Source organism: Taudactylus pleione, unplaced genomic scaffold (genome assembly GCF_031769625.1).
Source record: "Taudactylus pleione unplaced genomic scaffold, aTauple2 ptg000277l, whole genome shotgun sequence".
In the NCBI taxonomy this organism is placed as follows: domain Eukaryota; kingdom Metazoa; phylum Chordata; class Amphibia; order Anura; family Myobatrachidae; genus Taudactylus; species Taudactylus pleione.
In genome coordinates, this window is record NW_028284679.1 from 3,223,142 (window position 1) to 3,295,230 (window position 72,089).

The following is a 72,089-nucleotide window of genomic DNA, read 5'->3' on the forward strand; positions in this document are numbered from 1 at the left end:
TACTCTTGTCCGTGTTTGTGATTACCCGCAGAATACGTACGGATGAAACATTCGCTTTTATTGTTCAAAAAACATGTGAACCACAATTAAACAATTGTACTATTGCTGTGGATCCCCGCATATTTCCCTGGGTTCATTTCTTTATTTAAATTTGCTTACGCATGTCACTGCATCAAGCCTATCCTAACTCTCCAGAGATTTCTGGCCCTGTCGAACACATGACTCATACACTAACCAATAAAATTGCTCCTGTTAATTTCCAAAATACATTAGCCAATCAGAAAATTTTTACACACTTTATCAAAAATGATTTTTACGAAAAACACCATTGCCATCATGAGAGCCTCCGCATTCACCAGGCGCGAGCTGCTGGTGCTTACGGAGGTCATGGATCGCCGGATCACCAGCCAACCTCAACCCATCACCAACCGGCAGAAGCGCTCCGCGTATGCGGAGGCACGGTCCCGCCTGCGGTCCTTCGGCTCACACCGCAACATCGGGCAGCTGGAGCGCAGGTGGTCCGACCTGCAACGGCGAACGCCCCGCTTGCTGGCATGCTTTCGCATGCATATCCTGGAAAGTAAGTGTTATGTATTGTGGTTTTAATGTTTGTGTTTGTGGGGCAAACTGCGTGTGCATGTTTTCCTGTCTGTCCTCTTTATTATTTGTACTCATATCTGCGTGTGCATGTTTTCCTGTCTGTCCTCTTTATTATTTGTACTCATATCTGCGTGTGCATGTTTTCCTGTCTGTCCTCTTTATTATTTGTACTCATATCTGCGTGTGCATGTTTTCCTGTCTGTCCTCTTTATTATTTGTACTCATATCTGCGTGTGCATGTTTTCCTGTCTGTCCTCTTTATTATTTGTACTCATATCTGCGTGTGCATGTTTTCCTGTCTGTCCTCTTTATTATTTGTACTCATATCTGCGTGTGCATGTTTTCCCTCTATTTCTGTTTTTTTCATTCTCCTCCTATTTGGCTTATTTTTTGGGTTGTTTTTTTTTTTTAGTTTTGGTCCCCGGATTTGTCCATAAACTAACCGCAATTTCTTTGACATATTTTAGGGGGACAGCCAAGACTCCGCCGTCACCGTCCGTCCAGACGGCGTTCCCGGCCACTATCCCCAACTCCCAGCCAACACTCCACCCCAAATCTTTCCCCTATTCCCCACTCCTCCCCATCCTTCCCAGACCCTCTCCCGGAAATGTCGGGCCTCCTTCCCCTCCGTCCCACTTCCCCCTCTCCTCCACCCACCCCTCTTCCAATTACCCCCTCCCCGGAGTCCATCATAACTCCTCCCCATTCTTTGGGGAATGACGGATCCTCCGAGGAGGATCATGGAGGCATTTCCGGAGCTCCCGTTTTGGCTCCCGGTATGTTTTTATTTTTTATTTTTTTAAAGCACAAACTGTTTGTATGTAATCATGTGTCGTGCCTTTCTTCGTGTTTTTGTGGCTTGACTTTTGGTGATTTTGCAGTTTGCCTTTACCTCTTCCTGGTGATTTCAACATACACATATCACACCTGTGGGAATTTGTACATAGGCCTTGTATTTTTGGCAGCACCCCCTTTTTTATTTTTTTTTTAGGTTTAGGAGTGATTTGGTTGTGTTTTTGTTTTTTTAATGTGGATTCCCTATTGTTGTATTAACCCACACACTTTTCTCACCCACAGAGGAACAGAGGCGTCGGCAAGAGGTGGCGGATTGTGTTGGCCAGATGCGCCAACATGTAATTGGCATTCTGGTGGCCCTCGACCGGCTGTCTGGCCTCCTTCGCCAGTAGTTTTTTTTTTTTTGTTAACGTTTCAAAATAAATTTATTCTGACAAATATATGTTCTGGCTCATTTTTTAAATCCAAAACCAAGATAGTTTAGCATGACATACGTAGACTGTTCCTGCAAGGATTTCCCTTTTTTAAAAATTAGATTGTGTTTTGTCTTTGTATGTCAAACAGACACCAGAAACACATAACAGTAACAATGTCATTTCCGTTTTTGGGTGTAGTGTCAATTACATATTTCTACATTTTACAGGTTCCTAGTTGGTGCGCAAGCTGCTTAGGCCAATCTTACAAATCCCAAGGTTGGGCCAGGCTTCCTTTTGGTGTGGGTTGGGAAGCTGAAAACATATTTCAGTTTAGCTCAACTGGCGTCAGTACTGGATTACCCCTTAGTCAAATGTAACTTGTGTTAACCATGGTTACACTTGCTGTTAACGTCCCAAAAAAGGAAGACCATTTCACTCTCCAAACATTTATTCACAACATAACAGAGAAAACAAAGTGGTCACTCCCAAAAAAATAACACAGTGATAAATTCAAATACAACACATACCAAGAAATAATTAAATAAAAACAAAAAATCAAGAACTGGTTGACGAAGGACCATGCCAACATGATTCCACAAACATGGCGTTGCAATATGGGTTCCAGAATATATGCCCAAAAGGACCAGATCCAGGTTTGGTAAGGGTAGCAGGAAGTAGTGAGCGTTGGAGTGCCAAAGATTATGTGAACAAACAGAAGATGGTGAGAAAAAAAACACAAAATTAGATGTTCGCAAACAAACACAAACACATTAGGTATAAACACTGTAGTTTTGTTACAACTTACCTAAAAAATCTGGCCACCACATCATCGCGTATGGCCCCCCCACATACTGACCTCCGACCAACCTCGGGGGGGCCATCCTCAGGTAAGGCATCCTCTGGCTGCATTGGGACACCACTCCTTATGGCAATGTTGTGAAATATCCCACACAGGACCACAATTTTCGACACCATATCCGGCACATACATGAGCTCGCCACCAGAGCGGTGGAGGCATCTGAATCGGCCTTTTAAAAGGCCGATACAGCGCTCCACCACTTGCCTGGTGGCTGTAAGTGCGGAATTATACGCACTTTGTGGCCCTGGTGTGGGAGCCAAATAAGGAGTGAGCAGCCAGGACATGCAAGGGTATCCACTGTCTCCTGTGAAAAAAAATAGACAACATCAGGAACACTGTGTATCAAGCTTAACATTGTTATGTACTAAAGGTCTCCACTTACCCAGAAGCCACGCATCACCAGCTTGTAGGTTGGTTAATTTCTGCCATATCCCTGATTGCCGGATGACGAAGGAGTCATGAGCACTTCCTGGTAATTTAGCATTCAGGGACAGGATCTGGAGGGAGGCATCACATACCACCATTACATTCAGGGAGTGATAGTGTTTCCTGTTTCTAAATATTGCCTCCAGCCGTGCTGGAGGCTGAAGTGGTATGTGAGTACCATCCACAACCCCTATGATGTGTGGGAAGCCAGCTATTTGGTAAAAATTGGCCTTGGCCACACTAAGGGCACCCATATCCAAAGGCATTTTAATAAAATGATGGAGGTGCTTGAAAAGTGCCTCCATCACTGCCCTCAGGATCCGGGAAAAGGAGGATTGGGAGATGCCCGCCACTATTCCCACCGTTGTTTGAAATGATCCTGAGGCACAGAAATGTAACACCGCCATAAATTGCGTCAGTGGTGGTATTGCTGTTGGACTGTCAATTTGCCGCTCAAGATCACTTTCTATTAATGAGAGAGTGTCTATGATGATTTTGGGAGGTAGACGGTAGCGTCTTAAAACCTCATCATCGGGCATTCCAAAAAGGGTGACACGTGTTCGAAATATCTGGGGCCTTGCATGCCTACGATGCCTACGCCTGGGACGAGTTTGAGGTTGGTCGTCTTCCGGGAGCAGGGCCAGTACAATTCGCCCCAGATCTACCTGAAATTCAAAGTTTACAATGTAAGGCTTTTGAGCCACCCCAAAAGTAACATAAAACAACTTAGCTTTATGATACCATCCATAGCTGCTTACATGCCGGGGTATTGTCATGATACGTATAAACTGTAAAAAAGCCAAAAATGAGACATCAAAAATTTAGAGGGTGATTTTATGTTTGTGAAATTGGTGCAAGCCAACACATAAAATAGGCGAAACACACATTTGGCCATCGATGAAAACGACATTGCACACCGTACGTCAAATAGGGGTCAAATGGACCCCAAAAATGGAAAAGGGAAAAGCAAAACTGGTTTACATGATGAATATGCCTTGAAAAATGCGTTAATTAGTTCGCAAATGCAAGTCACTACACCAACAGTCAAAAATGCGTTAATTAGTTCGCAAATGCAAGTCACTACACCAACAGTCAAAAATGCGTTAATTAGTTCGCAAATGCAAGTCGCTACACCAACAGTCAAAAATGCGTTAATTAGTTCGCAAATGCAAGTCACTACACCAACAGTCAAAAATGCGTTAATTAGTTCGCAAATGCAAGTCACTACACCAACAGTCAAAAATGCGTTAATTAGTTCGCAAATGCAAGTCACTACACCAACAGTCAAAAATGCGTTAATTAGTTCGCAAATGCAAGAAAAATAATGGACTTACCAAAATTGAATATATAAGATTTCCAACAAAAAGGTCTTTGGGTCCGAAAGCCAAAACAAACTAAAATAGATGAAATTAGTGTAAAAAAAAAAATATAAAACAAAAAACCAGACGTAGACACCAATTGGCCACAAATTAGACTGCACAAAACTTACCAAATCAGGAAACGATGGCAAAAAATAAACCAAAAAAATGCAAACGGAAAACCAAAACAACTGTAGCAAAACCAAAAAAATACAAACACCGCCAAATCCTCCAACCGCAAACAACCAAATCCAACCAACTTAACCGCCAACAATCCAACAACGCAACCTCGACTCCACACACACCAAACCATAAATAGTGTTTATTTTCCCGCACAAATTAAGGATGAATCATAGGGACGCACAATCAATGATGCGGCCGCAAACTAAGGACGCATGTATAAATACGTCACGAAATCACATTTAATTTCTGGTTGATTTCATTCTGGAAGCAGAGACATGGCTTCAGACCAGGGAAACAATGGCCAAAAATCCGGCGGTAAGGCCTTCATGCATTTTGTCTCAATGATTCTTTTAAAACATAATATTGTGCAAGTTGTGAAGTGGCTAAATCTGCATATTTACCCAAATAGGTGAGGAGGATGACATGGAAGAGACTGCTGGCCCCAGTCAACCCGCCAAAGCTGCCAAAAAAAAAAGGCAGCCACATTTCACAAGCAAGGAGATGGAGGTTTTGATCCAGAAGTGCGTTGACATCCTGCCCCAGGCAGCCAGGAATATGAGCCAAAGCCAGAAGTGGAGAATGTGGGAGGAGAACGCCGTTGCTGTCAATAGGGTGGGTGATTATGTCCGTCTAGCCCGGGATGTCAAACGGCGGTAAGTAAACACTTTCCCATCCTATAAACAAACCCCATTGTAAAAAAAAGGATAATGGTTCCTATTTCATTCCACAGATGGGCAGACTTCAAATATCGTCTCAAGCAAAAACTTGCCGACAGGGCTAGGCATGCAAGGGGGACAGGTGGGGGTCCCACCCCTGTGTCATTGGAGTTGACAGACTTAGAAGAGCTGGCACAGGGGTGTGTGCAGGCTGTGGAGGTGTTTGGCGTGTCCAACATGGATACGGACATGCCAGACTTTGCGGCTCCTCATGTTGGCCAAGGTAAGTCTTGTGATGTCACCAACTCTGAAATGCTATTGTGCCAATATGTAGATTCTAATGTGAGTCTTTTCGCATTTTTCCTAACAGAGACAGAGGCGGATGAGTCTGCTCCAGAGGGGAGCCTTGGCCGCAGAATTTCTGCTGGCTCTGCAGGGGAGGAACCAGTACATCCGGCTGAGGACCTTGCAGAAGCCAGTCCAGGGCGTGCCCCCTCGCAGGCAGTGGGCCTCCTCACAGAACTCAATTTTAAATCGGATTTCCATACGGAGATTCTGCAGAGGATGGACGGCAGTCTGATACGGGTGGCTGAGGCCCTGGAGCAAAATGCTACGGCCAACGTGACCATTGCTCAGGCCCTGGCGGAAAATACCAGGGCCAACATCCGCATCGCCGATGCCCTGGAGCAGCTCGTTTGCCAGCACATGGTGGAGCCGACCTCCCTTCCTGCCGGAACATCCGGATCCTCCACCTCTGGCACAACATCAGCCAATCCTCCAAATGTGCCTAGCCCTGTGCCTAGTCCAGAGGCCACAACATCTGCCTCTGGACAGGCCAGCCCGATGGCATCCCGGACCCGGTCTGGCGCCCACCCTCCCCCAGCCAAACGGGCGAGAAAACGGTGACAGCAATGGCGACTTTTCCCACACTCCTTCTGTGCTTGGCTCATATTCCTTTCTGGTCAAAACTTCCCTCTCCTTTCTTGTGAAATTTTTTTAAATTTGGTATTTACGTTTATGTTACCAGTTATGGCTTTTTTTTTTTTTTTAACAAATATCTTTGCCACAAAAAAAAGGCAACAAAATATTAGGCCAATTTGTTTGTGTTTAAACAATAAATTTAAAACAAAAAACTGACATTGTATTGTGACATTATTGTACAAATGGGTTACATTTAATCCTGGCCCTAAAGGCAAAAACTGACCCTCTTAAAAAAAAAAAAAGGCCTCTTTAAGGAACGTTTAAAAAATCACATAGCGATGCAAATTCCACAGTAAACCAAAAAAAAGGGGAGCTAATTAAAACATGATGACATTATTGTTACAATAGGTCATAACCAACAAATTGTGGCCAAAATAAAACACCAAAAATGTACGCTAATTGATTGTGTAATCATGACATTAGCAGCTCTGATTTCCACCTGCGTACGCTTTTGTGCTATCCCAATAAACTGCTTTCCAAACACATACCAAGCCGGTTTTCAATCCAACACTAATTACTTTACTGACCAGCCGCGATTAATCGCAGCACCATCCTTGAGTCCCGGGACGGAGGAGAAGGCCATCGCCAATGTGGTCGAGTAATCCTGACCCTAAGCTGTGCGAGCATTTTGAAGGGAAAGCGGATGTTCCAGTGACGTATGAGACGGTCCGAACACATTTGACGTTCGCATCTGCTAATGTATGTACGCCCCAAAAACGCCTCGCCACGCCTGCGTTTTTTCATCTCCACCCCCGTCAACACCCAAAAACGCCCTGTTCTGTCAATCACATTTGACATGTCACTTCCTGTACGCTATTTTTGGAATGAGAGAAAAAAAACTCGCAATCTGCCATACGCACATGCGCAGTGTAACACCGACGCATGCGCGGTTAGTCAACATCGGAACGCAACGAGCGTACTGTTGTTAACGTGCGGCTCTGAATGAGGGCCATAGTGTGTAAGGGGCTTTACTGTGTAGCATAATGTTATAAGGGGCATTACTGTATGGCATAATGTGTAAGGGGCATTACTATTGTGTGTGGCATAATCTGTAAATTTCATTACTGTTTGGTATAATGTGTAAGGGGCATTACTGTGTAGTGTAAGGGGCATTACTATTGTGTGGAATAATGTGCTATATGGGGCACTACTACTATTTGGCATAATCTGTAAAGGGCATTACTGTGTGGTATAATATTTAAGGGGCATTACTGCAGTGGCATCATGAGGGGGGTGTGGGCTGCACCTATGTGTCACCCTCGGAGGGGATGACAACAAAATGCCAGATCCTCTGTAGTGACAGGAGCTGAGTGCTGCAGTGTGAGGATCCAACAGTGGATCCAACAGTGCAGACTGCCCTAGGAGCACTGTTATCGGGATCCCCCGTAAAGCCACACCTTCTTTATTTAGACCATGCCCTCTTTTCAGACAGGCGCGCCTCTGGCTCGCAGGGGGTATACAGAATGAACACTGGGTGTCACCAGACCCCGTGATGCCTGTGCATTACTGTGTAGTGTAAGGGGCATTACTGTGTGGCATAATGTATAAGGGGCACTACTACTGCATAAACAGCAAAATTGGATAGTTTCTGGATACTAATAGCTTAGCATCCAGTATCCTTGTGCTTTTACTTAAAGAGGAGTAGGATATTAAGTGGGTAGTAAAGGATTCCCCCTTTATGCAGCTAGTTCATCTAACAGTACCATCTGGTCCGCAAAAGCACACACTAACAAAATAATTGCACTGCGCTTGTAAGGAATGTACAGTATACATAATAAAACACTTGTTGCAATATGGTAGCACCTGTCTGAATAATGTACCAAGGACAAGGCTTCTCTTAAAAAAAATTTAAATATATGTATTGTGACACAGTCAGATTAGGGGGTCCCTCTCCTGGGTAGGGGACTCCTTCCTTACACACACGGCAGCCGGGAAACAGTACGCCAGACTGGATTCGAGCACAAGCTGGTCGGCGCCAGTCTTTATTGTGCAAAATAGAAATAACAAAAAGAAACCATAAACATAAATCCTAGCCCTGGCTGGGCTCTAACTTCACAGGTGGTTCCCTCACTACCAGAGCCTGGCAAGGCCTAATGCCCTCACCAGCAACAAAGGCACAGCACAACACTCACAGATAGGTTTTTCCAGTGTCTCTGAGCAAACTCCCTGTCTGCTCTCCCAGGTGAGACACTCAGCCCTAAACAAACTAGGCTTATATTGGCCACTCTCAGGTGGAAACCCTAACAAGCCTGTTACCAGACTGCAAGGCCCAAAACCTGGAGTGGCCATGGGTGGAGCCCTCCCTCTCCTCTCACCCACAACCCCCAGGTCCCAAACCGGCTTTTCAAAAAGCCGAGACTCAAGCCTGCTACACTGCAGACTTTCTCCTGGGGGTTTAAAACACATAAGACAGGAATCTGGGACAAATGTACCTGCCACAGACCACTTTACCAGTGATCCTATCACATATCCCCCCCCTTTGTTTCGACCTGTGGGGCGGAACAACTGAAGCCCCCAAACAATGAACGCGTGACAACGCGTCTGCATTGGCCAGCTGGCTTCCTGGCCTGTGTTCCACTGAAAATTTTAAAGTTTGTAACGCCAAGAACCATCTCGTAATTCTCGCATTACTGTCCTTATTTTCGGACATCCACTTCAAAGGGGCATGATCAGTGATCAATTTGAACTTTCTTCCAACCAAGTAGTACCTGAGAGCCTCTAACGCCCACTTTATGGCCAACGCCTCCTTCTCCACTGTGGCATAGTTTCTCTCCTGTACATTCAACTTTCTGCTTAGATAGAAAATAGGGTGTTCCTCACCCTCCTTGTTCTGGGACAGGACCGCTCCTATACCTACTTCTGATGCATCGGTTTGTACTATGAATTCCCTTTCAAAATTAGGAGTCATCAGGACTGGTTGGGAACACAATGCTACTTTCAACTCCTGAAAAGCTTTTTCTGCCTCAGGACTCCATTCTACCATGACTTTTTGTTTGCCTTTGGTCAGGTCAGTCAGTGGGACTGCCATGGTGGCAAAGTTGGGTATAAATCTCCTGTAGTACCCCATAATTCCCAAGAAGGCTCTCACCTGCTTCTTATTCAGAGGCCGTGGCCAGTTTTGTATGGCATCAACCTTATTGAGCTGAGGCTTTATCAGGCCTCTGCCAATGGTGTATCCCAGATATTTTACTTCCTCCATGCCTAGACAACACTTTTTCGGGTTGGCTGTCAAACCTGCCTTATAGATGAAGTCCAACACTGCTTGTACCCTGGGTAAGTGAGACTGCCAATCAGGACTATGAATGACCACGTCATCCAGATAAGCAGCCGCATACCGTCTATGGGGCCTTAGAATCCTGTCCATCATTCTTTGGAAGGTAGCAGGTGCCCCATGTAGCCCGAAGGGCAACATCTTGTACTGAAACAAGCCCTCTGGCGCTGAAAAAGCTGTCTTTTGTTTGGCGCTCTCGGTTAACGGTACTTGCCAATACCCTTTGGTTAGGTCAAGAGTGGTTAAATACCTTGCCGTCCCTAGTCTCTCAATCAGTTCACCCACTCTTGGCATTGGGTAGGCATCGAATTTTGAAACACTGTTCAACTTTCGGAAGTCATTGCAGAAACGCACACTCCCGTCGGGCTTTGGAATCAACACAATGGGACTTGACCATTCACTATGTGATTCTTCAATAACCCCTAACTAGCATATTTTTCATTTCTTTTGACACCGATTCTCTTTGTGCTTCTGGTAACCTATAGGGCTTTAGATTAACTTTAACCCCTGGGTCAGTGATGATGTCATGTTTAATGACCGAGGTTTTCCCAGGTACGTCAGAGAACAGCACCCTATTTCTGATCAGAAACTCCTTGACCTCTTGTTGTTGAATTGCCGACAGGGTTTTTGCTACTGTCACTTCGGGAACTAAGGGCCCTGGATTTACTGGAGGGGCTCGGACGGCCGACAGTACCGTTCTATCTTTCCAGGGCTTTAACAGATTTATATGGTATATCTGTTCCGGCTTTCTTTTCCCCGGCTGGCAAACTTTGTAATTGACCTGCCCCACTCTTTCTAAGATTTCAAAGGGCCCTTGCCATTTAGCCAAAAGTTTATTTTCCACAGTGGGAACCAATACTAACACTCTGTCCCCAGGAGCAAAGCTGCGTAACCGAGCATTGCGGTTGTATACCCTCTGCTGTGCCTGTTGAGCCTGTTCCAGGTGCTCTCTCACTATCGGCACTACCGCAGCAATTCTCTCCTGCATTTGAGAAACATACTCAATCACCATTTTGTAAGGACTAGACTGCCCCTCCCATGTCTCTTTGGCAATGTCTAGTAACCCCCTTGGGTGTCTCCCATACAACAAGTCGAAGGGTGAAAACCCGGTGGAGGACTGGGGAACTTCTCTTATGGCCAACAATAAATACGGCAATAAGTAATCCCAATCCCTACCATCCTTGTCGACCACTTTCCTAAGCATGTGTTTTAACGTCTTGTTAAACCTCTCGACCAGCCCATCGGTTTGGGGGTGATAAACCGAAGTTCTTAACTGTTCAATTTTGAACAGGCGACATAACTCTTTCATGACTTTTGACATAAATGGTGTACCCTGGTCAGTTAGTATCTCCTTAGGTATACCCAGCCTGCTAAAGACATGAACTAGCTCTCTGGCAATGGTCTTGGTTGACGTATTGCGCAACGGGATCGCTTCTGGGTACCTGGTAGCGTAATCCATTATGACCAGAATATACTGGTGTCCCCTGGCAGACTTCATTAAGGGTCCAACCAAATCCATCGCTATTCTTTCAAACGGCACCTCTATAATAGGCAATGGAACTAGTGGACCATTAAAATGTGGCCTGGGAGCATGATACTGACACTCAGGGCAGGATGCGCAAAAGTCAGACACCTCTTTATGAAGCCCGGGCCAGAAAAACCTCTGCATTATTCACTCAGTGGTCTTCTCTACCCCTAGATGGCCTGCCGTTATATGACCATGGGCCAGATCCAACACTGTTCTTCTGTAGGCTTTGGGAACTATTAGTTGTTCCACAATATCTTCCCCCTTCTTAGTCACCTGATACAACAAATCCTGACACATTGCCATGTGGGGATAGGACAAAGGACTATCAGGGTCTCCGGGTTTACCATCAACCACTTTTACATTCTCCCTGGCTTTTAAAAAAGTAGGGTCATTCAACTGCTCCACGGCAAAGACCTCTCTTCTGACCTCTAAATCAGGCAGACGATCACCTGGCCCAACAACACTTCCCACCTCAATGGGAGGCACATCAGCTGGCGGGCCACCGTCACGCTCCGCATTCTCTAGTTCACCAATCATAGTGGAAAAAGGGAATAACTCTGACTCAGAAGAAACTCCCTCCTCCACTACATCGACAACCTTCTCAAATGGATCGGGGTTGTTCACCTCTGGAACAAAACGGCTTTCCCACAACTTCCAGAAGTGAGCAAAGTCTCTCCCCAATATTGCATCGTACATCAGACCATGCACCAAACCCACAGAAACTATAGCAGAACCACATGGTGTCTCGATGTTCACCTCGGCAGTAACATAATATCGAGTATCCCCATGTATGCAGGTCACACCAACAGTTTTCCCCTCACGCCGCAAGGGGTTCACCAGCTCAGCTTTTATAAGTGTCACCAAGCTACCAGAGTCTAACAGTGCCTCTACTCGGTTGCCATCTACAGTGAGTACACACATGTGCTTATCAGTCTCAGCCTGCCGGTCAGCCGTACAGGCTATCTGTGCAAAGAAAGACCCCCTGCGGTAGACATGAGCAGTATCACATTGCATAGGTTCAGTTGTAAGTGAACAATTAGCGACAATATGGCCGAAGCCACCACATCGGAAACACTGAGTCAGATTAATGTCTAGTCGTTTACGGGGCAAGAAACTTCCCGGCCTGGCAGGCCTGTCTCCAGGTTCTACACCCTCAGTCTTAGGTACATTCCACCGCCCAGCACCCTTCTCCCCTGGAACAGTCTTACCAGTGTCTGTGGGAGTTCGCCGGTGTGCCATCGGGGCTCGGTGGGGCATACTCATCAGCTCCTCAGCCGCCATGTACCTCTCCACCAGCTCGACCAACTGGTCTGCGGACTTAGGGTCTGCATGGCTCACACACTTGCGCAGAGTCACAGGTAATGATCGCAGGTACCGGTCCATCACGACCCTTTCCACGATCTGTGGTCCCATCAGCGTCTCGGGCTGTAGCCATTTTGAGGACATATGGACGAGGTCATGCATCTGTGAACGTGGAGGCTTGTCCTTATGGAACTCCCAGCGGTGGACCCGTTGGGCACGAACAAAGGTGGTGACTCCCAAGCGAGTTAGGATCTCCTGTTTTAGTTTTTTATAGTCCTTGGCATCAGCCAGGCATAAGTCGAAATAGGCCTTTTGTGGCTCCCCAGACAGAAAAGGTGCCACCAGACTTGCCCACTGCTCCTTGGGCCAACTCTCCCTTTCGGCCGTTCTTTCAAATGCGGCGAGATAGGCCTCCACATCATCACCCGAAGTCATCTTTTGGAGGAAGTGACTGGCTCGTATGGAGTGAGTGGTGGTGGGAGGACCAGTAGTAACATCTCTGGGCCGGGCGACCAGGTGCTGTACCACCTCTTTTATGGCCTGGCAGGTTTCCTCGATGGCGACCTGTTGTTGCCTCTGGGCTGTCTCCAAGGCCAACAGTTGCACCCTGGTGGATTCCTGCTGAGCCCTGGTAGATTCCTGCTGAAGTTTGTTCGTCTCCTGCTGAGCCCTGGTAGATTCCTGCTGAGCTGCTGTAGCTTGGAGCAAGGCCTTAATAATTTCCTCCATTTGTCCTGGGGTGTAGGTTGGAAGCTGAACCTTGCCTCTCTGAGCATTGGCTGACGCCTCCTCTATGGGACTCCAAGGACACAGTGTTATTTCCACACTCACAAATTGGGTGTCTGTCCCTTTAATTTTTAAATGGAAAGTTTTCCTCTTGCTGCAACTTCAGTGTGTGTGGGTGCACGCATTCTCCACCAAATTGTGACACAGTCAGATTAGGGGGTCCCTCTCCTGGGTAGGGGACTCCTTCCTTACACACACGGCAGCCGGGAAACAGTACGCCAGACTGGATTCGAGTACAAGCTGGTCGGCGCCAGTCTTTATTGTGCAAAACAGAAATAACAAGAAGAAACCATAAACATAAATCCTAGCCCTGGCTGGGCTCTAACTTCACAGGTGGTTCCCTCACTACCAGAACCTGGCAAGGCCTAATGCCCTCACCAGCAACAAAGGCACAGCACAACACTCACAGGTAGGTTTTTCCAGTGTCTCTGAGCAAACTCCCTGTCTGCTCTCCCAGGTGAGACACTCAGCCCTAAACAAACTAGGCTTATATTGGCCACTCTCAGGTGGAAACCCTAACAAGCCTGTTACCAGGCTGCAAGGCCCAAAACCTGGAGTGGCCGTGGGTGGAGCCCTCCCTCACCCACAACCCCCAGGTCCCAAACCGGCTTTTCAAAAAGCCGAGACTCAAGCCTGCTACACTGCAGACTTTCTCCTGGGGGTTTAAAACACATAAGACAGGAATCTGGGACAAATGTACCTGCCACAGACCACTTTACCAGTGATCCTATCACAGTATTGAATGTAATAAATTGTGAAACATTTTTTTTAAGAGAAGCCTTGTCCTTGGTACATTATACTCTTTAACTTGACTAAAAACATGTAATGCACACAAGCTGGCTCTGTAGCCAGTGGCGTCACAAGGAGGGTGCAGGGGGTGCGGGCTGCACCCGGGTGTCAACCGCCGAGGGTTGACACCAAGGTGCAGTCTTTCCCTCAGTGACAGGAGCCGGGTGCTGCACTGTAGCATTAAGTGCAGCACTCAGCTCCTGTCACAGTGAGGGAGCCTGCAGTTCCCGCACCTCCGGCACCCCCGCCACCACTCCATAGAGATACAGGGCCAGGGACCAGATTCGGTCAGCAAGGCCCCCTTACTGAAGCCACGCCTCATTTTTCGAAGATATGCCCCCTTTTTGGGGCGAGCCCAGGTGTCACACTGATCAAATACTACTGATTAGTAAATTTGTTTCATGCTGGAATATGTGAGAGTGATTTATTTCGTTCTTAGTGGATATATATCTCTCCACCAGAGATTTGGGCAATGTAAGTGCTTGCACTGCCCGTATCAAAGTGTCATTACTCTTCTGCAGATAATTCAGTCTAATACCACTTTTACACCTAAATTCTGGGTCTGACCCGGAGTTGGAACAGGGTTCTAATCCGGATCAGACCCGGAATTTAGCTGGCGCCGACCCAGGATATTCCCGAGTCGGCGTTGTTCACACTGGAGTCGGGTCTGCATAGACCATTTTCATGTCGAACTTTTGTACCTGTCAACCTTTCTTACATGACAAACTTTAGCGTGTCTGACTTTTGTCCTTGTCTAACTATTGACTGTCTAACATCTGGCGTCTATCTAGACATTGTCTATCTAATTACTGTCTGTCTCTTGTACCACACCTGGCAAAAGCCTAATCCAGGTCAAACTACACCACCATGCCAAATTTGGTAGAGCTGTGGCATACTTGCTTACCCACCCGATTCGGCCAGGAGCCTTCCGAAAATTGGGTGCCGCTCCCAGCCCCCGGACAGGCTGACAAGCCTCTCGGCAGCCGCTGACCCCTCTGCCCCCCCCCCCACAGTTATAAGAAGATCCCCCACAGCATGGGGGGTGGTGACGTGATTCTCGTCGAACTGCGTAATTTTGGCCCCGTCCTCTGCCTCACAATGTCGGTAATCTCTGTTTTGTGTAAAGGGGGCAGGGCCAAAATGATGCATTCAAGTGGCCACGCCCCTACTCTGCCCACAAATGCCAGCCACGCCCCCTTAATTTGCCGATCTAGCTGCCCCCTCCCGGAAGGGGCAGCCAGAAAGTCAGCAAACCCTGAGCTGTGGCCATGCATAAAGGACAGACAGGCTGACACGTTTTCTCACTTGTTATATAGATAAAGGGGAGCTATATAGTGATATATATGAGGGAAGGGAGACACAGCTCCCAGCACACACTGATGGAATCAGTATGTTATACCGCCGGCCGACAGTGGAAGCCAGGCAGGGGTGAAGATCCCAACAGCAGATGAAGGTAATTAACCCTAATCCTACCCCCCCTAAGCCTAACCCTCCGTTAGGGGTGCCTAACCCTAACCTCCCTCTCAAGTGCCTAGCCCTAACCCCCCCTAAGTGCTTAAACCTAAGCCCCCCTTCCCTGCAGCCTAAACCTAAGTCTCCCGGGAGGTGCCCAACCCTAAGCTCCTCCCCGGGGGTGCCTAACTCTAACCCCTATCCTAAACCTAACTCTCCTGGGGGGTGCCTAACCCTAAGTCCCACCGGGAGCCCTAAAACCTAACCCTCCCCCCCGCGGCTGTCCGCACCCGGCGTGTGGCTTACCTTTGTTTCGGTATGCCGGGCGTCAGGCTCCTGGCAAAGGTCTAATGACAGGCGTCGGGATTTGACAGTCGGGAAGCTGGTGGTCGGCATTTCGACCATCGGCTTGCTGACTGCATCCCCACCAGTGGCGTAACTAGGGCAGGGCGAGCGGGGCACGTAAAAGGGGCACTACTGGGGAGCTGCATATGGGGGATCACTACTGGGGGCACTGTATAAGGGGAACTAATGGTGGGCTGCATAAGGGGGACTACTACAGGGGGAACTGTGTAAGGGGCACTGCATATGGGGGATCACTACTGGGGGCCTGTATAAGGTGAACTAATTGGGGGCTGCATAAGGGGGACCACTACTGGGGGTACTGTATAAGGGGCACTACTGGGGGCCTGCATAAGCGGGACCACTACTGGGGGCATTGTATACCGGGGGTACTATATAAGGGGGACCACTACTAGGGGCACTGCATATGGGGGACTGTATAAGGGGCACTACTGGGGGCCTGCATAAGAGGGACCACTACTGGGGGCATTGTATACCGGGGGTACTATATAAGGGGGACCACTACTAGGGGCACTGCATTAAGGGGGACTCCTACTGGGGCCACTATAAAGGGCACTGTGTAGGGAGAACTACTACTGGGGGCACTGCATTGGGGGAACCACTACTGGGGACTACTACTGGGGGAGACCACTACTATTGGGGGCACTGCATCAAGGGGAACTCCTACTGGGGCACTATATAAGGGGCTTACTACTGGGGGCACTGCACAGGGGGGACCACTACAGGGGGCACTGAAAAGGGAGAACCACTATAGGGGGCACTGCATAGGGGGAAAACTACTGGGGACCTTCATAAGGGGGACAACTACTGGGGGCACTGTAAAAGGGGCACTACTGGGGGGCTGCATATGGGGGATCACTACTGGGGGCACTGTAAAGGGGAACTAATGGTGGGCTGCATAAGGGGGACTACTACAGGGGGAACTGTGTAAGGGGCACTGCATATGGGGGATCACTACTGGGGGCCTGTATAAGGTGAACTAATTGGGGGCTGCATAAGGGGGACCACTACTGGGGGTACTGTATAAGGGGCACTACTGGGGGCCTGCATAAGAGGGACCACTACTGGGGGCATTGTATACCGGGGGTACTATATAAGGGGGACCACTACTAGGGGCACTGCATAGGGGGGATTGTATAAGGGGCACTACTGGGGGCCTGCATAAGAAGGACCACTACTGGGGGCATTGTATACCGGGGGTACTATATAAGGGGGACCACTACTAGGGGCACTGCATAGGGGGGACTGTATAAGGGGCACTGCATTAAGGTTCAAATGGAAAAATGTTCCCAGTGACAAAAAAGGGGTGTTTGTCATGTTGACACGCCCCATTTTTCAGTGGCCACGCCCCTAGTGACCACACCGGCGGTGCGCACACATAGTGGGGGGGGCTCCATTTTCAAATTTGCCCTGGCCTCCAAATACCCTAGTTACGCCACTGATCCCCACACTGATATGTGGTATTATTATTATATAGGGGGAGGGTACTGTACAGTGATATATGAGGGGGAATAACACAGCTCCCAGCACACACTGATATGTGTGGTATTATTATTGTATATAGGGGGAGGGGACTGTACATTGCTATATGAGGGGGAATAACACAGCTCCCGGCACACACTGATATGTGGTATTATTATTATTATTATTATATAGGGGGAGGGAACTGTACATGATCTATGAGAGGGGGATAACACAGCTCCCAGCACACACTGATATGTGGTATTATTATTATTGTATATAGGGGGAGGGTACTGTACAGTGATATATGAGGGGGAATAACACAGCTCCCTCACACGCTGATATGTGGTATTATTATTATTATATAGGGGGAGGGGTCTGTACAGTGATATATGAGGGGGAATAACACCGCTCCTAGCACACACTGATGTGTGGTATTATTATTGTATATGGGGGGGAGGGGACTGTACAGTGATATATGAGGGGGAATAACACCGCTCCTAGCACACACTGATATGTGGTATTATTATTGTATATGGGGGGGAGGGGACTGTACAGTGATATATGACACATTGTGCAACGCTGCAACAGCAGTGAGACATCAGCCCACACACAGCAATCAGACAGCAGTGACTCTTACCCACAACCCCCAGGACCTGTATTCCGCAGTATCCAACCCCGACCTCGCGGAATTGCTGGTGCCCCAATCCTGAGGAGCAATAGATATGCCCGTGGGTGAAGCTGGATAAGCCCTTTGGGTGGAGCATGGCACACCCCCTCGACAGTGCATACTACCACCGATTATAATCTCCTTGAAACTTATTTTCAAAAGTAGGCAAGTATGGCTTAGTTCCTCGTGTAATAGAGCTCCGGCCATTGTGGTCCTTCCTAAAAACATCTCACGCTAGTGACCCCAGGATCAGGAAAACCTCTGGTAATGCAGATCTAGTGCTATGACATGAGCTTTCACTGATATCTATGGTAAGCTTATGTTATAGCATGTTACCACAGCCCTTCTACATACAGTACTCACAGAAATAGTGAGATTAGATACAAAAAAAAAATACAGACACATAAAGATGTATACATAAAGTTTATTAAATATGTATTACCATTTGGTAAACATTAGACAATATAAAATAATTGTAGACATTATATAATAAATCCCCTCTAGGTGAATTAATGCATAAATATGGGGTTAAGCGTAACCTGTAAAACTTTCCACAGATATTGTCAAATGTAAGCAACAAACTAATAAATCCATTTATACAATTACGTTTCCTACATAGAACCCGATTCAGAGGTGGAGGGAGAAGCGCAGGCAGCAGCGGATATTGGTAGGCGATCGTCTGCGACTTTACGCAAATGGCGCTACACAAACTCCTTTGCCTGTGTACATCCGCGAAGGCCGAATGTGCAAGGACCAAGACGTCCACTGTCATCGCCCACACACTAATAGCGATTGGTGCGTCCTTACACGCCTCCATTGGTAGCACCATAGAAACTTGCACCAGCTTTATGGCTGAGGCAGCGTCTCCGTACAACCACGGCCTACGATGGCTGCGTCTGTGCGTCTGTGAACGTAGCCACTATCATTGGCACGCACGGGACACTCCCGTAACATGCCCACTGGACGGACCATTATTGTGTACACTACTAGCCGCCTCCCAGTCTCCGCCCAGGAAGGTCCAGCAGATTTCCGCTACCGTTCTCTTATCATTCATCTCCATCGCGATGGTGTCTTTCTGTGTAACGCAGATGCCGTAGGAGTTTAGGAATTTCCGAGCAAAAATCGCCGAACTACGTGAAGCGAGCCGACCTGAATCCGGCCCAACCATCTTGGAAACACAACACATTATAAAGCTCACAAATTAGTACAAACATAGATTTTACCAATATAGTTTTAGTAAAATGTGGTTTCATCATTGTTCAGTGCCACTAACAGCCACGGATAACTGCCACCTGCACTAACAGCCACGGAAAACCGCCACCCGCACTAATAGCCCCGGGTTGTGGGCATCTAGAGAACAAGATGTTATCGCAGAGATGTTCCCTCATATCTGACTGGTTGGCTGCTCCACCAATCAAGGAAGAATCTATGGGCCGGATTCAGAGCTTTGTGCGATGTTTACAGAGTAGAGCGACAATCGGTAAACCGCGCATGCGTCAAGGTACATTACCGTTTTCGTATGCAGTGATTCCTTACTCGCTGTGTGATTGTCAGTCAGGCAGCGTCTGGGGAAGGTAACGGGGGGGCAGGCGTGTCATGAGCATTTTGGGGGTGTGTCTCATCCTGCGAATGTGATCCCATAGGCAAGAAGTATGGTTCTGGCGTCTCAATTCCCTTGGTCATTCTGCGCGACCGTAGACTCACTCGGGACTGCAACAATCTAATGATTAGTGACCGATGCTGCGTCTTTCTATGCAGATGTGCTGCGTCTTTGGGGCTCATTCAGCTTTAGCGCTTCTGCTCCATGGAAGGTTCTGCCCCCCCCCAGAGCTGACCTTAGGACACCTGCGCTACTGTGTGACAGGTGTACAGCACCAGTCACACACCTAACCTGCCACTGTCCCCCCAGAGCTGGCCTCAGGACACCTGCGCTATGGTGTGACAGGTGTACGGCCCCAGTCACACACCTAACCAGCCACTATCCCCCCAGAGCTGGACTCAGGATACCTGCGCTACGATGTGACAGGTGTACGGCCCCAGTCACACACCTAACCTGCCACTGTCCCCCCAGAGCTGGCCTCAGGACACCTGCGCTACGGTGTGACATGTGTTAGGCCTCAGTCACACTCCTAACCTGCCACTGTCCCTCCAGAGCTGGCCTCAGGACACCTGCGCTACGATGACACAGGTGTACGGCCCCAGTCACACACCTAACCTGCCACTGCCCCCCCAGAGCTGGCCTCAGGACACCTGCGCTACGATGTGACAGGTGTACGGCCCCAGTCACACACCTAACCTGCCACTGTCCCCCCAGAGCTGGCCTCAGGACACCTGCGCTATGATGTGACAGGTGTACGGTCCCAGTCACACACCTAACCTGCCACTGTCCCCCCAGAGCTGGCCTCAGGACACCTGCGCTACAGTGTGACAGGTGTACGGCCCCAGTCACACACCTAACCTGCCACTGTCCCCCCAGAGCTGGCCTCAGGACACCTGCGCTACGATGTGACAGGTGTATGGCCCCAGTCACACACCTAACCTGCCACTGCCCCCCAGAGCTGGCCTCAGGACACCTGCGCTACGGCGTGACAGGTGTACGGCCCCAGTCACACACCTAACCTGCCACTATCCCCCCAGAGCTGGCCTCAGGACACCTGCGCTACGGTGTGACAGGTGTACGGCCCCAGTCACACTCCTAACCTGCCACTGTCCCCGGAGAGGGTTGTTGGATGCCGCAGCGATGCTCACTAATGCAGGACAAGGTGTCTGGTGTAAATAAACTTGTGCGTTCGGCAACTACGTCCCAGGAAGCAGCCATTGGACACGTGTGAGGCCATTTGGGTTACCCTCAGGTTACTAAGATGGCCGTCTCACATCAGCATCTGAGGCCGGGAAATCTGCATCAGAAGACACAGACCCTGGCTTTGGCAATCACGGATAGCAGGGGCGAAACGCTTCACTTTCCGGGAACACAGGCCAGGCCCTGCACACTCCCAAACGGCCACAAGCTGTCCATCAGGCTGCAGCTTTGGGGAACCGGGAGAGATCTCACAGTAGAATAGAGCAGAACGCGCGGCTCAGATCCTGCGCATGTGTTGATCTGACATCGGAGCAGTGCGCACACCGTCGGGTTTGTGTACTATTCTGAACCAGGCCCTTTGTACGCAGGTGCTGGGATATACGGAGCCGCAGGTGGGCGTCTCACTACATCTCCTAGCGGCTGCGACATGCGCACGTTTTTACATAGCATCTGTGTGCAAATTTGCAGCTGCGATGGCGTTAGCGTAATACTCGGCGTCGGGCCCTAGGAGACTCACAGCTGGAATAATTTAGGGTAATGGGTGGATGGGGGGGTTTATCTTTGTAGCTTCACTTTATTTTATTATATTGAGTCCAGAAAATGAATATACAGATTGAGGACAGGCCATGGGGGAGGGTATGAATGGGGAACACGGGTCACTTATTCCAACATAAGGAGCTTATTGTATAACGAGTGTCTGGTCTTACACAGAGACCCCCAAAGGGGTGGTAAATGGCCTGTCCAGAGCCGGCCCTAGCCCATTTGGTGCCCTAGGCAAAATTTTGACTGGTGCCCCTAACAACTTCCCATACCGAGCTGAACAGCCCCTCAGGAAAAAAACAGGTGGCCCTCCTCAGTAGGTGCTGTCGACGTATTAAGACCCATCTGTCTTTTCATCAGGACATGTCATGATAAAATAACCAATGGGTCTTGAAGCATCAACAGAACCTATGTGATTTGTGACAATAAATCACTTTGTTACAATTACTGAGGAGTGCCGCATGTTTCTTTCCTGAGGGGCTGTTCAGCTCGGTTTAGGAATTTGTTTATTATCCTAGGAGGACACCCTCGAGATTACCAGTAAATTTATCCAGAGTTCCGGGCTGAATGTATGTGTATGTGTATATGTATGTATGTATGTATATGTATAGAAAAGAAAATAGGTAGGACAAGCGCCAATAATTAATGTACCCCTGACTTTCAAACAGATACAAAACTTCAACAACTGTCCACTGGCCTATCAAATATAGGTGTCAGCTCTCTGTTAATAAGTAGTTAGTAATGGTAAGTTTACTAACATCAAAGATAGTTGTACATGGATATTAATTATAGAGCGACCGGCTAGTTGATTATAACTATAAATTGTGTGACTGAAAACCACGTAAAAACATATAAATGTATATAAATGAATAAATAGATAAATTATAAAGTGACAGTGCAAGAATGTGCAAATAATACACAATTGTGGTTTAATCTATTTCATATATAGGTATATATAAATACATACCATCAAGTGCAAGGAGATAGTACATATAAAACTAACTCAGTACGATATTATATTGAAAAAGTGCAACCAGTGAAAGTTAAAAAGCAATTTAATAGTTATATAAAAAACAATATTTGTTTAAAAGACAAGACAATTCATAAAACATACACAACAGGGGGATTCGGGATTAGGTACAAAAAAATTAGCTATATAAATAGGTAAAGCAGCTTATCTGAGGTAGCAGCTTAATAGTTCATGTGGCAGGCCCCAACGCGTTTCGTCAGTTCAAGACTTCATCAATTCCCTTGATGAAGTCTTGAATTGACGAAACGCGTTGGGGCCTGCTGTTGCCATACCTGCCACATGAACTATTGGGCAGCTGCAGTCCAACATCTGGCCAGTGAGAAAGCTTTTATGTAGCTAAACGCGCGTCGGCAATCTTGCTGGTGCTATGTGTGTTGAAATATAAATGATCATAAATGCTATTATAGTGCTACGAGTATACCCGATGATGTCACATTATACCTGATGATGTCATGCTAGATAGGACACAGATACTATGAAGTGCACGAACGCTAAGCCACTATAATGACGAGACTATATGGAGCTGTATAAAATAACCTAACGTATTTACCGGCATACTTATACACAGTGCGTGATTATTATCATACCGCTATCAATATACCCGGTGATAATATGGTAGATGTGATGCCGTTTTTTTTTTTGGTATAACAGAATGCAAATTTACATGTAGCTCTGGTTATTGTCATTATAAATGGTGTATAGTATATGAGGAGATATTATATAGCGTGACGCTCATAAAAAATATAGGGGTCTATTTACTAAGCTGTGTTAGGAGATAAAGTGAACGGTGATAAGGTACCAGCCAATCAGCTCCTAACTGTCATTTTTCAAACCAGTCTGTGACATGGCAGTTAGGAGCTGACTGGCTGGTACCTTATCACTGTTCACTTTATCTCCTAACACTGTTTAGTAAATAGACCCCTTACTCTCCCTATAGAATAATTCAACTCTGCAAAGAGACACTGTAGGTCCTATATAGCAGAGTAACTATTATATGTATGGCAGGTAGATGTTAGGAACGGCCAGAGATCTATGTTATCCCCATGAGCTATGTGAGAGAATATATGTAGTGGATAGAATTATTGTCTAGATCAGGGGTGGGGAACCTTTTTCTGCTGAGGGCCATTTTGATATACATAACATTATTCGCAGGCCTGGTGCCTTGCCACGCCCCCTCCATGTGATGTCACACAGGGGCGGGGCCACAATCGCCAGTGATTACAGCAATGACCAGAGTATCCCGAGCATGCTCCGGGAGCTGTAAGGGCAGCGGTGTGACCGTCTGGAGCTGCACTACTGCATAGATTCTGGCTGGGTGCTATTCTAGGCATCCTGCTAGCCAAATGAGGCTAGCAGAAAAAAGGACCGAGGGCCAGACCAAATGATTCCGGGGGCCCCCCGGGCCTGAGGTTCCCCATCCCTGGTCTAGATCCATATCCACATTAATGATCTTATGTGGTAGATAGTGCTAAGCAGAAAGGTTATTATTTTGAGACTATTGACTACTGTTCTGGCACTGAGTAAGCTTGCGAGCAGGGCCCTCCTACCTATATATCATTACCCAATTTTGTTCTATTAATGCTTCCAATTGTAAAGCGCAACAGGATATACTGCGCTATATAAGAAACTGTTAATAAATAAATATATAATTCCGGTCCCATAGACAATGTTGCTACTATATAACGATGCCCTTGATATTTACAAACTATCCGCCTGACTTCTGACAACTTGGAGATATCCTCCTGAGGGATGCGTTGGGACTGTGCATACAAGTGAGCATATATTATTAGAATATAAGAATAAAGCAATTGTGGGTTAATAATAGCTCCTGGAGATGACAGTACTTACTTATAAAGTTGGGAGTTGTATTTAAGTAGTTATATAGTTTTGCTATATAACGATCACACAATACAATTGATATAACCACACGAATAAAGACACAGACCAGCTAAGAGTTTCTTTTTTAACCACATCTTTATTTTTCTACACATTCTATTATATGTTTATTTCGCTTCCTTCTCATGTACAATAGGTTGGGTATGTAATATATTTTATTATATGGAAAAAACAATTAAAAGTTAAGTTTTAACATTGTATCTGTTTCATCACCTGAGTTGCACCGATTAGAGATTTCTTTTCCCCTCTGTTCCCTATTCCCTGTTATACATTATATATTTGCAACTGTCTTTTTTAGCACCTCCTCTTACAGGACCAATAAGGAAAATACATTGGTAGATATATATCATTGGCCCGTATAGTGGGATTAGGTATTGGCAACATAGATTTCAATAATACTCCTGTGCAGTGGATATATTTTGGATTAGGGTAGAGATGTTACCTAGATGACTCAAGGGAAGACCACAATGGCAGGAGCTTAGAGCTGATATGGCAGGAATAAGGAAGCAACCCAGACAAGAGAAACGCGGAGAAACAAGTATGCTTTAGAATAGATACTGAAGGTCCAGGTGATTAGCGAGAGAGCAGAAGTGGGGAGCAGAGTAATGGCGAACAAACAATAATTATGGCCTAAAGCAGTTCTGAGTCAGAGACGGTCGGTAATGCTGCCGCACTCGCAGGTTGCTCTCTCAATAGTGGTTACGGAAATATGCAAATCTAATCTCAGGCCAAAAGCATAGTCAGGGACAGTTCCAGGGGTCTGGTACACAATGTGGGAAAATAGTGGCAAAGGGTCAGGCAAAAGCACAGTCTGTAGCCTTAGAAAGGATCTGGTACACAGGGCTCGATTCAGACCCGCTCGCAAGATGCGTTCGCACGCAGCCGTCAGCTGCTAATATATGCAAAAACTGCGATCGCGCAGTAAGACATTAGTGCGCCCACTATGTCTTAGCATGCAATCACGGGCTGGATGTAAGACACCCCCAGCCAGTCTAATACCGCCCACTTTCCCTTTGTAGCACACGTCATCTCCGGGAAGTGTATGCAATATCAGTAACATCGAGGACCATCGGGCTCGCACGCAGAACTTGTGGGTGATCATACCCTGACGCAAGCACTGCGGTCGCTGCAGTGTGAAACACAGCCAGGATGACGTGTACAATGATGCTCCATGTTAAATGATGCACGCCCCTGAAACGCCGTTAGAACGCACAGGCACGCCTGCGTTCACACATACCCACCCCCGTTTTCATTGAACTTCCCCTGTCACCACCCACAAATGGCTCGTCCTGTCACTCAATCTAGCGAGCAGTCTGAGCTTAAAGTGCGATCGCTTCCCGATCACAGTGACTGGCTTGCGCATGCACACTGTGACTTATATGCAAACAGCGAAAATCGCCCAGCTGCGAGCAAACGCAACCTAGCGAGCGGGTCTGAATCAGACCCACAGTGCGGACAAATAGTGATAAAGGGTCTGGCAAAAGTGTGATCTGTATCCATAGAAGGGACTGGAAGACAATGCAGGCAAATAGTGGTAAAGAGTCTAGCAGAAGTGCGGTCTGTCAAAATTAACACTTTATGCACGATATCGGGGAGTTCAAGGGAAATCGTTAACAACATTGCATCATTTGCGGTGCCCACACGCACCTTAATACGGGATCGGTATGAATGACCGCCGGAAGTATGTTTAAATCCCAACTCTGGAAGACAGGCAGCAGTGACGATCCCGACAGCTTAAAAAGGTAAGTATAACTAACCCTCTCCCCCTCCTAACCCTCCCTCAGGGGTGCCTAACCCTAACCTCCCCCCCAGTGCCTAACCCTAATCCACCCGTAAGTGCCTAAACCTAACCCCCCCTTCCCCGCCGCCTAAACCTAAGTCCACTCGGGGGGTGCCTAACCCTAACCTCCCTCCAGGGGTGCCTAACCATAACCTCTCCTTCCCCTAGCCTAAACCTAACCTCCTGGGGGGGTGCCTAACCCTAAGTTCCCCCCCGGGAACCCCTAACCTAACCCTCCCCCCCCCCCTGCTGCTGTCCGCGCCCGGCTTACCTTCGTTCGGTATGCCGGACGTCGGGCTCCCGGCGTAGGGAAAATGATAGGCGTCGGGATTTCAACGCCTATCATTAGACCCCTGTCAGGATTTGACAGTCGGGAAGCCGGCGTTCGGCATTTAGATCGTCGGCTTCCTGACTGCATCCCCTTAATACTTACCGTCAGGACGCCAGCGCTGGTATTCTGAGCACCGCCATCCCTGCGCTAATGCACTAGGGGTGTCTCATTTACATGTCTTGGGTCTCCTTCGTTGGCTGGATCAGGCCTTGTAATGACTTGTACAGAATGACAACAAAGAAATACTTTAGAATTTCCCAAGGGAGGAAAAACATTAGTACTGTCTATTACATTGCGGTAAAGGAATGACAAAATTGGAATTGGCGGCGATTTGATTCCTAGCACCAAATATGTTTATTGTTAGTGAGATTATAGTAACTGGCGACAAGATTAATAAAATAAAGCGATTTATCCACATTATGGAGGGGGGGGATTTAGAGTTGAATGCGAGTAGGATCGTTATGTGTCACGTAAGCCTCACAACACGTGTGCGTATGTTGAGCTGAATATGTCTTATACTTATTGCCCCATGTGCATGCCGCGGTGGGTCAGGGGAGCCCCCCTGCTACTGGGATACAGTAGCAGCTGGGGAAGGATGTGGTGACAGTGCAGCACGGGACGGCGCTGAGTGCCGAGAAACCCAGTAGCGGCCCTGGGCGTGCGCCTACGCATACGAGGTTTACGTCTCCATGCCGGCACTAATACATTACATTCATACTTGGACTGAGTTTAGATGCTTCTACAAAATGATGCGACTCTATGGTTGGACGTATTTAATTTGAGGCTTCATATTAGCTTTGGATGAAAGTTTACAAACCTACGTACGACTCTTTATTTCCCCCGTTGGTACATACATACAGTTAGGGATATTTGCATATGTCTACTTGTGACATCAGCCTGAATTTTGATGGACCCTTTAGTTACAGCGCAGACGTGTCTGTCGTTAGACACGGAGGTACCAATGTGCCGCGCTCACATCCTGAGGCCCGTATAGATGAATGAGTGTGACTGTGCCCAGCGGTCGCCTCCTCTGTCCCAGCTGCTCAGGAAACAGGGCTGCAGGAAAGAAGATGTAATCATTATGTGATGTCCGGGGTGTTCAAACCGACAGATTTACTAAAGGTATAAGCACTGAAAAACCGCCAGGACTATGAAAGTTTTACAAACCACCAATACACACATTGCTGTCCTGATTTTTCATTAGTATAGGATCTAATCAAATCAGCAACGGTTTTAAAAGCTGGTGAAAAACTGCAGGAATAACGCACTGTACACTAGAAGTGGTTGTTATGGGCGAGTTAGTCCAAATAGCTACCAGGGGCGACGGGAGGAGAGGGGCGAGGTACTAGTTACACAGACCCGGGCCTGATGAAGGAGCCCGCTGGGTGCCCGGGTCTGCCCCCCAACACTTCTTACCTGTCAACAGCAGCAGCCTCTGTCCCCAGCCAGCACACGCTGCAGTACCTGAGGGGCTGAGGAACCCCTGACTGCTCCTGGCTGAGGGGCTGAGGAACCACTGACTGCTACTGGCTGAGGGGCTGAGGAACCACTGACTGCTACTGGCTGAGGGGCTGAGGAACCCCTGACTGCTACTGGCTGAGGGGCTGAGGAACCCCTGACTGCTACTGGCTGAGGGGCTGAGGAACCCCTGACTGCTACTGGCTGAGGGGCTGAGGAACCCCTGACTGCTACTGGCTGAGGTGCTGAGGAACCCCTGACTGCTCCTGGCTGAGGGGCTGAGGAACCCCTGACTGCTACTGGCTGAGGGGCTGAGGAACCCCTGACTGCTACTGGCTGAGGTGCTGAGGAACCCCTGACTGCTCCTGGCTGAGGGGCTGAGGAACCCCTGACTGCTACTGGCTGAGGGGCTGAGGAACCCCTGACTGCTACTGGCTGAGGGGCTGAGGAACCCCTGACTGCTACTGGCTGAGGGGCTGAGGAACCCCTGACTGCTACTGGCTGAGGAGCTGAGGAACCCCTGACTGCTACTGGCTGAGGGGCTGAGGAACCCCTGACTGCTACTGGCTGAGGGGCTGAGGAACCCCTGACTGTTACTGGCTGAGGGGCGCAAGGCACCACCCTGTGAGGCGCAGCACTGCCTATACTATTTTTTTCCCATTTTTGTAGGGAGACACTCACAATACAGTACCCAGGCCCAGCCCCACTCTCTCCGGCCCTGGCGGCTTTGTTAGGCTAATGAGATGTTGGATAAAATGTATATCTGAAGCGCTCTCATTACTTACCCCGTAACGTGGCCGGGCTCATGCACTGCTCACTGTCGTTGCCTTTAAAGTAAAAATAAAAGCACTCTCAGGTTTCTGTGCACAGTACAGTAAATATACCTGCAGCTAATGCACTGACATTTATAATTAATACTGATTTTATTTTCTAACTAGATTTAAAAACAATTTTTATACTGTTATTGTAACACCACCTTTACTTACCAGTAATATTATTGCTTGCACATATATGTATCAGCAATTCCTCTAACTTTACACATAGGCTTTCTCTTTCATCCATGTTGGGGGACACTGCTGTGCCTTGGGGTATAGAGGGCCCTAGTGCTGGAGCAGGGCACAAATACACTATAGGACTTGTTATTCTCTGACTCCTCCCCCTCTATGCCCCTCCCCTGGAAGGGCCTCTCTTTTATTTTTTGTGCTCATGGAATGGGGCACAACTACACTATAGGACTTGTTATTCTCTGACTCCTCCCCCTCTATGCCCCTCCCCTGGAAGGGACTTCCTTTTATTTTTGGTGCACATGGAGTGGGGCACAAATACACTATAGGACTTGTTATTCTCTGACTCCTCCCCCTCTATGCCCCTCCCCTGGAAGGTCCTCTTTTATTTTTGGTTCACATGGAGTGGGGCACAACTACACTACTTGTTATTCTCTGACTCCTCCCCCTCTATGCCCCTCCCCTGGAAGGGACTTCCTTTTATTTTTGGTTCACATGGAGTGGGGCACAACTACACTATAGGACTTGTTATTCTCTGACTCCTCCCCCTCTATGCCCGTCCCCTGGAAGGGACTTCCTTTTATTTTTGGTTCACATGGAATGGGGCACAACTACACTACTTGTTATTCTCTGACTCCTCCCCCTCTATGCCCCTCCCCTGGAAGGGACTTCCTTTTATTTTTGGTGCACATGGAGTGGGGCACAACTACACTACTTGTTATTCTATGACTCCTCCCCCTCTATGCCCCTCCCCTGGAAGGGAGACTTCCTTTTATTTTTGGTGCACATGGAGTGGGGCACAACTACACTACTTGTTATTCTCTGACTCCTCCCCCTCTATGCCCCTCCCCTGGAAGGGACTTCCTTTTATTTTTGGTGCACATGGAGTGGGGCACAACTACACTACTTGTTATTCTCTGACTCCTCCCCCTCTATGCCCCTCCCCTGGAAGGGACTTCCTTTTATTTTTGGTGCACATGGAGTGGGGCACAACTACACTATAGGACTTGTTATTCTCTGACTCCTCCCCCTCTATGCCCCTCCCCTGGAAGGGACTTCCTTTTATTTTTGGTGCACATGGAGTGGGGCACAACTACACTACTTGTTATTCTATGACTCCTCCCCTTCTGTGCCCCTCCCATGGAAGGGACTTCCTTTTATTTTTGGTGCACATGGAGTGGGGCACAACTACACTATAGGACTTGTTATTCTATGACTCCTCCCCCTCTATGCCCCTCCCCTGGAAGGGACTTCCTTTTATTTTTGGTTCACATGGAATGGGGCACAACTACACTACTTGTTATTCTCTGACTCCTCCCCCTCTATGCCCCTCCCCTGGAAGGGACTTGCTTTTATTTTTGGTGCACATGGAGTGGGGCACAACTACACTACTTGTTATTCTATGACTCCTCCCCCTCTATGCCCCTCCCCTGGAAGGGACTTCCTTTTATTTTTGGTTCACATGGAATGGGGCACAACTACACTACTTGTTATTCTCTGACTCCTCCCCCTCTATGCCCCTCCCCTGGAAGGGACTTGCTTTTATTTTTGGTGCACATGGAGTGGGGCACAACTACACTACTTGTTATTCTATGACTCCTCCCCCTCTATGCCCCTCCCCTGGAAGGGACTTCCTTTTATTTTTGGTTCACATGGAGTGGGGCACAACTACACTATAGGACTTGTTATTCTCTGACTCCTCCCCTTCTGTGCCCCTCCCATGGAAGGGACTTCCTTTTATTTTTGGTGCACATGGAGTGGGGCACAACTACACTATAGAACTTGTTATTCTCTGACTCCTCCCCCTCTATGCACCTCCCATGGGAATTACTTCTTTTTATTTTTGGTGCACATGGAATGGGGCACAACTACACTATAGGACTTGTTATTCTCTGACTCCTCCCCCTCTGTGCCCCTCCCCTGGAAGGGACTTCCTTTTATTTTTGGTGCACATGGAGTGGGGCAGTTTGAATCTTTTTCTTCATTTTTATTATAATTTTCAGTGGTGATGCTCCACTGAGCGTGGCTAAACAGAGTTGGGTTTAGCGCAATTCAGCGCCACTCTAAGTAATTTTTGGCAGGCTCAGGTCAGATGTCAGATCCTTAGTAGATACCATAATAGTTCCTTGGGACTACAACCTAGTCTACATATTCCCTCTGATTCATGTGCTCACTTGAGTTCTGAAGAAAACCAAAAGTGAAGAAGTTTCAGTAGTCCTCATTGCTCCAGATTGGCCCAGGAGGTCGTGGTATGGGGAACAACAAAAACATGGCTACAAAACCCCCATGGAGGTTGCTGCTCAGAAATTACTTGTTACATCAAGGTCCCTTCTTCCAACAGGACTTGTCCTTCTAGCTTTAAAAGCATCACTGTTAGAAAGAACCATGATCATGCAAGCAAAAGGGTTACCAGAGCAGGTCATTCAGACCATGATCTGGGCTCAGAAACCGACTTAATCTAAGATTTATCACAGAGTCTGTAAGGTGTATCTTGTATGATGTACAAAGAATGGTGTTCCCGTTCTTCCTTCTGGTTGACACACCTTCGATCTTACTTACAATCCATCCTGGATCCATGTTTGAATCATGCTTCTCTCAAAACCCAGCTATGAGCTTCGTTATTTTTCTTTTTCAATGCAAGCTGGTGGATATCCTGGAAGTTTGATCTTCTTCAAGGAGTTTTACACATCCAATCCCCTTAAGTACCCTTGGTGTTCAGTCAAGTGAGCCGAAATTTCTCACTTGGAAAGTTACCTTTCTGTTAGCCATCTCATCAGCCAGAAGTGTCGGAACTGGCATCTTTGTCTTGTAAACCTCCTTACCTCAAATTTCATGAAGATAAAGCCATTCTTTCCATCAAGCCCACCTTTCAACCCAAAGTTGTATCTCATATTCACGCTGGATCTGTTGTCAGAGGTTGTCAACTCTCATAATCTCCTGGATGTGGTGAGAGCCTTGAATATGTATGCTGAGAGAACCACTTCTGTGCACAAGACAGATGCTCTATTGGTCTTATACAACACCAAGCAGATAGGCGCGATGGATCCTAGTGAGAAGTTACTCTATGAGCTGGGATTTTCTTCATACCCAAGAAGAACGGAGCACTCCATGCTTGCATTGACTACAGGGGTCTCAATGCCATAACCATTAAAAAAGTGTACCCCATCACACTCATTTCTGAATTATTTAACCACCTGAAAGGGGCCACTGTCTTCACCATGCTGGACCTGAGGGGGGACTACAAGCTTAACCGGATTCGACAATGAGATGAGTGGAAGACCGCTTTTGACACAAGTGACAGGCACTTTGAATACATGGTAATATTCACGAATGAGATATTCTGAGATCTCCTGTACTTGTGTGTCTTAGTTTACCTAGACAATATTTTAATAATCTCTTCTTGCCTCACAACCCACCATCAACAAGTAAAAGAGGTGCTCAAATGACTGCGAGCCAACCACTTATACAGCAATTTGGACAACTATCAGTTCGAGCTGACCTCACTACCTTTTCTTGGGTACATCATTTTGGACACGGGTGTGGAGATGGATCTGGCAAAATTCCAGGCTATCAAGGAGTGGTCACTGCCTACTGGCCCCCATGCAAGCAACGATTCCTGTGCTTTTCAAACTACTACCAGCAGTTCATTAAAAAGTAATCCATGGTGGAAGCCTTGGTCATAGCCCTCAACAGGAAAGGGAGTAACCACAGTCAATGGCCACCAGAAGCCATTCAGGCCTTCAATACCCTGAAAAATAGCCTTCACTTGGCTACAATCCTTAACCCTTCATACTGTAGGTGGATGCATTCTCCATTGGCATAGAGGTAGTACCATCACAGCGGTATACCACTGGGAAGTTTCACCCCTGTGGATATCATTCCCGCAAAATGCTGTCTGCAGAGAGGAACTATGGAATTGGGGACATGGAACTCCTAGCCATTAAACTGGCACTCGAGGAGTGGAGACATCTACTTCAGATGGCCTTTCACCCAGTGACTGTATATACAGATTACAAAAACCGGGCATATCTACAGTCGGCCAGCAGACTGAACAACAGACAAGCATGCTGGTCACTGTTCTTTTCCAGGTTCCAACTTACTATTGCCTATCGACCAGGCTCTAGAAGCACCAAAGAAGATGCTCTATCCCACTCAATCGACAACATAAACAGAGAAGTAGGGGAATCCCAAAACACTCCTGGACCCAGCTAGTATACTAGCAGTTACGGATCCATCCCAGCAGGAGTCCCCCCCCCAGCAGATCATTCATGCCAGAAGGGCTGAGACCCAGGTTACTCTACTGGGAACACACATCAGAATTTTAGGGTTATACTGGGACCCAGAAAATGAGCCACTTCCACTCCGGATCTAGCCGGTGGCCGATTCTCTGAAGAGATGTGCAGGAATATGTCTCTGCCTGTGACAAGTGTGCCAAACACAATATCCCAAGGATGAAGCCCGAAGACCCTTTGTGTCCACTCCTTATGCCAAGTCAACCCTGGTCCAGCATCGCCATGGATTTTATCACTGAGCTGCCAACATCTAAGTGTTGTAACACCATCTGGGTTGTAGTAGATTGGTGCTTCTCATTGCACTCTTTGAGCTGTTCCCACAATGCCACCACCTCAGTGTACCTTATTGCACGCTACACTCTGTACTAACAGTGCTAACGTCTCTGTGTACCTTATTGTACGCTACACTCTGTACTAACAGTGCTAACGTCTCTGTGTACCTTATTGTACGCTGCACTCTGTACTAACAGTGCTAACGTCTCTGTGTACCTTATTGTACGCTACACTCTGTACTAACAGTGCTAACGTCTCTGTGTACCTTATTGTACGCTGCACTCTGTACTAACAGTGCTAACGTCTCTGTGTACCTTATTCTACGCTACACTCTGTACTAACAGTGCTAACGTCTCTGTGTACCTTATTGTACGCTACACTCTGTACTAACAGTGCTAACGTCTCTGTGTACCTTATTGTACGCTGCACTCTGTACTAACAGTGCTAACGTCTCTGTGTACCTTATTGTACGCTACACTCTGTACTAACAGTGCTAACGTCTCTGTGTACCTTATTGTACGCTGCACTCTGTACTAACAGTGCTAACGTCTCTGTGTACCTTATTGTACGCTGCACTCTGTACTAACAGTGCTAACGTCTCTGTGTACCTTATTGTACGCTACACTCTGTACTAACAGTGCTAACGTCTCTGTGTACCTTATTGTACGCTACACTCTGTACTAACAGTGCTAACGTCTCTGTGTACCTTATTGTACGCTACACTCTGTACTAACAGTGCTAACGTCTCTGTGTACCTTATTGTACGCTACACTCTGTACTAACAGTGCTAACGTCTCTGTGTACCTTATTGTACACTACACTCCGTACTAACAGTGCTAACGTCTCTGTGTACCTTATTGTACACTACACTCCGTACTAACAGTGCTAACGTCTCTGTGTACCTTATTGTATGCTACACTCCGTACTAACAGTGCTAACGTCTCTGTGTACCTTATTGTACGCTACACTCCGTACTAACAGTGCTAACGTCTCTGTGTACCTTATTGTACGCTACACTCCGTACTAACAGTGCTAACGTCTCTGTGTACCTTATTGTACGCTACACTCCGTACTAACAGTGCTAACGTCTCTGAGTACCTTATTGTACACTACACTCCGTACTAACAGTGCTAACGTCTCTGTGTACCTTATTGTACACTACACTCTGTACTAACAGTGCTAAGGTCTCTGTGTACCTTATTGTACACTACACTCTGTACTAACAGTGCTAACGTCTCTGTGTACCTTATTGTACACTACACTCTGTACTAACAGTGCTAACGTCTCTGTGTACCTTATTGTACACTACACTCTGTACTAACAGTGCTAACGTCTCTGTGTACCTTATTGTTCGCTACACTCTGTACTAACAGTGCTAACGTCTCTGTGTACCTTATTGTACGCTACACTCTGTACTAACAGTGCTAACGTCTCTGTGTACCTTATTGTACGCTACACTCTGTACTAACAGTGCTAACGTCTCTGTGTACCTTATTGTACGCTACACTCTGTACTAACAGTGCTAACGTCTCTGTGTACCTTATTGTACTCTACACTCTGTACTAACAGTGCTAACGTCTCTGTGTACCTTATTGTACACTACACTGTACTAACTGCTAACGTCTCTGTGTACCTTATTGTACGCTACACTCTGTACTAACAGTGCTAACGTCTCTGTGTACCTTATTGTACGCTGCACTCTGTACTAACAGTGCTAACGTCTCTGTGTACCTTATTGTACGCTGCACTCTGTACTAACAGTGCTAACGTCTCTGTGTACCTTATTGTACGCTACACTCTGTACTAACAGTGCTAACGTCTCTGTGTACCTTATTGTACGCTACACTCTGTACTAACAGTGCTAACGTCTCTGTGTACCTTATTGTACGCTACACTCTGTACTAACAGTGCTAACGTCTCTGTGTACCTTATTGTACGCTACACTCCGTACTAACAGTGCTAACGTCTCTGTGTACCTTATTCTACGCTACACTCCGTACTAACAGTGCTAACGTCTCTGTGTACCTTATTCTACGCTACACTCCGTACTAACAGTGCTAACGTCTCTGTGTACCTTATTGTACACTACACTCTGTACTAACAGTGCTAACGTCTCTGTGTACCTTATTGTACGCTACACTCTGTACTAACAGTGCTAACGTCTCTGTGTACCTTATTGTACGCTACACTCTGTACTAACAGTGGTAACGTCTCTGTGTACCTTATTGTACGCTACACTCTGTACTAACAGTGCTAACGTCTCTGTGTACCTTATTGTACGCTACACTCCGTACTAACAGTGCTAACGTCTCTGTGTACCGTATTGTACGCTGCACTCTGTACTAACAGTGCTAACGTCTCTGTGTACCTTATTGTACGCAGCACTCTGTACTAACAGTGCTAACGTCTCTGTGTACCTTATTGTACGCTGCACTCTGTACTAACAGTGCTAACGTCTCTGTGTACCTTATTGTACGCTACACTCTGTACTAACTGTGCTAACGTCTCTGTGTACCTTATTGTACGCTACACTCTGTACTAACAGTGCTAACGTCTCTGTGTACCTTATTGTACGCTACACTCTGTACTAACAGTGCTAACGTCTCTGTGTACCTTATTGTACGCTACACTCTGTACTAACAGTGCTAACGTCTCTGTGTACCTTATTGTACGCTACACTCCGTACTAACAGTGCTAACGTCTCTGTGTACCTTATTGTACGCTACACTCCGTACTAACAGTGCTAACGTCTCTGTGTACCTTATTGTACGCTACACTCCGTACTAACAGTGCTAACGTCTCTGTGTACCTTATTGTACGCTACACTCCGTACTAACAGTGCTAACGTCTCTGTGTACCTTATTGTACGCTACACTCCGTACTAACAGTGCTAACGTCTCTGTGTACCTTATTGTACACTACACTCCGTACTAACAGTGCTAACGTCTCTGTGTACCTTATTGTACACTACACTCCGTACTAACAGTGCTAACGTCTCTGTGTACCTTATTGTACACTACACTCTGTACTAACAGTGCTAAGGTCTCTGTGTACCTTATTGTACACTACACTCTGTACTAACAGTGCTAACGTCTCTGTGTACCTTATTGTACACTACACTCTGTACTAACAGTGCTAACGTCTCTGTGTACCTTATTGTACGCTACACTCTGTACTAACAGTGCTAAGGTCTCTGTGTACCTTATTGTACGCTACACTCTGTACTAACAGTGCTAACGTCTCTGTGTACCTTATTGTACGCTACACTCTGTACTAACAGTGCTAACGTCTCTGTGTACCTTATTGTACGCTACACTCTGTACTAACAGTGCTAACGTCTCTGTGTACCTTATTGTACGCTACACTCTGTACTAACAGTGCTAACGTCTCTGTGTACCTTATTGTACTCTACACTCTGTACTAACAGTGCTAACGTCTCTGTGTACCTTATTGTACACTACACTCTACTAACAGTGCTAACGTCTCTGTGTACCTTATTGTACGCTACACTCTGTACTAACAGTGCTAACGTCTCTGTGTACCTTATTGTACGCTGCACTCTGTACTAACAGTGCTAACGTCTCTGTGTACCTTATTGTACGCTGCACTCTGTACTAACAGTGCTAACGTCTCTGTGTACCTTATTGTACGCTACACTCTGTACTAACAGTGCTAACGTCTCTGTGTACCTTATTGTACGCTACACTCTGTACTAACAGTGCTAACGTCTCTGTGTACCTTATTGTACGCTACACTCTGTACTAACAGTGCTAACGTCTCTGTGTACCTTATTGTACGCTACACTCTGTACTAACAGTGCTAACGTCTCTGTGTACCTTATTGTACACTACACTCCGTACTAACAGTGCTAACGTCTCTGTGTACCTTATTCTACGCTACACTCTGTACTAACAGTGCTAACGTCTCTGTGTACCTTATTGTACGCTACACTCTGTACTAACAGTGCTAACGTCTCTGTGTACCTTATTGTACGCTGCACTCTGTACTAACAGTGCTAACGTCTCTGTGTACCTTATTGTACACTACACTCTGTACTAACAGTGCTAACGTCTCTGTGTACCTTATTGTACGCTACACTCTGTACTAACAGTGCTAACGTCTCTGTGTACCTTATTGTACGCTACACTCTGTACTAACAGTGCTAACGTCTCTGTGTACCTTATTGTACGCTACACTCCGTACTAACAGTGCTAACGTCTCTGTGTACCTTATTGTACGCTACACTCTGTACTAACAGTGCTAACGTCTCTGTGTACCTTATTGTACGCTACACTCTGTACTAACAGTGCTAACGTCTCTGTGTACCTTATTGTACGCTGCACTCTGTACTAACAGTGCTAACGTCTCTGTGTACCTTATTGTACGCTACACTCTGTACTAACAGTGCTAACGTCTCTGTGTACCTTATTGTACGCTACACTCTGTACTAACAGTGCTAAGGTCTCTGTGTACCTTATTGTACGCTACACTCTGTACTAACAGTGCTAAGGTCTCTGTGTACCTTATTGTACGCTACACTCTGTACTAACAGTGCTAACGTCTCTGTGTACCTTATTGTACGCTACACTCTGTACTAACAGTGCTAACGTCTCTGTGTACCTTATTGTACGCTACACTCTGTACTAACAGTGCTAACGTCTCTGTGTACCTTATTGTACTCTACACTCTGTACTAACAGTGCTAACGTCTCTGTGTACCTTATTGTACACTACACTCTACTAACAGTGCTAACGTCTCTGTGTACCTTATTGTACGCTACACTCTGTACTAACAGTGCTAACGTCTCTGTGTACCTTATTGTACGCTGCACTCTGTACTAACAGTGCTAACGTCTCTGTGTACCTTATTGTACGCTGCACTCTGTACTAACAGTGCTAACGTCTCTGTGTACCTTATTGTACGCTACACTCTGTACTAACAGTGCTAACGTCTCTGTGTACCTTATTGTACGCTACACTCTGTACTAACAGTGCTAACGTCTCTGTGTACCTTATTGTACGCTACACTCTGTACTAACAGTGCTAACGTCTCTGTGTACCTTATTGTACGCTACACTCTGTACTAACAGTGCTAACGTCTCTGTGTACCTTATTGTACACTACACTCCGTACTAACAGTGCTAACGTCTCTGTGTACCTTATTCTACGCTACACTCTGTACTAACAGTGCTAACGTCTCTGTGTACCTTATTGTACGCTACACTCTGTACTAACAGTGCTAACGTCTCTGTGTACCTTATTGTACGCTGCACTCTGTACTAACAGTGCTAACGTCTCTGTGTACCTTATTGTACACTACACTCTGTACTAACAGTGCTAACGTCTCTGTGTACCTTATTGTACGCTACACTCTGTACTAACAGTGCTAACGTCTCTGTGTACCTTATTGTACGCTACACTCTGTACTAACAGTGCTAACGTCTCTGTGTACCTTATTGTACGCTACACTCCGTACTAACAGTGCTAACGTCTCTGTGTACCTTATTGTACGCTACACTCCGTACTAACAGTGCTAACGTCTCTGTGTACCTTATTGTACGCTACACTCTGTACTAACAGTGCTAACGTCTCTGTGTACCTTATTGTACGCTACACTCCGTACTAACAGTGCTAACGTCTCTGTGTACCTTATTGTACGCTACACTCTGTACTAACAGTGCTAACGTCTCTGTGTACCTTATTGTACGCTGCACTCTGTACTAACAGTGCTAACGTCTCTGTGTACCTTATTGTACGCTGCACTCTGTACTAACAGTGCCAACGTCTCTGTGTACCTTATTGTACGCTACACTCTGTACTAACAGTGCTAACGTCTCTGTGTACCTTATTGTACGCTACACTCTGTACTAACAGTGCTAACGTCTCTGTGTACCTTATTGTACGCTACACTCTGTACTAACAGTGCTAACGTCTCTGTGTACCTTATTGTACGCTACACTCTGCCCAAGCTTACAGCCTGCCGGGCAAAGGCGGACTGGGCCGGGGGACAGGGTCCCATGTGCCCCCCGGGCCGCGGGCAGTCTGTGTCTCTGTTACACAGCTGCACTGCGCGTGTAGCGCTGACCAGATGGAGTTCGGTCAGCACTACACAGTGACTGACAAACACACAACTGCCGGCAGCTGTGTGTTTGTTTTAATTAGCAGCCAATGAGAGTCTGTCAGACTCTCATTGGCTGCTGCTGCGCCCACTGTCGGAGCCGCTCCATCTTCTGGCTCCTGCAGTGGGTAATGGGAAGACGTCATGACGTCATGGGGCACTACAAGGGGGGGGACTACTACTTTTGACACTACAAGGGGGAGACCACTACTGGGGGCCCTACAAGGGGGGAAACCACTACTGCGTGCACTACTGCGTGCACTACAAGGGGTGGACCACTACTGGGGGCACTTCAAGGGGGGACTACAATTGGGGGGACTACTACTGAGGGCACTACAAGGGGGGACTACTACTAGGGGCACTACAAGGGGGCGGGGACTACTACTAGGGGCACTACAAGGGGGCGGGGACTACTACTAGGGGCACTACAACTGGAGGGGACCACTACTAGGGGCACTGCATAGGGGGGAGGGGACTACCACTGGGGGCACTGCATTGGGGGACCACTACAGGGGGCTCTATATAAAGGGCAATACTGGGGGTGCTGCATAGGGGGGGACTACAACTGGGGCCACTATTTAATGGACACTGAATAAGGGATACCAATATTGGGGGCACTGCATGGGGGGACTGCTACTGGGGGCACTATATGGGGCACTGCATAGGGGGTAATACTACTGGGGGCATTCTACTGGGGGCACTATATAAGGGACATACCACTGGGGGCACAAGGGGCACTGCACAGTCGGGACCACTACTGGGGGCACTGTATAAGGGGCACTGCATAGGGGGATCACTACTGGGGGCACTACTGGGTGCCTGCATAAGGGGGTCCTCTCCTGGGGCACAGGGGGCACTGCATATGGGCACCACTACAAGGGGCTGCCCCATATCTTCCTCTCTGGAACACTTGGGGGGGGGCCATAGCACGCACATGCTCCAGGCACCCTGGCTACACGCTACTCCTCTGTTTGTACCAACAGTGCCAACGGATCTGTGTACCATATTGCACACTACCAGACTACCACCCCTCGGAGTATCTCAGTTATACCCCTTTCAGTGTGTTCCCCCCGTAGAAGCAAAAACCCAAGGCTTCACATACCTTATTCCCTGCCCTCCTACAGTAAAGCTCTCCTACCTGCATCCTTATTGTCTAACATGAATTAATGAGCAGTGACTTCACAAGAGGCAGAGAGGACACAATGGGGCAGATGTACTAAGCTCTGGGAAGTGATAAAGTGCAGAGTGATAGTTGACCAACCACTCAGCTCCCAACTGTCATTTTTCAAACACAGCCTGTAACATGACAGTTAGGAGCTGAGTGGCTGGTAGTTTATCACTCTCCACCTTATCACTTTCCAGAGCTTCATACATCTGCCTCACTGTAGGTTGAGTGTTGCAATAAAGTGGATGTGATTGGATGGAAAGTGGGTGTGATTGGGATGGAAAGTGGGTGTGATTGGATGGAAAGTGGGTGTGATTGGGATGGAAAGTGGGTGTGATTGGATGGAAAGTGGGTGTGATTGGGATGGAAAGTGGGTGTGATTGGATGGAAAGTGGGTGTGATTGGGATGGAAAGTGGGTGTGATTGGATGGAAAGTGGGTGTGATTGGGATGGAAAGTGGGTGTGATTGGATGGAAAGTGGGTGTGATTGGGATGGAAAGTGGGTGTGATTGGATGGAAAGTGGGTGTGATTGGATGGAAAGTGGGTGTGATTGGGATGGAAAGTGGGTGTGATTGGATGGAAAGTGGGTGTGTGGATGGAAAGTGGGTGTGATTGGGATGGAAAGTGGGTGTGATTGGATGGAAAGTGGGTGTGATTGGGATGGAAAGTGGGTGTGATTGGATGGAAAGTGGGTGTGATTGGATGGAAAGTGGGTGTGATTGGATGGAAAGTGGGTGTGATTGGGATGGAAAGTGGATGTGATTGGATGGAAAGTGGGTGTGATTGGGATGGAAAGTGGGTGTGATTGGGATGGAAAGTGGGTGTGATTGGATGGAAAGTGGGTGTGATTGGATGGAAAGTGGGTGTGTGGATGGAAAGTGGGTGTGATTGGGATGGAAAGTGGGTGTGATTGGGATGGAAAGTGGGTGTGATTGGGATGGAAAGTGGGTGTGATTGGATGGAAAGTGGGTGTGATTGGGATGGAAAGTGGGTGTGATTGGATGGAAAGTGGGTGTGATTGGGATGGAAAGTGGGTGTGATTGGATGGAAAGTGGGTGTGATTGGGATGGAAAGTGGGTGTGATTGGATGGAAAGTGGGTGTGATTGGATGGAAAGTGGGTGTGATTGGGATGGAAAGTGGGTGTGATTGGATGGAAAGTGGGTGTGGTTGGATGGAAAGTAGGTGTGATTGGGATGGAAAGTGGGTGTGATTGGATGGAAAGTGGGTGTGATTGGGATGGAAAGTGGGTGTGATTGGATGGAAAGTGGGTGTGATTGGATGGAAAGTGGGTGTGATTGGGATGGAAAGTGGGTGTGATTGGGATGGAAAGTGGGTGTGATTGGATAGAAAGTGGGTGTGGTTGGATGGAAAATGGGTGTGATTGGCATGGAAAGTGGGTGTGTTAGTTTTTTTTTTATCAGGGGCAGAGTTTGGAAAGTTCGGAGAAGTGGCTTATTTTTGTCCTAATTTTTCCTTAGTGAATGTTGGGATGTAGGTAACACAGCCCTTATACAAAATAACAAACAACGATATCCAAATTGTGCAGACTGCCGGCTATTTCCATTGCCCCCCTATCCCCTGGCATATTGGACCTTTCATGACACGGTGCGAGGTTCAGACACCCAATAATGTGACTGGTAACATTCTTACCATGCTGCTAGGGGACCAATTCTTCATCATGCGTTTCTTTACCACCTCCATCACCTGGGACACAAAGGAACCACAATGTAAATATGCACATAATATATATATCAAATGCTAACCTCTCTATCATACGGTTATTGTATACAATACCGGGAATCTTTTACAGTGCAGAGGAAAAACACACTGACGGTCATAACAATAGATACACACAACAAAACATATACTAAGTATTGTACTGTATGATGCAGTATAACAGTACATACATATGCTATATATCTACAGACATATTGGTGTAATGAGTGATTAGTGCTTTGTGTTTGACTCTTTGTTGCAGGCCCCTCTAGGCAAACGTGATCACGTGTGTCGCTATTTTAGTCGCAGTTTGTGACTATACAACCATATAACGCCCTAGTTGTATTTGGCTGCATCTGAATGCCCACTGCCAGCGTCCTCGTGCCCATTCCAGCCCTGGCGCCCTTGTCATACACAATCGCAAGTCAGCTGAATAAAGATGTACAGTACGAAAAGGCCAAGTTGCAGCGGATAAAAGCCACAAATCGCGTTTATGTCCAATAAGGCGCACAATGTGTAATAAATACAGATTGTAAGCTTGCGAGCAGGGCCGTCCTACCTCTATGTCTGTCTGTTATAACTTATTACCCAGTTTTGTTCTATTAATGATTTTAATTGTGACACGCAACGGAATATGTTGCTCTATATAAGAAACTGTTAATAAATAATATATAAATTCCCAAATAGTCAGAAAATTATCCCACTTTATTGTATTTATGCTCAAACACAGAGCGAGTCTCCAGCAGGATATTTCCCCCATTATGTACCCTTTCCCCCATTCTTTTCCTTATATATTTATCTGCATGTAATGTTAGACAAGGTTGCAGCCATTGCTGAAAGATGCATCATAAAAATTTTATTGTAAGGGGAAAAATGCATTTGTTTAGTCTTTGATTAGGGTGCAGTACCCGTAACAGCCTGTGGGAGTGCAACTGTTGTGTGCCCTGCTCCCACATACAACAGTAGCCGGACTTTCACATTTTGCTGACAGGAAGTCTTTATACATAACAGGAGGCGCAAAACATTAAATATGTCTTCTAGATACTTTTGTGTCTTGTTTTTCTCTGTAATCCTAAAGCAATTAATTCATAAGCTAAAATCATGGGCATAAGATCTAGAAATCATAATTGCATGCATATCCATACAATACTGCACTGTAAGTACTTCATACTGACCAACACTCCTACATTGTCTGGAAGCGTCCTGGACACCCTAGAGAGTGGGACAGCCTCACACATTCACAATCAATCACATTATTGTGGCCCTTACCCCACTGTGCAATGCCGCAAATTTGTGGAGTTGCACAGCGGGGGGGTTGTTCCATGATGATGTGCCATCATGTCACCGAGCCCCCCGCATCTCTCACATGGTTGCCTTCCCCTTGGACCGTGACAGAGAGGGTTGTTTGAAAGTTGGCAAGTATGAAATACTTCCACCACAAATTATAGTTTAATATTCCAAATTGTCTCCTTAGCTTCTCTCTCCGTATATGCAAGTTGACACCCTTCCCTGAAGAGACCTCATTTTATGTTGGGTGGAGATGGAACTCTTGGCTGTTGTCAATCTCATGTCCTTCCAAGCCTCCTCATCTAGGAGTGAAAGGAACCAAAGTCCTTCTACCATCCTGCTTTATGGTAGTTTTGCACAGAGAGGGCAGCATCAAGGAGGATGTCATACAATTACAATATCATGCCCTTAGACATAGGGCAGTGTGTACAAATACATTCAGAAGGAATCAGGGCGTGAAGGATTGTGGCTTGGTATCAATGAGTTCAGGAAATGCCGTATTTCAAAGAATTCAGATGGACTGAGAAAGTGAGCTGGAGAGTTTTCTTGGAAATCCGAAAGGGGAATCCAGGGGGCTTGTTTACAAAACACATTCTGCCGCACATCATGATAATTGGGGAAGCTGGGCACCACCAGGAAATTTGCGAATGATGGTGTCAGTAGATGGGGCAGAGGAGGGAGAAAGGAGGGTGAGGAAGTTATATAAATTGCTTCAGTAGTTCTGAAGCTCAGAGCAAATGCTGGTGGTCTCAAGAATCAAGTGATTTTTAGAGATTATAATAGGAACAATATTATTTTGGGTTCCTGCCAATTTTGGCCTTAAGGCCAAGTTCCTGTCCACTTTGTCACCCTTCTAGTACAAGATTTGCTTTGCCATAAGGTGTTTTGCAGTTTGCTGAGAGAGGGGAAGAGCGATGACAAACCTCATTTTAAATATGTCCTATACATGCTTGAGACAGGAATGTAAGAATGGGAGGACCTAGCTATATTCCCCCCTCCCGCAGGACGTCACGCTATCGGTATAACATCATTCTGAGAGGTATAACTGGGATTAAAACTAGGACAGTCAGTCATAGACAATTTGCTAAAACTCTTGTTGTTTAGTTTGTGGGATAGTTCACAATTGTTGACCAGATTATCTCCAAATCCATTCTCAAAACTTTCATTAATGTTCAAAACAAAAAGTTGCAAATATTTTTTTTTTTTATATTGTTGTAAAATATTTATTTTTAATGTACATTTGTTGAATTTTTTAATCTAAGATACTTTAAATAAAATGAGTTGTTTCAATAATGTTCAAAGATATTTTTGTTAAATGATCTTTAAGAATAAAAAAAAGACAGTTTGGAGAAGAAAAGAAGAAAGTAAGAAGGGTAATTATTGTGCCCTTGTTTTTTAATGTTGGATCTATAAGCATTTGGTTAATTTGTGGCCTTGAACCTATTTATGACAAGGTGAATGCAAGACAAAAAACACATGTACATGCACAAAATTTGGGTAAGAATGTATGCATACAATCTTTTTGTGTAGCTCTCTTAATGTTTCAAAAACATACCTTCTTGTCCAAGAGACATCCGAACAGCAGGAGGAAGAAGCCCTGTGGGATGAATGGAATTAGATGTTATAGCAGCTTTTCAAAGTCTTATCATGATCTTACCTTATGTCAAAAGAGTATATATTACCCCACTAGGACTGTTCAGCCATAATCAGTCCAATAAACCCCAGAACCAGTATATATTGGTCTCTATTAGAGCCATCTTATAGAGTTGTTTTCTACAGAAAAAAAGGGGACATGTATAATAATATTTATTTCTCAGGATTTCCTCAGCATTTTCTATGGGCTCGGAACTAGCTTGTGTTCTCCTAAGTTGTATCCATCTCAACTCAACTAATTGCTGGCTAACTGAGGGCCTAATTCAGACCCGCTCGCGAGCGCTGAGCGCTCCCAAGCGGGTCGATGTTGGCCAAGTGCGCATGCGCACGACAGAGGCGGCTCCATCGTGCGCATGCGCGAGACCCAAATAACGACGGCCAAGCCGTCGCTATGGGTCTCGCACAAAAGGGGGCGTGCTGTCGATGGTGAGTGGTGGGCATGCCGGGGGCGTGGCTGCCTAGACAGAGGCGTTCCCATGGGAACGCCTACCTTCTGGGGCCGGCCCCACTGACATCACAAGTGATCACAAGTCACAAGTGATGTCAGTGGGAGTGCTCTCGGCTCTGATAGAGCCGAAAGCACTCCAGAGCTTGCGGCAACGTGACCCTACCACAAGGGTCTCGTCGCAAGCCCGATGGTGAAGACCATCGCGACCATCTTTTTGGCCGCTCGCTATAGCTATGGGTGGTAACCCACAGCTATGCGAGCGGCCAGGAGGCCGCTCTGAAAACTAAGAGGGACGGCCCTGATTGAGAGCGATCGCTCTGTCAGAGCGTCCGGCTCTGAATCAGGGCCTGAGGTCAGATGTGGTCATCTGGTGCCGGAATGTTTGCCAGAAATGGTTAGGGACCAAGTTGATACACCATCTCTGATTAAAAGGTGGGTCATCAGAGAGTAAAGCTGGCCACACATCTAAAGATTATCTGTCCAACCAGCCAACTAGTTGATTGGTTGGAATGAAAATCTGGTAAGGTATGAATGCAAATGACCATCAGCAATGTGCTCCTAAATGCCGGAAAATGGACAAAAATTGTTGTTTGAACAAATTGCTTAGATCAAACATTTAACAAACTTGTCTGAATGACCATTTTCATCTGTTTTCTGGAATCAGTTACTCTCATACGTTACCAGATTTTCAATCCAACCAATAAACTAGTTGGCTGGTTGGACAGATAATCTTTAGATGTGTGGCCAGCTTTAGTTTTGGATAGCAGTGAAAGGAGAAAATGTAAAACCATGTTTAGAAGAAAGAAGAGAGTGGTATGAGGAGCTATGGAAAAGTTCTGACATTTGGTAACGAAGGTTGTAAAGATAAATTGGGATAACTTATTTGAGGAACAACAGTTGCTATCAATTAGAATTTACAATTTATTTAGTGATTAAAGCATCTTCTGTAATCTGCTATAGAGTCTATGAAAGCTCTAGCACTGCTTGTGGACCTTCTAATCAACATGAGGGATCCTCCAAATACTGGGACCTGCTGACGGTCTCCTGGAGCAAAGTGCATTCACAATTAACCATCTCCTTCAACAAGGAGACTTCTATAATCAAAGTAAGTCAATAAAAATAAAGTGAATATCCATAGACACAGAAGGGGATGCTAGATGTGTATGAGCGAGACTGATCTATTTTAATTCAATTTGATGTCATTTGTGGATATTTTGAAAGCTTGTTAATTTGTATGATGGCTCGCAGATATCAGTATGTATGCATGAAGATGAGACATGGTCCGTAAAATACACTTTTTTTATCTACGGAAGAATGTTTGTTTTTTTCACAATATATATATATATATATTACCTGGAGTGGGTTGAGCAGTACAAACAAGTAGTGTAAAGCTATTACATTCGGGTTGGCAAAAAGAGGGATCCCAACAGCCCAAGTCAACCCAAACTGGGGAGTGCAGAAGAGAACAGCCTTTGCCAGCTTCTTGATCACCTCTTCATCCTCACCGTGGCCCTCGGAGATTGATGGTCTGAGGAGCTTACGAATGACAATGATGAGAACGAGGAGATTCCCAGACATGATTATTATAGTTGGGATATTAAAGGACAGAAAGGCGCCAGAACTGCTCTGCAGCCAACAAGCATTGTTATTTCTGTAGTTATTTGGAAAATACGCCAGGAAGGTGGCCACGGATATAGTCAGAGGACAGACGTATCCCAGCACGATGGAGAGAGACAGGAATTCTCTCTTGGTGACGTGGTGGAAAACAAAGACCAGGCGACACACCAAATACAGGCCCTGGATGAAGGACCAGCAGAAGAACGCCAGTAGGGAAAAGTGAGTGAGGAAGGTGAAGGTGACACAAAGCTTCTCCTGGATGTTGGGATCAATGACACTGGATGATACAAATGAGAAATTACTGACCAACAGGAAGACGGACATGTGCAGGATGGTCACATGTCTATATACGGCAACAGTATTTCGGGTTTGTTTCAGGAGAATCACTTGTATTAATATACAAAGGAGGAGAGACACGATAGATATAGCAAGGCCAACTGTTGTGATGTCATCCAGTATTTTAGAGTTTACAGTATTTTCTGGTACGGAGCCTGCCATCAAGACAGAGAAGGAGGTCAGATGGTTACAGGTGCAGTTGGTGACCCCATTGGTGACTTGTGTAAGGCAACCACTGGATGACCACGCATTCAGAGAGAAATCCCAGTACACGCATAGAGCGGTGCCGTCGCATGTTCTGTTTCCACACGTGAAGGTCATATTAATGCTGGCAGTGTGAACAGTGATATTATTTATGATCATAATGTTTGTCTGTATGTCACTAGCTAAATAGTAGGAATAGTCTGTATCTCCATTACTGGAATATCGGCCGGTAAAACTTCCATTTTGGGGCCTGAAAGTCATGGAGTATAAATGGACGGTACAACCAGAAGGGTAATCCTTGTCTGCACCAGGCATTGCTACACTGGACATTGAGCTAAGCTGGACGGTGTTAGTCTTCAGATCGTCACAAGAGGACCCTTTGATATCCAGGTCTAAGTTCTTGTAGGATAAACTATAGGAACGACCAGAGGATGACATGACTGAGAAGAGCGCCTCAAAAGTCCACAATAGCTGGGGACCAAGGTTCTTCTCCACACTGGCTGAGGGTCCCGCTGAGATGTCACTGATCAGCTGTTGGGTGACGAAGAGGACTTTCTATAAGAAAAAAATAATATAAAGAATATTTTCACGCTCAGCCGTTCAGATATTACGGTATTTACTAACACACAGGAACCGTTTTCAGAACTATCCCAGTATAAAGAGCAGAACGAGGGCCTGATGCAAAGATGGACGTAGCAGCGATGCTGACATATGGTAATAACGCAGTAGGAGGCCCCTATAGGAGAAAAGACGCCTCCTCGCAGCATTGCAGATCCGAGTGCTGTGTATTAGACGCAGCATCGTATCTTCTGTGACATCATCGGACATCAGATTAAAAGGTGCGTATCCACTTGGACGATTTAAAGATAATGACATCATTATCTAACGTTCAGTCGTTCATTAATCGTGCAGCAATCGTGTACTGTTTGGTCGTTAACGACCAGCGAATCGCACTCCCGCTGGTCGTTTCATCGTGTCTTTTGTCAACCCTACACACTGGTCAATTTCCCAATATCGTGGTTATATTGTTGGTATATCGTTTGCATATCATACAGTCGTGGCGCATAACGATCAATGACCAAACAATAAACCACTCCCCTGACACTGCGGACAGTCCCAAACCTCCATTTTATGTTCATTCCTTGCCGGAGCTCGACGCTGATCAGGTAAGTGCGAAACCACTGTCCACCAATGTTGCTCTCCCTGGGGACTGGCACTGCATAAGAGGGACAACTGGGGGCACAGGCACTGCATAAGGGGGACAACTGGGGGCACAGGCACTGCATAAGAGGGACAACTGGGGGTACAGGCACTGCATAAGAGGGACAACTGGGGGCACAGGCACTGCATAATGGGGACAACTGGGGGTACTGCATAAGGGGGACAACTGGGGGCACTGCATAAGGGGCACAGGCACTGCATAAGGGGGACAACTGGGGGTACTGAATGAGGGGCACTGGTACTGCATACGGGGGGACAACAGGAGGCACAGGCACTGCATAAGGGGGACAACTGGGGACATGCAAAAGGGGCACTCAGGGCATTCGTTTCTTTTTTGTTATGTTTGTTTACAATTTTTTTTTTCCTTGCGACATGACTGGTACAATGGCGCGCACTTTCTGGACAGGATTCATCAAGATGTACCAGGCCAATTAGCGCCTCTGCAAGGTGTCGTGTAGGGATTACTCAAACCGAGATCTGAAGAATCAGGCTGAATAAATTGTTAATATACAGTCGGCAGTAAGACAGTGATGATGACATGGACGGGGTGACGGGAAGGATACAGAATTTGAGAACAGTGGCCCTGATTCAGAGCCGGACGATCTGACAGAGCGCTCGCTCTGAATCAGGGCCGTCCTTCCTAATTTTAGAGCGGCCTCCTGGCCGCTCGCATAGCTGTGGGTGACCACCCACGGATATAGCGAGCGGCCAAAAAGATGGTCGCGATGGTCAAGACCATCGCGACCATCTGGCTTGCGACGAGACCCTTGTGGTAGGGTCTCGTTGCCGCAAGCCCTGGAGTGCTTTCGGCTCTATCAAGTGAAGTCAGTGGGGCCGGCCCCAGACGGTAGGCGTTCCCATGGGAACGCCTCCGTCTGGGCAGCAACGTCGCTATCCGGGTCTCGCACATGCGCACAACGGAGCCGGCTCCCTCATGCGCATGCGCACTGGGCCAACATCGACCCGCTTGCGAGCGCTCAGCGCTCGCGACCAGGTCTGAATTAGGCCCAGTGTTCCTGAAGAAAGTATCTGAGGTCACAACGTTCGGAGAGCAGGTGCAGATGAAGTACAAAAGCCAAAGCTATGTACTATGACCTGCTCACATTCATTCTTGAGAAAGAACCAAAGAGACGGTCGCGGTGCTCGCTGGAGCCAGAGGTGGGATAGGACCTCATGGAGAATTTGGAAAGTCAGGAACAGGTATGCAATTAAACAATTGCAAACATTAGTTTTGTTCTAGTTGATTGTTTTGCTTCTGAAGTGACTCCGGCCCTCATTCAGAGCCGTACGCTCTGAATGAGGGCCGCCCTCCATAATTATGGAGCGTCCTCCTGGACGCTCGTATAGCTGTGGGTCACCACCCACAGCCTATACGAGCGTGCAGTTTGATGGCCGCAATGGTCTTGACCATCGCGACCATCGCCACTGCGAGCCGGAGCCTGCGGTTGAGTTTTTCAACTGCAAGGCCCGGAGTGATTTTGGCTCTATCAGAGCCAAAATCACTCCCACTGACATCACTAGTGATGTCAGTGGGCCGGCTTCCGACGGTAGGCGTTCCCTTGGGAACGCCCACGTCAGGGAGGCACGCCCCCGGCACGCCCACCAAAGGGGGCGTGCTGTCAATCAACATCGACAGCATGCCCCCTTTGATCAGACACAACGAGCGAAGGAAAGTCCTTCGCTCGTCGCGTCTGGCGCATGCGCACGACGGAGCTCCCGCCGTCGTGCGCATGCGCAGTGCACAACATCGACCCACTTGCGAGTGGACAGCCGCTTGCGAGTGGGTCTGAATCAGGCCCTCCCACTTTTGACAGATTTCCATTTTTAATTGTCCTCAAAGCCTCTGTATGGTAAGTTTTTTTTATTTTTTAAATAATATTATAATATATATTTTTTTCATATTTCCAAGGAGAAAGTCCTGGACGTGGATCCTGACCCTTCAGCCAGCGAGCCCACAGAGGTCATGGAGTCGGAATTGGAGAGGCCGTCTGCACCAGCACCCGCCAAGAAGCGAAGGGCGGTTTCTAAGACCCCAACCTCTTCACCGTCAAGGAGCGACAGATTTATAAAACACGCGGAGGAGGTCTTACATGTGCCCCCGAGTGCAATTCAGGTTTTTGGAATGCATATCGGCCACGAAATGGACAGTATGGCTCCAGCCCAGCTGCCTCATTTCAAGCGCATAATATATAACGCTATTATATGTGCTCATCAAGGAAAATTGGATGAGCACAGTAATGTAGGGTCATATATCATGGTGCAACCCACCCCATTATCATCTGGCAATCTCCCCATCCCACCCTAGATGCGTACGCTCACTCCCTGCGTATGCAAATCCAGTGCACACCCAGCAGGGCAGGCGATCGCACAGCAAGGCATTAGCACGCCCACTACATCTTGGCGAGCGATCACTTTGTGTATGCAGACACCCACCAGCCATTCATTAGACGCCCACTTGTGCACGTCATCTCCTGAAAGTGCATGAAAACATCGGTACATCGAGCACCATCAGATGCGGTCGCAGCGCTTGAGGTTGACTATACCCTGCCGCAAGCACTGCGAGCACATCAGAGTGAAATCCCACCAAGTGAGGTGTACTATGACGCTGCCTGTTAATCATGCACGCCTCTGAAATGGCGTACTCAGGCACGCCTGCGTTCGCACCTCCACTCCCCCGTTTCTAGTGACCAGCCCCTGTTACCACCCACAAACGGCCTCTCCTGTCACACACTCTGCTGGGCTGTCTATGCGCAGCGAGCGAACGCATTCCGGTCTCTCACACTGGTTCGCGGATACGCATTGCAATGCATACGCATGCGCAGAACAGTGACTATAAGCCAGCTGCAAGCGTTCGCATCCTAGCGAGCGGGTCTGAATCAGGCCCATAGTGCAATGACTTTGGCGACTGTGCTTCATTTACACTTGTTACTGAACGTTGTGACTTATGTATACTTCTTCTGCTCCCATGAACACTGTTTCTCAATTCTGTTTCCTTGCCTTGACCTTGGTTAGGTTAGCATCACTATAATGCTCTGCACTGTATATTACTATTATCTCAGTGCCTGATTCTTTGTATTTGGGTAGTCCTTACTCAGGAGACACTCATTGCTCTGGTATTAATCCATTAATCCTGTCCAGGATTCTCTGATTTAAAAAATATAAAAATATTTAAAAGTTTATGGGGCCTATTCATTAAACATAAAAATTCTCTGGAGATAATTAGCTTTAGAACTCTCATGGAGTTCTAGCTAATTATAGGTGGAATTCATCATTCCTCCTCTCCATAAGTATCTATTCCGGTACCTGTCATTTTTGCGATTACAGCTTTTCGGGAAATAGATACTTTTCCCTCTCTACACTACCTTATCGCGTCTGGAAACAGTGCTGCGCATGCGCTGTTACATCTGTAAAACCAGCGCATGCGCAGCACTGCCTACAGATGCGTTAAGTTTCATACCCCCCCTACCCCCCTTCCCCCTCCGCTCACCTTCCCCCCCCCCTGACTTACCTGTCCGCGCAGCAGCCTCCGGCTCCGTCCTGCTGCTCTGTCATGTGGTTTCCCTGCAGACCACATGACATATTAGAAAAAAAAAAAAAACTTTTTTTTTTGTCTAAACTTTCTTGTGCTCTGCTGGGGAACACACATGACAGACCAGCCTCCGGAGCCTGAGGACGGAGCAGAGCGCCGGAGGGACTCGTCGGGGGAACTGCACACGCGGAGACAGGTAAGTTTCACCTGCTATTCGCCACCTCACAGTGGCGAATAGTAACTGCATCAAATTCCGAAAATTGATAATTTTCGGAATTTGATGAATACCATAATTTCCACATCCCCATACAAATGTACTAATGTACCCATACTAATGTACTAATGTACTAATATCCCCATACTAATGTACTAATGTACTAATGTATGGGGAGTGTGGAAATTAACGTTATTTTAGTATTCATGATGACACTTAACACAGAAGATATCACTGATATCTCCTTGCTAAGTTCCCCTGCGTTAATTTCCACACTCCCCAAACATTAGTACATTAGTATGGGGACAGTAGTACATTAGTATGGGGATATGGAAATGATGGTATTCATCAAATTCCGAAAATTACGTATTTTCGGAATTTGATGGAGTTACTATTCGCCACTGTGAGGTGGCGTATAGTAGGTAATACTTACCTGCTTCCAGCTGGGCAAGTCCCCCGGCGTCTTCCTCCGGCGCTCTGGTCTCTCCTCTGGCTCCGTCTGCTATACTGTCATGTGTTCTCCCAGCAGAACACAATAAAGTTTAGAAAAAAAAAACATTTATTTTTTTAAACAGTACTGTGCGCTGCTGGGAGACCACAAGACAGCATAGCAGACGGAGCTGGAGGATGCTGCGCGGGCAGGTAAGTGCTGGACGGGGGGGAGATGAGCGGGAGGAGGGATTGGGGGAGGTGAGTGGAGGGGGGGACACGAACTGCGCTGGTTTTACAGATGTAACAGCGCATGCGCAGCGCTGATTAAAGCTGCGATAAGGTAGTGTAGAGAGGGATAACTATCTGTTTCCTGAAAAGCTGTCATTGCAAAACTGACAGGTACTGGAATAGATAGTTGTAGGGAGGTAATTAGGTAGAGCTCCATGCCAGTTCTAAACCTAATAACCTCCGCAGAAAGTTTAGTTATGATGAATAGGCCCAAGAGTCTGTTTACAACTCCTTTCACAGCAGTGAAACTAGTATGCCTGGGTGAACTAGTTCACGTAGGTGCACAAAAGACCCGGCGACCAGTGAAAAGAGACATACAGGGAAGAGGGATCCGAAAGGATCCCTCTTCACAACCCGGGACTCATTCCCATAAGGAAGAAGAGGGGTGTGCGCCGTGAGAGGGAGCAAATGCAATCTGAAGATGACGAATTCTCCGCGCAGTCAAGCTCCATAAATATTGTATATTCAGAGCTTGATGAATTTCTGTCCCCATACTAGAGAATGGGGACAGTGGGCCACATTGAGAGAGAAAGGTAATCAGGAGATATCTGTGATACTAGTGTATGGGGACAGGGGGCCATTATGGGAGAGGAAGGTAAGCAGGAGATATCTGTGATACTAGTGTATGGGGACAGTGGGCCACATTGGGAGAGAAAGGTAATCAGGAGATATCTGTGATACTAGTGTATGGGGACAGGGGGCCATTATGGGAGAGGAAGGTAAGCAGGAGATATCTGTGATACTAGAGTATGGGGACAGTGGGCCACATTGGGAGAGGAAGGTAAGCAGGAGATATCTGTGATACTAGAGTATGGGGACAGTGGACCACATTGGGAGAGGAAGGTAAGCAGGAGATATCTGTGATACTAGTGTATGGGGACAGTAGGCCATTATGGGAGAGGAAGGTAATCAGGAGATATCTGTGATACTAGTGTATGGGGACAGCGGCCATTCCGCCAGATGGAGGTAAGCAGGAGATATCTGTGATACTAGTGTATGGGGACAGCGGCCATTCCGGGAGAGGAAGGTAAGCAGGAGATATCTGTGATACTAGTATATGGGGACAGCGGGCCATTCCGCCAGATGGAGGTAAGTAGGAGATATCTGTGATACTAGTGTATGAGGACAGCGGACCATTCCGGGAGAGGAAGGTAAGCAGGAGATATCTGTGATACTAGTGTATGGGGACAGCGGGTCATTCCGGGAGAGGAATGTAAGCAGGAGATATCTGTGATACTAGTGTATGGGGACAGTGGACATTCCGGGAGAGGAAGGTAAGCAGGAGATATCTGTGATACTAGTGTATGGGGACAGCGGGCCATTCCGGGAGAGAAAGGTAAGCAGGAGAAATCTGTGAAACTAGTGTATGGGGACAGCGGGCCATTCCGGGAGAGGAAGGTAAGCAGGAGAAATCTGTGCTACTAGTGTATGGGGACAGCGGCCATTCCGGGAGAGGAAGGTAAGCAGGAGATATCTGTGATACTAGTGTATTGGGACAGCGGCCATTCCGGGAGAGGAAGGTAAGCAGGAGATTTCTGTGATACCAGTGTATGGGGATAGCGGGTCATTCCGGGAGAGGAAGGTAAGCAGGAGATATCTGTGATACTAGTGTATGGGGAACAGCGGGCCATTCTGGGAGCGAAAGTAAGCAGGAGATATCAGTGATACTAGTGTATAGGGACAGCGGCCATTCCGGGAGAGGAAGGTAAGCAGGAGATTTCTGTGATACTAGTGTATGGGGACAGCGGGCCATTCCGGGAGAGGAAAGTAAGTAGGAGATATCTGTGATACTAGTGTATGAGGACAGCGGGCCGTTCCGGGAGAGGAAGCTAATCAGGAGATATCTGTGATACTAGTGTTTGGGGACAGCGGCCATTCTGGGAGAGGAAGGTAAGCAGGAGATATCTGTGATACTAGTGTATAGGGACAGTGGCCATTCTGGGAGAGGAAGGTAAGCAGGAGATATCTGTGATACTAGTGTATGTGGACAGCGGGCCATTCCGGGAGAGGAAGGTAAGTAGGAGATATCTGTGATACTAGTGTATAGGGACAGCGGGACATTCCGGGAGAGGAAGGTAAGCACGAGATATCTGTGATACTAGTGTATGGGGACAGCGGACTATTCCGGGAGAGGAAGGTAAGCAGGAGATATCTGTGATACTAGTGTATGGGGACAGTTGGCATTCCTGGAGAGGAAGGTAAGCAGGAGATATCTGTGATACTAGTGTATAGGGACAGCGGGACATTCCGGGAGAGAAAGGTAAGCAGGAGATATCTGTGATACTAGTGTATAGGGACAGCGGGACATTCCGGGAGAGGAAGGTAATCAGGAGATATCTGTGATACTAGTGTATGGGGACAGCGGGCCACATTGGGAGAGGAAGGTAAGCAGGAGATGCTGCGTGGGCAGGTAAGTGCTGGACGGGGGGGAGATGAGCGGGGGGGAGGGATTGGGGGAGGTGAGTGGAGGGGGGACACAAACTGTGCTGGTTTTACAGATGTAACAGCGCATGCGCAGCGCTGATTACAGCTGCGATAAGGTAGTGTAGAGAGGGATAACTATCTGTTTCCTGAAAAGCTGTCATTGCAAAACTGACAGGTACTGGAATAGATAGTTGTAGGGAGGTAATTAGGTAGAGCTCCATGCCAGTTCTAAACCTAATAACCTCCACAGAAAGTTTAGTTATGATGAATAGGCCCCAGAGTCTGTTTACAGCTCGTTTCACAGCAGTGAAACTAGTATGCCTGGGTGAACTAGTTCACACAGGTGCACAAAAGCCCCGGCGACCTATGAAAGGAGACATACAGGGAAGAGGGATCCGAAAGGATCCCTCTTCACAACCCGGGACGCATTCCCAAAAGGACGAAGAGGGGTGTGAGCCGTGAGAGGGAGCAAATGCAATCTGAAGATGACGAATAATCCGCGCAGTCAAGCTCAATAAATATTGTATATTCAGAGCTTGATGAATTTCTGTCCCCATACTAGAGAATGGGGACAGTGGGCCACATTGGGAGAGAAAGGTAATAAGGAGATATCTGTGATACTAGTGTATGGGGACAGTGGGCCACATTGGGAGAGAAAGGTAATCAGGAGATATCTGTGATACTAGTGTATGGGGACAGTAGGCCATTATGGGAGAGGAAGGTAAGCAGGAGATATCTGTGATACTAGAGTATGGGGACAGTGGACCACATTGGGAGAGGAAGGTAAGCAGGAGATATCTGTGATACTAGTGTATGGGGACAGTAGGCCATTATGGGAGAGGAAGGTAATCAGGAGATATCTGTGATACTAGTGTATGGGGACAGCGGCCATTCCGCCAGATGGAGGTAAGTAGGAGATATCTGTGATACTAGTGTATGGGGACAGCGGCCATTCCGGGAGAGGAAGGTAAGCAGGAGATATCTGTGATACTAGTATATGGGGACAGCGGGCCATTCCGCCAGATGGAGGTAAGCAGGAGATATCTGTGATACTAGTGTATTAGGACAGCGGGCCATTCTGGGAGAGGAAGGTAAGCAGGAGATATCTGTGATACTAGTGTATGAGGACAGCGGGCCATTCCGGGAGAGGAAGGTAAGCAGGAGATATCTGTGATACCAGTGTATGGGGACAGCGGGCCATTCTGGGAGAGAAAGGAAAGCAGGAGAAATCTGTGATACTAGCGTATGGGGACAGCGGGCCATTCCTGGAGAGGAAGGTAAGCAGGAAAAATCTGTGCTACTAGTGAATGGGGACAGTGGACATTCCGGGAGAGGAAGGTAAGCAGGAGATATCTCTGATTCTAGTGTATGGGGACAGTGGGCCAATCCGGGAGAGAAAGGTAAGAAGGAGATATCTGTGATACTAGTGTATGGGGACAGCGGCCATTCCGGGAGAGGAAGGTAAGTAGGAGATATCTGTGATACTAGTGTATGGGAACAGCGGGCCATTCTGGGAGCGAAAGTAAGCAGGAGATATCTGTGATACTAGTGTATAGGGACAGTGGCCATTCCGGGAGAGGAAGGTAAGCAGGAGATTTCTGTGATACTAGTGTATGGGGATAGCGGGCCATTCCGGGAGAGGAAGGTAAGCAGGAGATATCTGTGATACTAGTGTATGGGGACAGCGGGCCATTCTGGGAGCGAAAGTAAGCAGGAGATATCTGTGATACTAGTGTATAGGGACAGCGGCCATTCCTGGAGAGGAAGGAAAGCAGGAGATTTCTGTGATACTAGTGTATGGGGACAGCGGGCCATTCCGGGAGAGGAAGGTAAGTAGGAGATATCTGTGATACTAGTGTATGAGGACAGCGGGACGTTCCCGGAGAGGAAGGTAATCAGGAGATATCTGTGATTCTAGAGTATAGGGACAGCGGCCATTCTGGGAGAGGAAGGTAAGCAGGAGATATCTGTGATACTAGTGTATGCGGACAGCATGCCATTCCGGGAGAGGAAGGTAAGTAGGAGATATCTGTGATACTAGTGTTTGGGGACAGCGGCCATTCTGGGAGAGGAAGGTAAGCAGGAGATATCTGTGATACTAGTATTTGGGGACAGTGGCCATTCCGGGAGAGGAAGGTAAGTAGGAGATATCTGTGATACTAGTGTATGGGGACAGCGGCCATTCCGGGAGAGAAAGGTAAGCAGGAGATATCTATGATACTAGTGTATGAGGAGAGCGGGCCATTCTGGGAGAGTAAGGTAAGCAGGAGATATCTGTGATACTAGTGTATGCGGACAGCGGGCCATTCCGGGAGAGGAAGGTAAGCAGGAGATATCTGTGATACTAGTGTATGGAGACAGTGGGCCATTCTGCCAGAGGAAGGTAAGCAGGAGATATCTGTGATGCTAGTGTATGGGAACAGCGGCCATTCCAGGAGAGTAAGGTAAGCAGGAGATATCTGTGATACTAGTGTATGGGGACAGTGGGCCATTCCTGGAGAGGATGGTAAGCAGGAGATATCTGTGATACTAGTGTATGCGGACAGTGGGCATTCCAGGAGAGGAAGGTAAGCAGGAGATATCTGTGATACTAGTGTATAGGGACATTCCGGGAGAGAAAGGTAAGCAGGAGATATTTGTGATACTAGTGTATTGGGACAGCGGGACATTGCTGGAGAGGAAGGTAAGCAGGAAATATCTGTGATACTAGTGTATGGGGACAGTGGGCCATTCCGGGAGAGGAAGGTAAGCAGGAGATTTCTGTGATACTAGTGTATGGGGACAGCGGGCCACATTGGGAGAGGAAGGTAAGCAGGAGATATCTGTGATACTAGTGTATGGGGACAGCGGGCCATTATGGGAGAGGAAGGTAATCAGGAGATATCTGTGATACTAGTGTATGAGGACAGCAGGCCACATTGGGAGAGAAAGGTAAGCAGGAGAAATCTGTGATACTAGTGTATGGGGACAGCGGGCCATTCCGGGAGAGGAAGGTAAGCAGGAGAAATCTGTGCTACTAGTGTATGGGGACAGTGGAGATTCCGGGAGAGGAAGGTAACAGGAGATATCTGTGATACTAGTGTATGGGGACAGCGGGCCATTCTGTGAGTGAAAGTAAGCAGGAGATATCTGTGATACTAGTGTATCGGGACAGCGGCCATTCCGGGAGAGGAAGGTAAGCAGGAGATATCTGTGATACTAGTGTATGGGGATAGCGGGCCATTCCGGGAGAGGAAGGTAAGCAGGAGATATCTGTGATACTAGTGTATGGGGACAGCGGGCCATTCTGGGAGCGAAAGTAAGCAGGAGATATCTGTGATACTAGTGTATAGGGACAGCGGCCATTCTGGGAGAGGAAGGTAAGCAGGAGATATCTGTGATACTAGTGTATGCGGACAGCGGGCCATTCCGGGAGTGGAAGGTAAGTAGGAGATATCTGTGATACTAGTGTTTGGGGACAGCGGCCATTCTGGGAGAGGAAGGTAAGCAGGAGATATCTGTGATACTAATGTTTGGGGACAGCGGCCATTCCGGGAGAGGAAGGTAAGTAGGAGATATCTGTGATACTAGTGTATGGTGACAGCGGCCATTCCGGGAGAGAAAGGTAAGCAGGAGATATCTATGATTCTAGTGTATGAGGAGAGCGGGCCATTCTGGGAGAGGAAGGTAAGCAGGAGATATCTGTGATACTCGTGGATGCGGACAGCGGGCCATTCCGGGAGAGGAAGGTAAGCAGGAGATATCTGTGATACTAGTGTGTGGAGACAGTGGGCCATTCTGCCAGAGGAAGGTAAGCAGGAGATATCTGTGATGCTAGTGCATGGGAACAGCGGCCATTCCAGGAGAGTAAGGAAAGCAGGAGATATCTGTGATACTAGTGTATGGGGACAGTTGGCCAATCCTGGAGAGGAAGGTTAGCAGGAGATATCTGTGATACTAGTGTATGGGGACAGTGGGCATTCCAGGAGAGGAAGGTAAGCAGGAGATATCTGTGATACTAGTGTATAGGAACAGCGGGACATTCCGGGAGAGAAAGGTAAGCAGGAGATATCTGTGATACTAGTGTATGGGGACAGCGGGACATTCCGGGAGAGGAAGGTAAGCAGGAGATATCTGTGATACTAGTGTATGGAGACAGTGGGCCATTCTGCCAGAGGAAGGTAAGCAGGAGATATCTGTGATGCTAGTGTATGGGAACAGCGGCCATTCCAGGAGAGTAAGGTAAGCAGGAGATATCTGTGATACTAGTGTATAGGGACTTTCCCGGGAGAGAAAGGTAAGCATGAGATATTTGTGATACTAGTGTATTGGGACAGCGGGACATTGCTGGAGAGGAAGGTAAGCAGGAAATATCTGTGATACTAGTGTATGGGGACAGTGGGCCATTCCGGGAGAGGAAGGTAAGCAGGAGATTTCTGTGATACTAGTGTATGGGGACAGCGGGCCACATTGGGAGAGGAAGGTAAGCAGGAGATATCTGTGATACTAGTGTATGGGGACAGCGGGCCATTATGGGAGAGGAAGGTAATCAGGAGATATCTGTGATACTAGTGTATGAGGACAGCAGGCCACATTGGGAGAGAAAGGTAAGCAGGAGAAATCTGTGATACTAGTGTATGGGGACAGCGGGCCATTCCGGGAGAGGAAGGTAAGCAGGAGAAATCTGTGCTACTAGTGTATGGGGACAGTGGAGATTCCGGGAGAGGAAGGTAACAGGAGATATCTGTGATACTAGTGTATGGGGACAGCGGGCCATTCTGTGAGTGAAAGTAAGCAGGAGATATCTGTGATACTAGTGTATCGGGACAGCGGACATTCCGGGAGAGGAAGGTAAGCAGGAGATATCTGTGATACTAGTGTATGGGGATAGCGGGCCATTCCGGGAGAGGAAGGTAAGCAGGAGATATCTGTGATACTAGTGTATGGGGACAGCGGGCCATTCTGGGAGCGAAAGTAAGCAGGAGATATCTGTGATACTAGTGTATAGGGACAGCGGCCATTCTGGGAGATGAAGGTACTCAGGAGATATCTGTGATACTAGTGTATGCGGACAGCGGGCCATTCCGGGAGTGGAAGGTAAGTAGGAGATATCTGTGATACTAGTGTTTGGGGACAGCGGCCATTCTGGGAGAGGAAGGTAAGCAGGAGATATCTGTGATACTAGTGTTTGGGGACAGCGGCCATTCCGGGAGAGGAAGGTAAGTAGGAGATATCTGTGATACTAGTGTATGGTGACAGCGGCCATTCCGGGAGAGAAAGGTAAGCAGGAGATATCTATGATTCTAGTGTATGAGGAGAGCGGGCCATTCTGGGAGAGTAAGGTAAGCAGGAGATATCTGTGATACTCGTGGATGCGGACAGCGGGCCATTCCGGGAGAGGAAGGTAAGCAGGAGATATCTGTGATACTAGTGTGTGGAGACAGTGGGCCATTCTGCCAGAGGAAGGTAAGCAGGAGATATCTGTGATGCTAGTGCATGGGAACAGCGGCCATTCCAGGAGAGTAAGGAAAGCAGGAGATATCTGTGATACTAGTGTATGGGGACAGTTGGCCAATCCTGGAGAGGAAGGTTAGCAGGAGATATCTGTGATACTAGTGTATGGGGACAGTGGGCATTCCAGGAGAGGAAGGTAAGCAGGAGATATCTGTGATACTAGTGTATAGGAACAGCGGGACATTCCGGGAGAGAAAGGTAAGCAGGAGATATCTGTGATACTAGTGTATGGGGACAGCGGGACATTCCAGGAGAGAAAGGTAAGCAGGAGATATCTGTGATACTAGTGTATGTATACAGTTGGCCATTCCGGGAGAGGAAGGTAAGCAGGAGATATCAGTGATACTAGTGTATGATGACAGCGGGCCACATTGGGAGAGGAAGGTAATCAGGAGATATCTGTGATACTAGTGTATGAGGGCAGCAGGCCACATTGGGAGAGAAAGGTAAGCAGGAGAAATCTGTGATACTAGTGTATGGGGACAGCAGGCCATTCCGGGAGAGGAAGGTAAGCAGGAGAAATCTGTGCTACTAGTGTATGGGGACAGTGGACATTCCGGGAGAGGAAGGTAAGCAGGAGATATCTGTGATACTAGTGTATGGGGACAGCGGCCATTCCGGGAGAGGAAGGTAAGTAGGAGATATCTGTGATACTAGTGTATGGGGACAGTGGGCCATTCTGGGAGAGAAAGTAAGCATGAGATATCTGTGTTACTAGTGTAAAGGGACAGCGGCCATTCCGGGAGAGGAAGGTAAGCAGGAGATATCTGTGATACTAGTGTATGGGGATAGCGGCCATTCCGGGAAAGGAAGATAAGTAGGAGATATCTGTGATACTAGTGTATGGGGACAGCGGGCCATTCTGGGAGCGAAAGTAAGCAGGAGATATCTGTGATACTAGTGTATAGGGACAGCGGCCATTCCGGGAGAGGAAGGTAAGCAGGAGATTTCTGTGATACTAATGTATGGGGATAGCGGGACATTCCGGGAGAGGAAGTTAAGCAGGAGATATCTGTGATACTAGTGTATGGGGACAGCGGGCCATTCTGGGAGCGAAAGTAAGCAGGAGATATCTGTGATACTAGTGTATAGGGACATCGGCCATTCTGGGAGAGGAAGGTAAGCAGGAGATTTCTGTGATACTAGTGTATGGGGACAGCGAGCCATTCCGGGAGAGGAAGGTAAGAAGGAGATATCTGTGATACTAGTGTATGAGGACAGCGGGCCGTTCCGGGAGAGGAAGGTAATCAGGAGATATCTGTGATACTAGTGTTTGGGGACAGCGGCCATTCTGGGAGAGGAAGGTAAGCAGGAGATATCTGTGATACTAGTGTATGCGGACAGCGGGCCATTCTGGGAGCGAAAGTAAGCAGGAGATATCTGTGATACTAGTGTATAGGGACAGCGGCCATTCCGGGAGAGGAAGGTAAGCAGGAGATTTCTGTGATACTAGTGTATGGGGACAGCGGGCCATTCCGGGAGAGGAACGTAAGTAGGAGATATCTGTGATACTAGTGTATGAGGACAGCGGGCCATTACGGGTGAGGAAGGTAAGTAGGAGATATCTGTGACACTAGTGTTTGGGGACAGCGGCCATTCTGGGAGAGGAAGGTAAGCAGGAGATATCTGTGATACTAGTCTATGCGGACAGCGGGCCATTCCGGGAGAGGAAGGTAAGTAGGAGATATCGGTGATACTAGTGTTTGGGGACAGTGGCCATTCTGGGAGAGGAAGGCAAGCAGGAGATATCTGTGATACTAGTGTTTGGGGACAGCGGCCATTCCGGGAGAGGAAGGTAAGTAGGAGATATCTGTGATACTAGTGTATGGGGACAGCGGCCATTCCGGGAGAGAAAGGTAAGCAGGAGATATCTATGATACTAGTGTATGAGGAGAGCGGGCCATTCTGGGAGAGTAAGGTAAGCAGGAGATATCTGTGATAGTCGTGGATGCGGAAAGCGGGCCATTCCGGGAGAGGAAAGTAAGCAGGAGATATCTGTGATACTAGTGTGTGGAGACAGTGGGCCATTCTGCCAGAGGAAGGTAAGCAGGAGATATCTGTGATGCTAGTGTATGGGAACAGCGGCCATTCCAGGAGAGTAAGGTAAGCAGGAGATATCTGTGATACTAGTGTATGGGGACAGTGGGGCATTCCTGGAGAGGAAGGTAAGCAGGAGAAATCTGTGATACTAGTGTAAGGGGACAGTGGGCATTCCAGGAGAGGAAGGTAAGCAGGAGATATCTGTGATACTAGTGTATGGGGATAGCGGCCATTCCGGGAGAGGAAGGTAAGTAGGAGATATCTGTGATACTAGTGTATGGGGATAGCGGGCCATTCTGGGAGCGAAAGTAAGCAGGAGATATCTGTGATACTAGTGTATAGGGACAGCGGCCTTTCCGGGAGAGGAAGGTAAGCAGGAGATTTCTGTGATACTAGTGTATGGGGATAGCGGGCCATTCCGGGAGAGGAAGTTAAGCTGAAGATATCTGTGATACTAATGTATGGGGACAGCGGGTCATTCTGGGAGCGAAAGTAAGCAGGAGATATCTGTGATACTAGTGTATAGGGACATCGGCCATTCTGGGAGAGGAAGGTAAGCAGGAGATTTCTGTGATACTAGTGTATGGGGACAGCGGGCCATTCCGGGAGAGGAAGGTAAGAAGGAGATATCTGTGATACTAGTGTATGAGGACAGCGGGCCGTTCCGGGAGAGGAAGGTAATCAGGAGATATCTGTGATAGTAGTGTTTGGGGACAGCGGCCATTCTGGGAGAGGAAGGTAAGCAGGAGATATCTGTGATACTAGTGTATGGGGACAGCGGGCCATTCTGTGAGTGAAAGTAAGCAGGAGATATCTGTGATACTAGTGTATGGGGATAGCGGGCCATTCCGGGAGAGGAAGGTAAGCAGGAGATATCTGTGATACTAGTGTATGGGGACAGCGGGCCATTCTGGGAGCGAAAGTAAGCAGGAGATATCTGTGATACTAGTGTATAGGGACAGCGGCCATTCTGGGAGATGAAGGTACTCAGGAGATATCTGTGATACCAGTGTATGCGGACAGCGGGCCATTCCGGGAGTGGAAGGTAAGTAGGAGATATCTGTGATACTAGTGTTTGGGGACAGCGGCCATTCTGGGAGAGGAAGGTAAGCAGGAGATATCTGTGATACTAGTGTTTGGGGACAGCGGCCATTCCGGGAGAGGAAGGTAAGTAGGAGATATCTGTGATACTAGTGTATGGTGACAGCGGCCATTCCGGGAGAGAAAGGTAAGCAGGAGATATCTATGATTCTAGTGTATGAGGAGAGCGGGCCATTCTGGGAGAGTAAGGTAAGCAGGAGATATCTGTGATACTCGTGGATGCGGACAGCGGGCCATTCCGGGAGAGGAAGGTAAGCAGGAGATATCTGTGATACTAGTGTGTGGAGACAGTGGGCCATTCTGCCAGAGGAAGGTAAGCAGGAGATATCTGTGATGCTAGTGCATGGGAACAGCGGCCATTCCAGGAGAGTAAGGAAAGCAGGAGATATCTGTGATACTAGTGTATGGGGACAGTTGGCCAATCCTGGAGAGGAAGGTTAGCAGGAGATATCTGTGATACTAGTGTATGGGGACAGTGGGCATTCCAGGAGAGGAAGGTAAGCAGGAGATATCTGTGATACTAGTGTATAGGAACAGCGGGACATTCCGGGAGAGGAAGGTAAGCAGGAGATATCTGTGATACTAGTGTATGGGGATAGCGGGCCATTCCGGGAGAGGAAGGTAAGCAGGAGATATCTGTGATACTAGTGTATGGGGACAGCGGGCCATTCTGGGAGCGAAAGTAAGCAGGAGATATCTGTGATACTAGTGTATAGGGACAGCGGCCATTCTGGGAGATGAAGGTACTCAGGAGATATCTGTGATACCAGTGTATGCGGACAGCGGGCCATTCCGGGAGTGGAAGGTAAGTAGGAGATATCTGTGATACTAGTGTTTGGGGACAGCGGCCATTCTGGGAGAGGAAGGTAAGCAGGAGATATCTGTGATACTAGTGTTTGGGGACAGCGGCCATTCCGGGAGAGGAAGGTAAGTAGGAGATATCTGTGATACTAGTGTATGGTGACAGCGGCCATTCCGGGAGAGAAAGGTAAGCAGGAGATATCTATGATTCTAGTGTATGAGGAGAGCGGGCCATTCTGGGAGAGTAAGGTAAGCAGGAGATATCTGTGATACTCGTGGATGCGGACAGCGGGCCATTCCGGGAGAGGAAGGTAAGCAGGAGATATCTGTGATACTAGTGTGTGGAGACAGTGGGCCATTCTGCCAGAGGAAGGTAAGCAGGAGATATCTGTGATGCTAGTGCATGGGAACAGCGGCCATTCCAGGAGAGTAAGGAAAGCAGGAGATATCTGTGATACTAGTGTATGGGGACAGTTGGCCAATCCTGGAGAGGAAGGTTAGCAGGAGATATCTGTGATACTAGTGTATGGGGACAGTGGGCATTCCAGGAGAGGAAGGTAAGCAGGAGATATCTGTGATACTAGTGTATAGGAACAGCGGGACATTCCGGGAGAGAAAGGTAAGCAGGAGATATCTGTGATACTAGTGTATGGGGACAGCGGGACATTCCAGGAGAGAAAGGTAAGCAGGAGATATCTGTGATACTAGTGTATGTATACAGTGGGCCATTTCGGGAGAGGAAGGTAAGCAGGAGATATCAGTGATACTAGTGTATGATGACAGCGGGCCACATTGGGAGAGGAAGGTAATCAGGAGATATCTGTGATACTAGTGTATGAGGGCAGCAGGCCACATTGGGAGAGAAAGGTAAGCAGGAGAAATCTGTGATACTAGTGTATGGGGACAGCAGGCCATTCCGGGAGAGGAAGGTAAGCAGGAGAAATCTGTGCTACTAGTGTATGGGGACAGTGGACATTCCGGGAGAGGAAGGTAAGCAGGAGCTATCTGTGATACTAGTGTATGGGGACAGCGGCCATTCCGGGAGAGGAAGGTAAGTAGGAGATATCTGTGATACTAGTGTATGGGGACAGTGGGCCATTCTGGGAGAGAAAGTAAGCATGAGATATCTGTGTTACTAGTGTAAAGGGACAGCGGCCATTCCGGGAGAGGAAGGTAAGCAGGAGATATCTGTGATACTAGTGTATGGGGATAGCGGCCATTCCGGGAAAGGAAGGTAAGTAGGAGATATCTGTGATACTAGTGTATGGGGACAGCGGGCCATTCTGGGAGCGAAAGTAAGCAGGAGATATCTGTGATACTAGTGTATAGGGACAGCGGCCATTCCGGGAGAGGAAGGTAAGCAGGAGATTTCTGTGATACTAATGTATGGGGATAGCGGGACATTCCGGGAGAGGAAGTTAAGCAGGAGATATCTGTGATACTAGTGTATGGGGACAGCGGGCCATTCTGGGAGCGAAAGTAAGCAGGAGATATCTGTGATACTAGTGTATAGGGACATCGGCCATTCTGGGAGAGGAAGGTAAGCAGGAGATTTCTGTGATACTAGTGTATGGGGACAGCGGGCCATTCTGGGAGAGGAAGGTAAGAAGGAGATATCTGTGATACTAGTGTATGAGGACAGCGGGCCGTTCCGGGAGAGGAAGGTAATCAGGAGATATCTGTGATACTAGTGTTTGGGGACAGCGGCCATTCTGGGAGAGGAAGGTAAGTAGGAGATATCTGTGATACTAGTGTATGCGGACAGCGGGCCATTCTGGGAGCGAAAGTAAGCAGGAGATATCTGTGATACTAGTGTATAGGGACAGCGGCCATTCCGGGAGAGGAAGGTAAGCAGGAGATTTCTGTGATACTAGTGTATGGGGACAGCGGGCCATTCCGGGAGAGGAACGTAAGTAGGAGATATCTGTGATACTAGTGTATGAGGACAGCGGGCCATTCCGGGAGAGGAAGGTAAGTAGGAGATATCTGTGACACTAGTGTTTGGGGACAGCGGCCATTCTGGGAGAGGAAGGTAAGCAGGAGATATCTGTGATACTAGTCTATGCGGACAGCGGGCCATTCCGGGAGAGGAAGGTAAGTAGGAGATATCGGTGATACTAGTGTTTGGGGACAGTGGCCATTCTGGGAGAGGAAGGTAAGCAGGAGATATCTGTGATACTAGTGTTTGGGGACAGCGGCCATTCCGGGAGAGGAAGGTAAGTAGGAGATATCTGTGATACTAGTGTATGGGGACAGCGGCCATTCCGGGAGAGAAAGGTAAGCAGGAGATATCTATGATACTAGTGTATGAGGAGAGCGGGCCATTCTGGGAGAGTAAGGTAAGCAGGAGATATCTGTGATAGTCGTGGATGCGGAAAGCGGGCCATTCCGGGAGAGGAAAGTAAGCAGGAGATATCTGTGATACTAGTGTGTGGAGACAGTGGGCCATTCTGCCAGAGGAAGGTAAGCAGGAGATATCTGTGATGCTAGTGTATGGGAACAGCGGCCATTCCAGGAGAGTAAGGTAAGCAGGAGATATCTGTGATACTAGTGTATGGGAACAGTGGGGCATTCCTGGAGATGAAGGTAAGCAGGAGAAATCTGTGATACTAGTGTAAGGGGACAGTGGGCATTCCAGGAGAGGAAGGTAAGCAGGAGATATCTGTGATACTAGTGTATGGGGATAGCGGCCATTCCGGGAGAGGAAGGTAAGTAGGAGATATCTGTGATACTAGTGTATGGGGATAGCGGGCCATTCTGGGAGCGAAAGTAAGCAGGAGATATCTGTGATACTAGTGTATAGGGACAGCGGCCTTTCCGGGAGAGGAAGGTAAGCAGGAGATTTCTGTGATACTAGTGTATGGGGATAGCGGGCCATTCCGGGAGAGGAAGTTAAGCTGATGATATCTGTGATACTAATGTATGGGGACAGCGGGTCATTCTGGGAGCGAAAGTAAGCAGGAGATATCTGTGATACTAGTGTATAGGGACATCGGCCATTCTGGGAGAGGAAGGTAAGCAGGAGATTTCTGTGATACTAGTGTATGGGGACAGCGGGCCATTCCGGGAGAGGAAGGTAAGAAGGAGATATCTGTGATACTAGTGTATGAGGACAGCGGGCCGTTCCGGGAGAGGAAGGTAATCAGGAGATATCTGTGATACTAGTGTTTGGGGACAGCGGCCATTCTGGGAGAGGAAGGTAAGCAGGAGATATCTGTGATACTAGTGTATGCGGACAGCGGGCCATTCTGGGAGCGAAAGTAAGCAGGAGATATCTGTGATACTAGTGTATAGGGACAGCGGCCATTCCGGGAGAGGAAGGTAAGCAGGAGATTTCTGTGATACTAGTGTATGGGGACAGCGGGCCATTCCGGGAGAGGAAGGTAAGTAGGAGATATCTGTGATACTAGTGTATGAGGACAGCGGGCCATTCCGGGAGAGGAAGGTAAGTAGGAGATATCTGTGACACTAGTGTTTGGGGACAGCGGCCATTCCGGGAGAGGAAGGTAAGCAGGAGATATCTGTGATTCTAGTGTATAGGGACAGCGGCCATTCTGGGAGAGGAAGGTAAGCAGGAGATATCTGTGATACTAGTGTATGCGGACAGCGGGCCATTCCGGGAGAGGAAGGTAAATAGGAGATATCTGTGACACTAGTGTTTGGGGACAGCGGCCATTCTGGGAGAGGAAGGTAAGCAGGAGATATCTGTAATACTAATGTTTGGGGACAGCGGCCATTCCGGGAGAGGAAGGTAAGTAGGAGATATCTGTGATACTAGTGTATGGGGACAGCGGCCATTCCGGGAGAGAAAGGTAAGCAGGAGATATCTATGATACTAGTGTATGAGGAGAGCGGGCCATTCTGGGAGAGTAAGGTAAGCAGGAGATATCTGTGATACTAGTGTATGCGGACAGCGGGCCATTCCGGGAGAGGAAGGTAAGCAGGAGATATCTGTGATACTAGTGTATGGAGACAGTGGGCCATTCTGCCAGAGGAAGGTAAGAAGGAGATAACTGTGATGCTAGTGTATGGGAACAGCGGCCATTCCAGGAGAGTAAGGTAAGCAGGAGATATCTGTGATACTAATGTATGGGGACAGTGGGCCATTCCTGGAGAGGATGGTAAGCAGGAGATATCTGTGATACTAGTGTAAGGGGACAGTGGGCCATTCCGGGAGAGGAAGGTAAGCAGGAGATTTCTGTGATACTAGTGTATGGGGACAGCGGGCCACATTGGGAGAGGAAGGTAAGTAGGAGATATCTGTGATACTAGTGTATGGGGACAGGGGGCCATTATGGGAGAGGAAGGTAATCAGGAGATATCTGTGATACTAGTGTGTGAGGACAGCAGGCCACATTGGGAGAGAAAGGTAAGCAGGAGAAATCTGTGATACTAGTGTATGGGCACAGTGGGCCATTCCGGGAGAGGAAGGTAAGCAGGAGAAATCTGTGATACTAGTGTATAGGAACAGCGGGACATTCCGGGAGAGAAAGGTAAGCAGGAGATATCTGTGATACTAGTGTATGGGGACAGCGGGACATTCCAGGAGAGAAAGGTAAGCAGGAGATATCTGTGATACTAGTGTATGTATACAGTGGGCCATTCCGGGAGAGGAAGGTAAGCAGGAGATATCAGTGATACTAGTGTATGATGACAGCGGGCCACATTGGGAGAGGAAGGTAATCAGGAGATATCTGTGATACTAGTGTATGAGGGCAGCAGGCCACATTGGGAGAGAAAGGTAAGCAGGAGAAATCTGTGATACTAGTGTATAGGGACAGCAGGCCATTCCGGGAGAGGAAGGTAAGCAGGAGAAATCTGTGCTACTAGTGTATGGGGACAGTGGACATTCCGGGAGAGGAAGGTAAGCAGGAGATATCTGTGATACTAGTGTATGGGGACAGCGGCCATTCCGGGAGAGGAAGGTAAGTAGGAGATATCTGTGATACTAGTGTATGGGGACAGTGGGCCATTCTGGGAGAGAAAGTAAGCATGAGATATCTGTGATACTAGTGTATAGGGACAGCGGCCATTCCGGGAGAGGAAGGTAAGCAGGAGATTTCTGTGATACTAATGTATGGGGATAGCGGGACATTCCGGGAGAGGAAGTTAAGCAGGAGATATCTGTGATACTAGTGTATGGGGACAGCGGGCCATTCTGGGAGCGAAAGTAAGCAGGAGATATCTGTGATACTAGTGTATAGGGACATCGGCCATTCTGGGAGAGGAAGGTAAGCAGGAGATTTCTGTGATACTAGTGTATGGGGACAGCGGGCCATTCCGGGAGAGGAAGGTAAGAAGGAGATATCTGTGATACTAGTGTATGAGGACAGCGGGCCGTTCCGGGAGAGGAAGGTAATCAGGAGATATCTGTGATACTAGTGTTTGGGGACAGCGGCCATTCTGGGAGAGGAAGGTAAGCAGGAGATATCTGTGATACTAGTGTATGCGGACAGCGGGCCATTCTGGGAGCGAAAGTAAGCAGGAGATATCTGTGATACTAGTGTATAGGGACAGCGGCCATTCCGGGAGAGGAAGGTAAGCAGGAGATTTCTGTGATACTAGTGTATGGGGACAGCGGGCCATTCCGGGAGAGGAACGTAAGTAGGAGATATCTGTGATACTAGTGTATGAGGACATCGGGCCATTCCGGGAGAGGAAGGTAAGTAGGAGATATCTGTGACACTAGTGTTTGGGGACAGCGGCCATTCTGGGAGAGGAAGGTAAGCAGGAGATATCTGTGATACTAGTCTATGCGGACAGCGGGCCATTCCGGGAGAGGAAGGTAAGTAGGAGATATCGGTGATACTAGTGTTTGGGGACAGTGGCCATTCTGGGAGAGGAAGGTAAGCAGGAGATATCTGTGATACTAGTGTTTGGGGACAGCTGCCATTCCGGGAGAGGAAGGTAAGTAGGAGATATCTGTGATACTAGTGTATGGGGACAGCGGCCATTCCGGGAGAGAAAGGTAAGCAGGAGATATCTATGATACTAGTGTATGAGGAGAGCGGGCCATTCTGGGAGAGTAAGGTAAGCAGGAGATATCTGTGATAGTCGTGGATGCGGAAAGCGGGCCATTCCGGGAGAGGAAAGTAAGCAGGAGATATCTGTGATACTAGTGTGTGGAGACAGTGGGCCATTCTGCCAGAGGAAGGTAAGCAGGAGATATCTGTGATGCTAGTGTATGGGAACAGCGGCCATTCCAGGAGAGTAAGGTAAGCAGGAGATATCTGTGATACTAGTGTATGGGGACAGTGGGGCATTCCTGGAGAGGAAGGTAAGCAGGAGAAATCTGTGATACTAGTGTAAGGGGACAGTGGGCATTCCAGGAGAGGAAGGTAAGCAGGAGATATCTGTGATACTAGTGTATGGGGATAGCGGCCATTCCGGGAGAGGAAGGTAAGTAGGAGATATCTGTGATACTAGTGTATGGGGATAGCGGGCCATTCTGGGAGCGAAAGTAAGCAGGAGATATCTGTGATACTAGTGTATAGGGACAGCGGCCTTTCCGGGAGAGGAAGGTAAGCAGGAGATTTCTGTGATACTAGTGTATGGGGATAGCGGGCCATTCCGGGAGAGGAAGTTAAGCTGAAGATATCTGTGATACTAATGTATGGGGACAGCGGGTCATTCTGGGAGCGAAAGTAAGCAGGAGATATCTGTGATACTAGTGTATAGGGACATCGGCCATTCTGGGAGAG

General features: G+C 47.7%; 1 protein-coding gene across 1 annotated transcript; it reads right to left on the bottom strand.

The window, feature by feature from the left end:
• Nucleotides 1-26,878: 26,878 nt before the first annotated feature.
• LOC148513559 (adhesion G protein-coupled receptor F1-like) lies at nt 26,879-48,305 on the bottom strand. The gene is made up of 5 exons (XM_088481746.1): nt 47,042-48,305; nt 45,143-45,184; nt 42,235-42,288; nt 28,517-28,558; nt 26,879-27,329 (listed from the first exon to the last, which is right to left on the bottom strand). The coding sequence occupies exons 1-4, from the start codon at nt 48,281-48,283 to the stop codon at nt 28,535-28,537; spliced, it is 1,362 nt and encodes a 453-aa protein (XP_088337872.1). The 5' UTR covers nt 48,284-48,305; the 3' UTR covers nt 26,879-27,329; nt 28,517-28,534.
• Nucleotides 48,306-72,089: the final 23,784 nt, after the last annotated feature.

Excerpts from the sequence above, each read along its gene's own strand:
- LOC148513559 (XM_088481746.1), bottom strand. The coding sequence starts at position 48,283 with ATGTCATCCTCTGGTCGTTCCTATAGTTTATCCTACAAGAACTTAGAC. Across the intron at positions 42,289-45,142 it reads GATGTCTCTTGGACAAGAAG|GTGATGGAGGTGGTAAAGAA; the intron begins GTATGTTTTTGA and ends TTTGTGTCCCAG. Across the intron at positions 28,559-42,234 it reads ATTGGTCCCCTAGCAGCATG|GCAACGACAGTGAGCAGTGC; the intron begins GTAAGAATGTTA and ends TTTACTTTAAAG.